The sequence below is a fragment of the Pelodiscus sinensis genome, chromosome 2 (assembly GCF_049634645.1).
Source record: "Pelodiscus sinensis isolate JC-2024 chromosome 2, ASM4963464v1, whole genome shotgun sequence".
Classification (NCBI taxonomy): Eukaryota; Metazoa; Chordata; order Testudines; family Trionychidae; genus Pelodiscus; species Pelodiscus sinensis.
In genome coordinates, this window is record NC_134712.1 from 168,507,622 (window position 1) to 168,579,543 (window position 71,922).

Sequence of the window (71,922 nt, forward strand, 5' to 3'; positions counted from 1 at the left end):
ATTCACTAGATTAGCCACAGAACGTGCCCACAGGAAAAGCATAAACACAGTCAAGTTTGTCCTGTTCTTATGGTCAGCACATGTCAATTTAACAGCCTTTTTGTGTAGTTTAAGGTTCGATATTGTAATCTTGCAAGAAATATTGAAATATTACTCCCCTTGCTGGTTTAAAATATATTGCTGTGCTGCACATGGTAACATTGAAATACATAATGTTATGTTATGGCTCCCATTATTTCACTTGTGCTAACTGCCCCATAGGTAGTTTCACCAGATGGAAGCAAGTGATTATTCTGAAATGTTTTAACCCTTGGGACTCTATTATCCATATTATATTCTGTAGTAGAGGGTTGAATTTAATCTATAGACAAACATGTTCTTATCACAGCTTATTGTCTAGTTACAAAACAGAGGAACACTTGAATTTATCCCTGTGTCTTTGGTATCGTAGTGCAGTTTATTTTATAATATTAGACCATGTTGAAGAAGTTGAATTCTTCACATTTGCTTCAACCAGTTTACAAGAAAGAGTGAATGCCATAGAATGACTTATTCTGTTCCCTGTTATGCCACTAACAGAGACTGTATGACCATAGGACAAACATTTAACTTCTGACATAGTTTACGCACATGTAAAAGGGTAAAATACCCATCTGTTGCAAAGTACTTTTAGATCTGGAGCTAAGTACTATCTGTACACAAGAGTAGCAGTGATATTTTTCCGAGGTATATTCAAAACAAGAATATTCTTTTTCCACAAAACTCCGATATACTTTTTAAAACTAGAGGAACCAGGAAGGCCATTTAATTTTCTGTTCTAGTCTAGTGTAAAGATCATACAATATAAAGGGAAATAATGAAAAGAACAATGAGTGCTCATCATGATGGCTAGACACGTTTTTTTAATTTAATAAGAAACATAGTCTTCCAGTTACTGGCAGGTTTTGGTTATGAAACCTTTTCTATAAATTTTTAATTATCCTGGTTTTAAAGCTTAAAATCACTTTAATCCTCAAATGGCATAATTATACTTTTCAAATTATAACGATAATACTTTATTATTTTGCATTCATCCCCTGACATCCATCTGGGGAGCTAAAGTGCTTTGAAAGCACAGATGAATTCATCTTAAGGATGCTGATGTACTGTTATCCCCATTGTACAGGTAGGGAAACTGAGGATTCATTCGATATTACATAGCAAAGGTGCAGAAAAGCCAGGATTAGAACTCTGGTCATCCGATTCCCATTCTTGTGCTATAACCAGTCGCAAATATTACATTTCTCATCTGAACATGATAATTATCTCACTAAACATTTACTTTAAACTGAAAATACATAAACTGTCTCTGAATGTATATTGAATATTGAACACTTTGGCTATGTCTACACTTGCAGCTTCTTGCGTGAGAAATATGCAAATGAGGCTAAGTGTGGAATATTGCCGAGCCTCATTTGCATACCTAATGAGCCGCCATTCTTGCAGAAGAGGCTCTTGTGCCAGAAGGAGCTGTCTACACTGCCCCTTCTTGCACAAGAAAAACCCTCCTGCACAATGCCGCTGCGTGGATTATTTTCAGGAATAATGGCATTACGCAAGAGGGTTTTCTTGCCCAAGAAAGGACAGTGTAGACACACTGCTGTGGTGTCCCTACCTCTAGGAGGTAGGTAAGCCAGTTGCAGCAGCAGAGGAACGGCTGTCCAGGGGAGTCCCTTTAAGCACGTATCTCTGCAAAGAGCATTCTGCAGGACCCAGAAGTAAAGGCTGCCCCATGTCTTGCCAGAAGTGGTTCTGGGTGCCCTTTTTTCGAAAAAGGGGATTGCTTTTTTGATCTGCTTAGTGCAATCTAGATGCTCTTTTTTGAAAAAAGCGTGTAGTCTAGACTTAGCCTTTGGCTGCTTGGAGGAGTAAAGGAAGGAGATCTGAAAAGTGCAGATCCTTGGAATCAGACTTTTTTACTTGGAATTGTTTGTGATATTCTTGACTGAGATGTCAGCAATGTTCTTCATTGCTTTTATGGCAAAATCTGAATGCTTATTCGCACTACAAGTACTGGTTCCAAAGGTCACTGTTCTAATTTTTGTAAAGAAATAAAAACACCAGCAAGCAGCTTATGTCCAGTTGTGGGTTGGGGTGGGGAGGGGAAACAGGGTAATGTATCTTTGGCTACTTCTAGACTGCAAGCCATTTTCGAAAGAGGCTTTTTCGAAAGATACTTTCGAAAAAGCCTCTTTCGAAAAATAGCATCTAGACTACAACCAGTACTTTCGAAAAAGCAAGCTGCTTTTTCAAAAGAGAGCACCCAGGCAGTCTGGATGCTCTCTTTCGAAAAAGCACAGTTTGCATTACATAGCGCCTTTTTTCGAAAGAGCACTTTTGAAAAAAGGTGTTCTTCCTCATGAAATGAGGTTTTCCGCAGTTGACGAAACTGCCGTGTTCTTTCAATTTACTTTCAAAAGAACGCGGCAGCAGTCTAGACACGGGAAGTTTTTTTTAAAAAAGGCCACTTTTTTCAAAAAAAACCCAAAACACGTGTAGTCTAGACACGCCCTTTATGGTGTGATGATCAACAAATGACATTTTCTTTTTGTTTCAATTTGTTGATCAGAAATCTGAAGGCCTGCAAACATTTGTTCAGGTTTTCAAATTTAATGATTGCATTCTGTGTCTCATCAGCTACAGTTAAAAGCCACAAAACTATTTGAGGAGCACAGAATCAACCACATTAGTATTTATAGCTGTCTTTAAAGCAAGAAGTGTTTACCAGTACACCATTTGGCTACTCTGTTCTTGTGGTGTATTTCCTGCCACCTTATCTATGTGCAACTGCAAGAGAGCAGGACAATGAAGATGAACTGGTAAATGTGTGTGTACTCAGGAGGGGGTGGAGGCACCAGGGGCGGACTGGCCCGGTGGAACACCGGGAATTTCCTGCTGGGCCATACTCTGAAGGGCTGGCCGAAGGGCCAAAGGGCTGGTTGGCAGCTGCTGGACGAGAAGGGGGATTATGATGGGGCGCTACAGTCCCGCACTTTAAATTCCCCGGCGGGGGGCACTGTGGGGCGGAAGGAGCGCATCCGCGGCGTGATGAAACACCACGCAACAGCTGAGAGGGGAGATGCCCGGACGTGGCGTAACATCACGGCCTGGGACTTTAAAACCACGTGGCCCAGCTGTAGGCCCGGCAAGTGGTTTGGAGCCCCAGAAGCAGCTGGGACCCGATCACAGACTCCAGCGCTGCAAACTGAAAGGAAGAAGGCGGGGTGTAGAGGGATGGGAATGGGGAAAAATAGAGGGAAGGGGTGGGAGAGGAAGGGGCTTGTGCTGAAGAGAGTTGGGCAGGTCAGGAGAAGAAAGGGAAAGGCACCAAGGGTATGTCTACACTACAAAGTTAATTCGAACTAACAGCCGTTAGTTCGAATTAACTTTAATAGGCGCTACACATAGAAACCGCTAGTTCGAACTTAATTCGAACTAGCGGAGCACTTAATTCGAACTAGGTAAACCTCATTCTATGAGGACTAACACCTACTTCGAATTAAGTAGTTTGAATTAAGGGCTGTGTGGCCACTTGATTCGAACTAGTTGGAGGCTAGCCTTCCCCAGCTTGCCCTGGTGGCCACTCTGGGCACCACCAGGGAAACTCTTCTGGCCCTGGAGCCCTTAAAGGGGCACGGTCTGGCTACGGTGTCCATGCCAGGTGCAAGCCTGCCAGCACCCAGCCAGCAGACCCTGCACCTGGCACGGCTCGAGCCAGCCACCTGCTGCCACCCAGCCCTCCGCCTCTTCCCAGGACCAGGCTGGCGGCTCCCAGGAGCCTGCCCAGGTCCACAAGAGGCGGGCGGCCGCCTGGTCTAGTGCGGAGATCGTGGACCTCATCCACGACGTCTGCACTAGGCACAGGAAAGTGGCCGCCTAGGGCAGGATAGCTGCCAGCCTGGCCATCCAGGAGCAGGTTGGCATGAAAATCAAGGTGGTCCAGCGAGACCCCCGACCCTGAGCTTAAAACATAAGAATGGCCGTACTGGGTCAGACCAAAGGTCCATTTAGCCCAGTAGCCTGTCTGCCGACCGCGGCCAACACTAGGTACTCTGGAGGGGATGGACCGAAGACAATGACCAAGTGATTTGTCTCGTGCCATCCATCTTCAGCCTTCCACAAACAGAGGCCAGGGACACCATTTCTACCCCCTGGCTAATACCACTCCATGGACCCAACCTCCATGAATTTATCTAACTTCTCTTTAAAGTCTGTTAGTGTATGTCTACACTACCACCCTAGTTCGAACTAGGGTGGTAATGTAGGCAACCGGAGTTGCAAATGAAGCCCGGGATTTGAATTTCCCGGGTTTCATTTGCATATTGCCGGGTGACGCCATTTTAAATGTCCACTAGTGCAGACTCCGTGCCCCGCGGCTACACGCGGCACGGACTAGGTAGTTCGGATTAGGCTTCCTATTCCGAACTACCGTTACTCCTTGTAGTTCCATGAGGAGTAACGGTAGTTCGGAATAGGAAGCCTAATCCGAACTACCTAGTCGGTGCTGTGTGTAGCCGCGGGGCACGGAGTCCGCACTAGCGGACATTTAAAAATGGCGGCGCCCGGCAATATGCAAATGAAGCCCGGGAAATTCAAATCCCGGGCTTCATTTGCAACTCTGGTTGCCTACATTACCACCCTAGTTCAAACTAGCGTGGTAGTGTAGACATTCCCTTACAGTACTAGCCTTCACAGCCTCCTGCAGCAAGGAGTTCCACAGGTTGACTATTTGCTTTGTGAAGAAGAACTTTCTGTTATTAGTTTGAAGCCTGCTACCCATTAATTTCATTTGGTGTCCTCTAGTCCTTTTATTATGGGAACTAATGAAGAACTTTTCTTTATGCACCCTCTCTACACCACTCATGCTTTTATAGACCTCTATCATATCCCCCCTCAGTCTCCTCTTTTCTAAGCTGAAAAGTCCCAGTGTCCTTAGCCTCTCTTCATATGGGACCTGTTCCAAACCCCTGATCATTTTAGTTGCCCTTTTCTGAGCCTTTTCCAAGGCCAAAATATCTTTTCTGGGGTGAGGAGATCACATCTGTACACAGTACTGAAGATATGGTGTAGCATAGTTTGATACTTCCCCTCCTCCTTCTTCCCCTGGCTTCCCCCTTCCAGCTCCCTCCTCCCAGGTTTCCTCCTCCCCTCTCCCACCCTCTCTCTTCCCCTCTCCTACCTCCTTTTCCCAGTCTCCTCGAGTTTTGTTCAATAAAGAGAGTTTCTATTTTTGAACACACGTGTCCTTTATTTTGTACATCAGGAAGGGGGGCTAGAGAGGGATAAGTGGAAGGAGGTGAGGGAGGAATGGGGTACGAGCCCCCGATGGGGAGGACTGGGGTGGCAGCTCTCCTGCAGCCCCCCAATTTACCCCCCCCCACCCACCGGATGGCACCCTGTGGCAAGTGCAGCCAGGCTGATGGCCGAGTGCTGTGATGTGCCGAGTGTGGGCATTCAGGGCACTCCAAGCCAGGACTGCTTTGCTGTCCCTCATCGAATTAGACAAGTGAGCGGGGAACCCCTGAGAACTGTCTGTCTGGGGTGGGGGTCGGGTCCCTTTAAGCACAGCCCTCGGCTAGCCTGAGACAGCAGCTCCACGCTCTAAGTCCTAATCTGATGCCCTGCCGGCACTGCTTCCGGCCAGCCTTAACCTTGGTTCAGGGTCCATTCAATGTGGACATGCTAGTTCGAATTAGCAAAATGCTAATTCAAACTAGTTTTTAGGTCTAGATGCACTAGTTTGAATTAGCTTAGTTCGAATTAACTAATTTGAATTAAGGTAGTTTGAATTAGTGCTGTAGTGTAGACATACCCGAAGGGACAGGGTGGAGGAGAGACAAATGCCAGGCGGCCACGTGGAGACTGAGGAAAAGGGCAGGAGGGGAGGTGTCAGTGGAAGGAGGGACAGGGTGATGCTGATAGAGGAGAGGGTAAGGGCATTGGAAGTTAAAGCGGGGAGGGGGAGGTGCTGGGAGAAGGCTTGACAGAAGGGGTGGGCATAAGGAAGTCGGGGATGGACCAAGTCAGTTGTGAGGGAACAGGGATATGATGGGAATGGGGGGCAGAGGGTGGTGAGGGGGTGGGCATCAGGGAAAAAGAGGATAAAGGGGGCAGGGGCAGTGAGGGAACGGGGGGCACCAGGAGGGTGCAGGGGTAAGGGAAGGTGCAGGTGCCAGGAGATTCTGGGGGTGAAGCAGAAGGGCAGACACCTGCAGGAGAGGGACCAGCACCAGAAGAGAGAGGCAGGGCAGGTGTGTGGAGGAAGGTTTTAGGAGAGGGGATGAGGAGGGGTAGCTCACATGATCAGAGTGGGGCTACTGGAGGAGTGGGCACAGGGCGGAGAGACGGGTGGAGGGGGACAGGTCTCAGGAGGGCTGAGGGCAGTGAGAAGGGCAGGAGTCCGATTCAGAACAGCAGAGGAGGGTGAGGGGTTTGGGGGAGTAGGCACCAGGGGAGCTGATGGAGCAATAAAGGGAAACTGTTAAACAGTTACGGTTTCCAGTCCATTTTTACATTATTTAATAATATATATATTGGCTTACAGGGCGGATGGGTGGGCAGGGGGTAGGGGAGGAGGGAGACTAGACCCATTCTGGGCACTACCAAAAATTGTACAAATCTGCCGCCCCTAGTGGAGTAACAAAATGTTGTTATTCGTATTATATGAGTAAAAGGTAACATCCCTCTAGTAAGAGGACAAAAAGGGGTTAGTAGATTATAACAATCTTTAACCCACTAATCCCCCCTTTTTGATTTATGATTACAGGGGTGTTAACAGGCCATACATGGGTCCCTTATAATTTTTTTTATAAAAAAAAAGGTTGAGAAATCCTGGTTTAGCCTAAGTAGTCAGCACATATTCTAAGTACCCCAAGTACCTATAGTTTTCAGACACACAACATTTTTTTCTACTATTGCAACACATTTGTTTAAACAACTTAATCGTAGCTGGGCGGGCAATAAAATTTCTTAGTGTAAAAAGTACAAAAAAAATAAAGCACTGTAAAACTTAAAACAAAAATTCAGTTTTCTCCAAATTTCAGTTGAGTTGACGTACCCCCCAGACTTCTCTCAAGTATTCCTGAGGGTACTCGTGCCACTGGTTGAAAAACACTGGCTAAACTGTTTCACCATGGATTTAGCTGTGACCCTTTGAGTATTTTTCCTAGGCCTGAGGAAAATCTCTGGATGGCTCGAAAGCTTGTGTCTCTCACTATGAGTTAGTCCAATAAAAGATATTACCTCATCCACGTTGTTTCTCTTACTTTGTTTTACACAAACTCAGTGCTCGGGAGAGGGGAAGTATTGCTTCTTAGAGGTGCTGTTTAGTTTTCTTAGATTAGTGGGTGGAGGCTTGAGATGGTTCTATTTTCAGCTGTTAAGAGGAATGCCTAGATACTGAACTTGACTCTTGTTGCTATTGACTCCACCTGGGGAAAAGGTTCCACTAATATTATTTTTAAATTAAAAATAGGATCTAATGCTTTTCTTTTTTTTTCTTCTCCAAACCCATGGCAATCTATGGAGGTCTAAAAACATACCATCACAGGAGGTTGCTTCTCTCTTGGATACCAACTGCTTAGGGAGGGGTTATTGTTCTTATGCTGCCTATAATTTTTTTTCCTTTACAGTGCACTATCCAGATTTTTACACATGGATGATCTCTCTGTATGGAATGCATGCTAGTCTCTTCAGTAAATATGGGTATGGGAGATCTTAACTCTCTCCTTTGAGATAAACTCTGTCCTATGTTTCCATCCTAAACACTATCCTGTGTCTCAGGTTTATACATTTTTAACTTGCGCCTGTCATTGCATAGGTATATTGATTCAGTTGTTAAAGATACTTCATAAAAATCAAATTCATCCACGTTTAACTGAAAACACTGTATCTCTTGTTCTTATGTGTTTCATATTGGTGTTTGCTAGCTGCTATATCCTGAGGAGCACAGCAGTCTTTGTGGATTATAGATGGAGATTCAGTTAGGTTCCTAAATCCTGAATTATTTGTAGCTTTGATGCTCACTATCAAGGCCTGGAACCAGTACTGGAACTAGAATAGGGAAAAAAGGGAGGAATCTGAGAACTGAGACCTAGCCTTCTGAATAGCCTGGCCTATTGAGGCTACACAAGTATGATCTGAGGAAGTGGGACTGGCCTACGAAAGCTCATAATCTAATAAACCATCTTGTTAGTCTTTAAAGTGCTACATAGTCCTGTATTTTGTTTTAGTCCATGAGATGAATGCATGAATTATGTTGTCTAGATTATCCAAGAGAAAAAAGAGTGATGTTTCCTATTTGGCTTGTGGTAGAAAATGGGGTGGGGTTTTGTTGTTGTTGTTGGTTGGTTGGTTGGCTGGTTGTTGTTGTTGTTTGCTATCCATACTACTTGATCACCTATGCTCAGTGCTAAGTTGAACAGGACCTAGAAGTTTCTCAACCCTTTGTTAAAATGGGACAGAGTTCTTCAATGGAAAGGGAGGTTAGTATCTAGCTAGTTTTTCAAAGCAACCATTCACTTTGGTCTTCCATGGTTTGCGTTTGAGCCACCTGGCCTTCCTCTAGGTGCTGCATTCCTGTAGGCATTATGACATCCTGATGGTGCCTATGGCTGCATCTATTGAAAATGATACACAAATAAAGGTCCTTGGCATGTTGTCAGAAGCAGAGCTCACACCATCTCCCTGCAACTCAAAATGGCTTGATGTGCACTGAAGAGAAAGGTGGAATTTCATAATTCTTTAAGAGACTCCACCATTGAGGGCTTCCTGAGGTGACCAGAAATTGTCCATTGTCTCTGTGTCCTATGGGAAAAGAAGATGGAGCCTCTGCAGTATTGTACCGTTCCGGATATGCTATGCAAGTAGGTCAACAGCACACTGTGGTGAAACTCCTCAAAGGCAACAGAGAGAGTTGAGCAGTGCACGCATTAAGCTATGGCCTCTCTTGCATTGAGGAGCCCATTTGTCAGTGCTAAGAGGGCTGTGTCTTTGTGCTGTGTCCTGGTCTGAAACATTCAATAGGATGTAAAATTTCGATTAATTGGCTAATCGAATAGTCGATGCAACTTGCATTGACTATTCGATTAGTCAATAAAGGCATCTCTGCCTTTGAAGTGTAACAACTGTTCAGGACTGTTGCTACACTTCAAAGGTGAAAGCACTGGGGGGAGCATGGGGCGTTTCAAAGTGGCAGTGCTGCAGAGAGTCCAGGGTCAGCGGGGGAGTCCCCAGCTGACCCTGAGCTCCACATGGCGCTGCCACTTTGAAATGCCACATGCAGTCCAGGGCTCCCAGCTGGCCCTGTGCTGCATGCAACATTTCAAAGTGGCAGTACCACATGGAGCCCAGGGTCTGGCCCCAACTCCATGAGGTGCTGCCACTTTGAGGAACCCCCTCCTCTCCCTCTCCTCCCTTGCTTGCTGCCTCTTTCTCTCAAATTTGCTCAAATCTTTCTTAAAATGCAGGGCTCAAGACTGGACACAGGACTCCAGCTGAGGCCTCACTAGTGCTGAGTGGAGCAGAACAACCACCTCCCGTGTCTTACTTGTGACTCTCCTTTCACTACATCAGAATGACATTTGCCTTTCCCCAGCAGTATGGCACTGTTGATTCATATTCAGTTTGTGATCTGTTATAACCCCAGATCCTGTTCTCCAATATTGCTGCCTAGCCAGTTATTTCCCACTGTGTATTTGTGTGATTTCTGTGATTTTTTTCCTTGAGACATGCAATATTTGCTGTTGCCTTTATTGAATTTCACTTTATTGATTTCAGACCACAGCTCCAGGAATTCTGCTAGGAATGGCAGATGGGACACAAGCTGACAATTTAGAACATGTTTCTGTATCTATTGTTGGCTTTTTGCAAGCTAACCAGATTACGGGGGGTGAAAAATAGCGTTGCTGGGTGGTTTTTGATTTGGGTTTTGTTTTTAATAGAAGGTTGCAGGTTTGCTTTTCTGAGGACTTTGCTGATCATTTCCATTAGAGTTTTTAGACGCAGTTGCTCTATGCTGGTCTACAGTAGGGATGTCAATGTATAGTCGACAATACAATTAACTGATAAGCCTAGGCTTATCGGTTAATCCTGTCGACTACATTCATCCTTCCCCCACAGTCTCTCTCTCAGAGGCAGCAAGGTGGAGATCAGGAGCCGGAACCTGTGAGCAGCTGGCTTAAAAGCTGGCTCCCCATGAGCACTGGATCCACCAGCCCCCCACAATTCCTGTGCTGCTGCCTCTGAGAGAGAGGCAGCAGCATGGATGATGTGGGGGTAGGCTGGAGATGATACATGCTGGGAGCCAGCTTTCTAGTCAGCTCCCTGCACCTGTTGACTCTGCGGACCCACCTATCCCCTTCTTGCTGCTCCTCGCTCCTTAAAAGCCGGTTCCCCCCACCACTGGCTCCGCAGTGCCATTTGCCCTTCCTCCCCAACCCCATGCTGCTGCCTCTATCAGAGGCAGAAGTGCAAGGGAGGTTGCTGTGAGGCAGCCTCTGGCCGCGGCGGTCCTCAGGTCCTCACAGACAGAGGCTGCTCCTCATTCCACAGAGTAGCCTCTGTCCATGGCGAGCCTGCCTCTGCCTCCACATCCATGGCACTCAGCACCCCCGGACAGAGGTTGTTGCCACCCCACATTGCTGTATCAGAGGCAGCAGTATAGGGGTGGCTGGCTTCTGGTCTGTACGGGGAGCTTGTTTTTAAACTGGTTCCCCTTGCAGACCAGCTCCGCCTGCCACCCTATGCTGCTGCCTCTGGTAGTGCAGTAGAGGGCTCCCTGGGAGTGGGGTCAGAGTGCGTTGGCTGCTGTCTTCGCCCCTGGGAACTATTGAATAGTTGTGTAACCGCTAAGATTTCCTGTGATTACACAACTGTTCAGTTACAAGATATCTAACTTCCCTAGTCTACACCAGCCAGAAGGAACATTGATCTGTTTCACAGGGAGTTGAGCAAATGTTTTGTTAGCCACCATCATAGAATCATAGAATCATAGAATAATAGGACTGGAAAGGACCTCAAGGGGTCATCAAGTCCAGCCCCCCGCCCTCAAGGCAGGACCAAGCTCCACCTACACCATCCCTGACAGATGTCTATCTAACCTGTTCTTAAATATCTCCAGAGAGGGAGATTCCACCACCTCCCTTGGCAATTTATTCCAATATTTGACCACCCTGACAGTTAGGAATTTTTTCCTAATGTCCAATCTAAACCTCCCCTGCTGCACTTTAAGCCCATTACTCCTTGTCCTGTCCTCAGAAACCAAGAGGAACAAATTTTCTCCTTCCTCCTTGTGACACCCTTTTAGATATTTGAAAACCGCTATCATGTCCCCCCTTAATCTTCTTTTTTCCAAACTAAACAAGCCAGTTCATGAAGCCTGGCTTCATAGGTCATGTTCTCTAGACCTTTAATCATTCTTGTTGCTCTTCTCTGTACCCTTTCCAATTTCTCCACATCTTTCTTGAAATGTGGCGCCCAGAACTGGACACAGTACTCCAGCGGAGGCCTAACTAGTGCAGAGTAGAGCGGCACTTCTCTGATGAGGTTATGCTTCATTGGGGCGGTGGAGCAGAGAGTAGTTCCTGATTCAGCCAGGTTCCGAGTGTTCTGCATCACTTAATTCCTCATACAGCTGTTTGATCTTTCCTCAGAGTAGGAAGAGAGTTTCTCACAGCAGTTGCTGCTTGGGTGTGTTGTTTTAATAATGCAGCTAGCTGACTATGCAGCGTGCTATTGTAGCAGTACTCATGAAGTCCCACAAGAAACCTTCCTGCTGGAGGCTAGGTGTGAATGTTATGCCACTTACATTCTATTTTCTGCTTCTGTGGTTCTGCTGACATAGTTCATTGGTGAACCATGCAGATAGGTGGGGCAACTTAGAGATAGCTGTGGGCATTAGGAGATTAGGCTGCTCTAGTAATTCTTTTTTGGCTTTAACATTGGGTGACTTGCTTTTGTAAGGCAAACTTGGAAGGTATCTTGATTCAAGTTTGCTTGGTTCAAAAGTTCTCCACAGTTGAACCAACTTTTTTAGTTCATTCCCCTGTGTGTTGCCCTGCTGTCAGTGGAAGTTGACCTCTCCCTCAGCACCCGTCAGCCCTAAGCAAACATTCAATATCCTCAGATGTTGGGGCTGAGACAGGAAGATTTATCCGAGGCAGACATAAAAATATCCTTATTCATGCTGCTCAGATTCAGCCAAGTGGTTGTCATGGTTGCAGAGTTTAGCTTCAAACAAGGAATAGTACACGAATTCAAATAATGAGCTGGACAAGAGAACAGAACAGAAGAAAATTTTTATAAACAAGACCTGGGCATTGGCTAGCAGTATAAGCAGGTAACAGAAATAAAAAAAAGAAGAAGAAATGTTATAGTGTAATAAACTATAAATCAGTCTGACAATCTAACTGCAAGTTAAAAATCTCCAAATTAATGAAGGACACAGAGCAGTTCTGAAGTCAATGAGCTGCTTCTCATATACAGCACAAACTCTTTGGTAACCTGAAGACACCATACATGTCACCTACTCTAATGCCATGGTCAGATCACAGGCATGCCATATACCACAAACATTGTTGTTTAGAAGACCCGCCTGGGGAATGGAGTATATCATCTCCACCACCTCCGCCAGCAGGGTGGAAGCAGCATGAGAAGGAATAACTGTTCTAGACCATACTGCCAGTGTGCCAAAAAAATATGTGCACTCGGTCCATTTTCTTTCACTGCAAGGAATTTAATACATTGTGGAGAGTGATAGACTATAGCTGACATCCCCCTCCCAGAGATGGTAGACACAGGTTTGTATGTGTGGCAAGGAGAAGGGGTACACTACACAAAAATTAGACAACTTGGCTGTGTCTAGACTGGCATGATTTTCCGGAAATGCTTTTAACGGAAAAGTTTTCCGTTAAAAGCATTTTCGGAACAGAGCGTCTAGATTGGCACGGACGCTTTTCCGCAAAAGCACTTTTTGCGGAAAAGCATCCCTGGCCAATCTAGACGCGCTTTTGCACAAAAAAGCCCCTATCGCCATTTTCGCAATTGGGTCTTTTTTGCGGAAAACAAATCTGAGCTGTCTACACTGGCCCTTTTGCGCAAAAGTTTTGCGCAAAAGGGACTTTTGCCCGAACGGGAGCAGCATAGTATTTCCGCAAAAAGCACTGATTTCTTAAAGTAGGAAGTCAGTGCTTTTGTGGAAATTCAAGCGGCCAGTGTAGACAGCTGGCAAGTTTTTCCAGAACTGGCCAGTCTAGACACAGCCCTTAAGTATAATGTAAATTAATAAAGTGCATGGCAGTGTCACGCTGAGGTAGTAGATTTAAGCCCTCAAAAATCAAGAAATGGGCAAGTTTAGGATCAATATATAACATTAATTCTTTCCCTTAGAAAGACAATGAGTGGTCCTGTGGCACCTATGGCCTGATCTATACTAGACCAGGCAGGCTGGCTTAACATACACCATCGAGCTATGCAAAAGGTGAAGCTGGAATCAACTTAACTTAAGCTGAGCCACTACAGCGTTTACACTTGCAGGAGGCCAATGGGAGCACATGCTCCCGTCGGCTTCCTTTACTCCCCACAGAATGAGGAGTACGGGCCGCCAGTGAGGGCTGCCCTCATTATGCAATTTGGGGGGTATATATGAGACCCGCTAAATCGAATGCTAGAAGATTGACCTCCGTAGTGTTGATCTTTTCCATAGTGTAGACATGACCTTAGAAACTAACTAAAATATACAGAATTGTGAGCTTTTGTGAACAAACCCACTTCATCAGATGAACTGAGCTTATTTCAGATCTAGACACCTGAATTCAGTTCTCTAACTTGGTAAGCAGTGCAAGGAGAGTGAAGAAAGGAAAAGGAAAGGCCTAAAAGCCTTTTCACAGAGTTGGAGTTCAATGCCATTTCCATCCGCCTGTGAGAAGGCAGTAAGAGTCTTGTGGCTTTTCTGTCTTATCTGTGCCAAACTCTGGTGGGGATTCTCCCAGCCATGAGAAAGGTAGAAAGTCTGTGGTAACACATATTTTTTAAGATCCAGATTTAGTTAAGGACCATATTTAACATTCAGTATCATTATATTTATTTAATAATAGCTATTGTTTTTCTCATTGTTAGTAACATTAGTATTACTGTGGTACCGAAAGGCTTGCTTCCAGGCTTTGAATCTCAAGGGACCAGGCACTGAACATACACCCAGGCTCACTGACTGGGGTGGGGGCAATGGATGCACCTGCCACAGGGCCTAGTGATTCAAAGGAGCCCAGCCCTTGGGCTGCCACTACTGCTACTGCATCCTGGAGCCCGAGCCCACATGGTGCCCTCTGGGAGTTCTCAGGGATGTCTGTGGAGGTGGAGGCACCGCATAGCACAATCCAGGCAGCACTGAGGGAGTGCCACTGAGGCCCAGCTGCTCTCGGCCCCGCCCCTTCCATCTGAGGTCCCGCCCTTTCTGGGAGCACAGAGCTACCTCCCCACACCTTGTCTACAGGCCTCGTGTAGCTGTCGGCTCCCCTGCATACAACTTGTCAGAGACAGTCGCTGTCCTGAACAGCTCACATTCTAAACAGGAAAGTCACACAGACACAGATCAAGAACACATCTCATCAGTGACATTGTGTTTTAAATTGTGCCAAACCAGTCCCTTCCCCACTGCTCTGTGTCTCCTTATGCTATCCTGCCTACCTTAAGAAGACAGTGATGAGAGGAAAAGTGGGTGGGTAAAGGGCTGAATCCAAAGGTAGCTGTGTAATGGAAATTATCTAAAATCATAGCTGTCACTGTTCAGAGCAACTGCCCCTATATTCCCCCTCTGATGTCTTGCAAGGGCACCCCTTTTGGGCAGAGACCCATATTTCTCTCCCTTCTCGGGGGTGGCTTTCCCTGGCTGCTCAGGTTTGCATCTGTGCTTTGTCTTCTCTCCAAAGACTTATGAGCAGTTTATTTGCCCACCGTTCTTTCTAAGCAAGTACGTTTATTCTTATCTTTCCTTTTTATAGATTTGGGCTTTATTATTAAGATGCCAGGAAGAGAATCACTGGGCAATGGGCCTTTCCTGAGGGAGTAGCTTCCCAGAGCTTGGGTTATGCATACAAGGGTTCCGGGTGAGGGAGGGTGAGATTCACATTCATTTTTCCTAGATATTTCCTGGGTAATCCACTTCACGCACATTGTCCCAAAAAAGTCTTATTTGGCACATTGTTTAATATAGTTCTTTGATCATCCAGACCTGCAATGATAACCTCTGGGTTATACACAGTGGGCTCCATAGATACTTAAATTTAATTCAGTAAGGATTGTAGGAAATTGTCATCTAAGTCATAGTAGTTTCTCTTGCTTCTTTGTAGTCCAAGCATGACTTCTACCTGGAAGAGTAGATGATAGGAGACTCCTATCTTTAATAACCTTTTCGTGTGGGATTGGGATTGTCATGGCCTTTCCTCTATTTCTGAAGCTCCCTGGATGTGGGTGCAGAGCCAGAAATGTTTAGTCTTGTATAGCTATTACTTTTTCCTCTCAGTATCAGATATATGTTTATACTCAGATATCTCTTTAAATGGGTCTTCATTTAGATTCTCCATTATTTTGGAGTGTCATGAAGGCCTAGATTTGATAAGAATAAAAACTTACTTTTAACACGTATAACAGCTGTGCTAATTATTCTAGACATCAGTTGGTTAGTTCTCTTGTGATCTTCTGGTTCTGAGTCTGTAAAAGAAAACTATGGCAGCTTACTGCCAGAGTTACCTGAGACTGCCAGGAAGCAGAACTCCTAAAAATCTAGAGGAAAGCAGTCACAAAAGTAGATTACGTGACAGGTCAAAAAAGTGCACATTCCTCCATTTAAAATAAAATTGAGGCATACATAAGTAAATTCACGAACCAGAGGAAATAATACCAGTTCTAGCCACTCAGTCTCAGACTCCAGCAACAGCTTGGCTCAGCAAACTTGCCTCATACCTCAGCATGCAACATCAAATTTAATGCTCTGTACTGCTGTTAGTATGGCAAAAATACACCACAATGGAGATGTTTGCCAAGAGAGGCATGTCACCCCTAGTCACATTTCACTATACAGGACTTTTATTTATTTACTGTAATGTATTCAACCATTTTTCAATCCCCAAGTCATTGTTCTCTCTTGCAGAATTGGGCTATTAGATCTTTGGGTCTATTAGTTTAGTTTCATAGAGGTGTAAAATTGCTGTAGTGTAAAATGCCTTCTGGTAAATAGTAAGCTTGATATATCTTTGGAAGTGAGAATACTCCCGAATGCATGTTCTATTTCCCTCCTTCCCACCCACCCCTTCTATCTGGGGGGTCTAGCGAAACTAGCTGATAGTATTAGGGTTCCCCGGCTGTCTCCACTCCTGCCATCCAGATAAAGCTGTGGTTGGTTCTATTTTGATGATTGTATTCATTTTAAGACTATTTTGGTGTACAAGTATCTATAATTTCCCCAACCACACATTTTTAACTGCCACTGGATCAGCGAGAGATTCTCTGCTTTTTTGAATTTTGGGTTTTGCTGATTGCTTTATTTATCCATTCAGTATTTGCTTACTTTAGTGCTAGTAAAAACGTAAACAACAAATTGTCTGGTAGCACTTTAAAGACTAACAAAACATGTAGATGGTATCATGAGCTTTGGTGGGCACAACCCACTTCTTCAGATGACCACTGGCTGTATACAATAGATTGAGAAATGTTTCTGGGATGGAAGCTGGATGCAGGAAGGTAGGTGTAGCAGTCGGTAGGTTTCCGATGTAGGGTGGTGGAAATTTGTCCCTCATATAATTGTACTGTGGTATCAAGAAAGTGGATTTCTCACATGGACTTATCAATGCTGAGGTTGATGGTGGGGTGGAAGTTGTTGAAATCCTTGTGAAATTCTTCAAGCATCTTTTTTTGTGTAGGTCCATATGATGAAGATGTCATCGATGTAGTGTAAGTAAAGTAAGGTTGTTAGGGAGCAAGAGCTGAGGAAACGTTGTTCAAGGTCAGCCATAAAGATGTTGGCATATTGTGGTGTCATGTAGATGCCCATGGCTGTGCTTCTGACTTGGAGATACAAATTGTCTCCGAATCGGAAGTAGTTGTGGGTGAGTACAAAGTCGCAGAGCTGTGTAATCAGGTGTGCAGTGCTGTCATTGGGGATGGTGTTCCTGATGTCCTGTAATCCGTCTTCATGTGGAATATTGGTGTAAAGGGCTCCTACATCCATAGTGGCCAGGATGGTATTTTCAGGTAGATTACTGATGTTTTGAAGTTTCCTCAAGAAGTAAGTGGTGTCACAGAGGGTATGTCTACACTACAAAGTTAATTCGAAAAAACGGACGTTAGTTCGAATTAACTTTGATAGGTGCTACACTAGCGCTCCGCTAGTTCGAACTTAATTCGAACTAGCGGAGCGCTTAGTTCAAACTAGGTAAACCTCATTGTACGAGGACTAAGCCTAGTTTGAACTTACTAGTTCGAATTAAGGGGTGTGTAGCCCCTTAATTCAAACTAGTGGGAGGCTAGCTCTCCCCAGCTTTCCCTGGTGGCCACTCTGGCCAACACCAGGGAAACTCTATTGCCCCCCTCCCGGCCCCGGACCCCTTAAAAGAGCATGGGCTGGCTACGGTGCCCGTGCCAGGTGCAAGCCTGCCAGCACCCAGCCAGCAGACCCTGCACCTGGCACGGCACAGAGCCACCCACCCGATGCCCCCCAGCCCTCCCCCTCTTCTCGGGACCAGGCTGGTGGCTCCCGGGAGCTTGCCCGGGACCACAAGAGGTGGGCACCCGCCTGGTTTAGTGCGGACATTGTGGACCTCGTCCACGACCTCTGCACTAGGCACAGGAAAGTGGCCGTTTAGGGCTGGAGAGCTGCCAGCCTGGCCACCCAGGAGCAGGTGTGCATGAAAATAAAGGTGGTCCACTGAGACCCCCGACCCTGAGCCCTGAGCTTACAATGGCCGTACTGGGTCAGACCAAAGGTCCATCTAGCCCAGTAGCCTGTCTGCTGCCAGCGGCCAACCCTAGAGACCCTGGAGGGGATGGACCGAAGACAGTGACCAAGCCATTTGTCTCGTGCCATTCCTCTCCAGCCTTCCACAAGCTTTGGGCAGGGACACCACTCCTACCCCCTGGCTAATACCACTCCATGGACCCAACCTCCATGACTTGATCTAACTTCTCTTTAAACTCTGTTCTAGTTCTAGCCTTCACAGCCTCCTACAGGAAGGAGTTCCACAGGTTGACTCTTTGCTTTGTGAAGAAGAACTTTCTGTTACTAGTTTGAAGCCTGCTACCCAGTCATTTCATTTGGTGTCCTCTAGTCCTTCTATTATGGGAACTAATGAAGAACTTTTCTTGATGCACCCTCTCCACCCCTCTAGACCTCTATCCTGTCCCCCCTCAGTCTCCTCTTTTCTAAACTGAAAAGTCCCAGTCTCTTTAGCTTCTCTTCATATGGAACCTGTATCAAACCCCTGATCATTTTAGTTGCCCTCCCCTCTCCCACCCTCTCTCTTACCCTCTCCCACCTCCTTTTCCCACTCTCCCCCAGTTTTGTTCAATAAAGAGAGATTCTATTTTTGACCACACGTTTTCTTTATTTTGTACATCAGGAAGGGGGGCTAGGGAAGGGTAAGAGGAAGGAGGTGAGGGAGGAATGGGGTACGAGCCCCCGATGGGGAGGACTGGGCTGGCTCTGCGGGCTTCTGGGGGTGGAAGCTCTCCTGCAGCCCCCCAATTGACCTCTCTCCCCAGATGGCAGCCTGTGGCAAGTGCAGCCGGTCTGATGGCCGAGTGCTGTGATGTGCCCAGTGTGGGCACTCAGGGCACTCCAAGACAGGACTGCTTTGCAAGCGGGGAACCCTGAGAACTGTCTGTCCGGGGTGGGGGTTGGGTCCCTTTAAGCACAGCCCTCTGCTAGCCTGAGACAGCAGCTCCATGCTCTAAGTCCTCATCTGATGCTCTGCCGGCACTGCTTCCGGCCATCCTTAACCCCGGTTCAGGGTCCACTTAATGTGGACATGCTAGTTGGAATTAGCAAAACGCTAATTCGAACTAGTTTTTTAGTCTGGATGTGTTAGTTCGAATTAACTAATTCGAACGAAGTTAATTCGAATTAGCGCTGTAGTGTAGACATACCCAGTGGTAGCTAGTAGTTTGGATAGTTTACTGTCCTTTTTCTTCTGAAGGGAGATTAAGTGGTCCTTGTAGGTAGTTTGTTGAATTGTAGTAAAGTCTGGAAAAGATGAAGGCTATGTCTACACTACAGGCTTCTTGCACAAAAGCGCATCCACACTGCCATGTGCTTTTGCACAAGAGCGTCCATGGCAGTGTGGACGCTCTCTTGCGCAAGAAAGCTCTAATGGCCATTTTAGCCATAGAAGTTTCTTCCACAAGAAACCCCTGTTTCCCATCCACACTGCCTTCTTGTGGAAGAGCTCTTGCGCAAGAGGGCTTATTCCTCATGTGGAGAGGAATACCTCTTGCACAAGAAGCCCTCTGTTCTGACACTTTACTGTAAATTTACTTGCGCAAGAACGTGCACGCAGTGTAAACATTCTGCAAGTTTTTGTGCAAGAAAGGCCGTTCTTGTGCAAGAAGCCTGCAGTATAGATGTAGCCGAAGTGTGTGTGTGGAGGATTGGTTTTTTATTATAGTTTCTAATAATGAAAAACTTCCCACGAACACTCATGAGACCATCTTCAGCGATCATCTAAAGAAGTAGGCTGTGCCCATGAAAGTTCATGATACCATCTTCATGTTTTATTCATCTTTCAAGTACTACCAGACTATTTGTTGTTTTTTAAGTTTTTCCTGTTAGGGTTTGTCTACACTACAGCACTAATTCGAACTAGCTTAATTCGAATTAGTGCATCTAGACCTAAAAACTAATTCGAATTAGCGTTCTGCTAATTCGAAATAGCATGTCCACATTGAGTGGACCCTGAACCGAAGTTAAGGGTGGCCAGAACCAGTGCTGGCAGGGCATCAGGATAGGACTTAGAGTGTAGAGCTGCTGCCTCAGGCTAGCCAAGGGCTGTGCTTAAAGGGACCCAACCCCCACCCCGGACAGACAGTTCTCAGGGTTCCCTGCTTGTTTGTCTAACTCGATGAGGGACAACAAAGCAGTCCTGTCTTGAAGTACCCTGAGAGCCCACACTCGGCACTTCACAGCACTTGGCCATCAGCCCGGCTGCACTAGCCACAGGCTGCAATCCGGTAGGTGGGGGGGGTCAATCGGGGGGCTGTCAGGATCCAGGAGGCCCTGCAAGAGAGCTTCCACCCCGAGGAGCCCGCAGAGCCACCCCAGTCCTCCCCATCGGGGGCTTGTACCCCATTCCTCCCTCACTTCCTTCCACTTACCCCTAGCCCCCCTTCATGATGTAAAAAATAAAGGACACATATGTTCAAAAATAGAAACTCTCTTTATTTAACAAAACTGGGGGGGGGGGGATTAACCTCTGGGGAGACTGGGAAAAGGAGGTGGGAGAGGGGAAGAAAGAGGGTGGGAGAGGAGAGGGAGAAACCTGGGAGGAGGGAGCTGGAAGGGGGGAAACCAGGGGAAGAAGGAGGAGGGGAAGTATAAAACTATGGTATGCCATAACTTCAGTACTGTGTACAGATGTGGTCTCCTCACCCCAAAAAAGATATTTTGGCTTTGGAAAGGGTTCAGAAAAGGGCAACTAAAATGATTAGGGGTTTGGAACAGGTCCCATATGAAGAGAGGCTAAAGAGACTGGGACTTTTCAGCTTAGAAAAGAAGAGACTGAGGGGGGATATGATAGAGGTCTATAAAATCATGAGTGGTGTGGAGAGGGTGAATAAAGTAAAGATCTTCATTAGTTCCCATAATAGAAGGACTAGAGGACACCAAATGAAATTAATGGGTAGCAGTCTTAAAACTAATAAAAGAAAGTTCTTCTTCACACAGCGCATAGTCAACCTGTAGAACTCCTTGCCACAGGAGGCTGTGAAGGCTACAACTGTAACAGAGTTTAAAGAGAAGTTAGATAAATTCATGGAGGTTGGGTCCATGGAGTGCTATTAGCACGGAATAGTGTCCCTGGCCTCTGTTTGTGGAAGGCTGGAGATGGATGGCACGAGACAAATCGCTTGGTCATTGTCTTCGGTCCATCCCCTCTGGGATACCTGGGGTTGGCTGCTGTCGGCAGACAGGCTACTGGGCTAGATGGACCTTTGGTCTGACCTAGTACGGCCATTCTTATGTTCTTATGTTCTAAGTTCAGGGTCGGGGGGTCTCACTGGACCAACTTGATTTTCATGGAAACCTGCTCCTGGGTTCGCATGTGGTCTTTGGTGGCCAGGCTGGCAGCTATCTTGCCCTAGATATCCACTTTCTCGTGCCTAGTGCGGATATTGTGGACATTGGAGGCCTCCCCCCAAACCTCGATGAGGTCCACGATCTCCGCACTAGACCAGGAGGGCGCCCACCTCTTGCGGTCCTGGGCAGGCTCCTGGGAGCCGCCAGCCTGGTCCTGGGAAGAGGTGGAGGGCTTGGGTGGCTGGCTCATGCCGTGCCAGGTGCAGGGTCTGCTGGCTGGGTACTGGCAGGCTTGCAACTGACCCAAGCACTGTAGCCAGACCATGCCCCTTTAAGGGCTCCGGGGCTGGGAGGGGGGCAGAAGAGTTTCCCTGGTTTTGCCCAGAGTGGCCACCAGGGCAACCTGGGAAGGGCTAGCTTCCAACTAGTTCGAATTAAGTGGCTACACAGCCCTTTATTTGAACTAGGCGTTACTCCTCGTAGAATGAGGTTTACCTAGTTTGAATTAAGCGCTCCACTAGTTCGATTTAAATTCGAACTAGTGGTTTGTATGTGTAGCCCCTATTAAAGTTAATTTGCCTGTTAGTTCGAATTAACTTTGTAGTGTAGACATACCCTTACAGACTAACTCAGCTACTCCCTGAAGTTTTAGTGCTCGTGTTTTCTATGTTATAGGAGATAGTCCTTAGTGAGCCAATACAACTTTGGCCTTTGCTGCACTAGCCTTCAAACTTTTATAGATTTTCCAGGACTCTAAACTTCATCTGTTAGAAAAGCATAAAATAAAATTGGAACATATATTTGTTATTTTACTGTGTAATTTTCTGATTTGCTTTCAAATAACTCCCCGGTCCAGGAAAGCAGTTAAGTTAAGCAAATATTTAACTGCAAGCTCAAATAGCCCTGGATAAATCAATGTGATGATTCATGTGCATAAGTGCTTTGCAAAACTGGGGCCTGGAAATGCAACTGCCCCTATTCATGTCATGAAATTAATTTCTTTAGTGCCTATCCACATTAGATGCTTTGCTTACAAAAAAAATTGAAACAGATACATTCCATACACCAGGGGTTCCCAAACTTTTTGACACCGGGACCAGTAAATCCATTCACAAGCTTTTAGACAACTGGTAACATTTATTTGCATATCTTCATATTCATTAAGCAAATGGTGAATATGCAAATAAGTTGTTTCAGGTCCTCCCAAAGACCCCAGTGCCAGCTTTAGCAAAGCTTTTGATACGGTCACCCACAATATTCTTGCCAGCAAGTTAAGGGAATATGGATTGGATAACAGGACTGTAAGATGGATAGAAAGCTGGCTAGACCAGGGTTTCCCAAACTTTTTACTTTAGTTGAAACCCGTGGTTTTTTTTCAGTACTGTTTTTTGCAGCCCAAAAATATAAACGCATATAAAAAAAGAATGAAAAACGAATAAATTTTCACTGTTTCACCCGGCTGCATCCACTGCCCAGCCTGGGCCAGGGCTTGGGGGACCCAGCACCGCATGGGCACTCCAGCAGGCAGGACCAGGAGCAGATTGGGGGTAGGGTATCTGGCTAGGAGGGAGGGTGTAAGGAGGGGACTTGGGTAGGAGTTGGACCTCCCTGGTCTGGCACCCTGACTGATTCCAGAAGAGGGATTTTTTAGACCAGGGGAGGTCATTTCAGGGCTCCTGGTCTCCCCTCCTTCCCTCCCTCCCCCGCCCTCCCGCCACTAGGCTTCTTTGCACCTCCCTCCCCTGCAACCCAACTGAGCTGCCCACCCCCGCTGGTTCCCTGCACCTTCCCCAAAACCATCCCCCACAATCCAAGGGAGTGCAGCACCAGTTCCCTGCAGCCCCTCACAGCCCCTGAGCTGCCCTTCTGTTCCCTATGCCTTCCCCCATCCACCTCAACCCAGTTGAGCCCGCACTGGTTTCCTGCATGCCTCCCCCACAGCACAGCTGAGCCCTGTTTCCCTTCACATCCCCTCAAGCCCCGCAGAACTGCTGAACCCAGTTTCCTGCCCTTCCTCCCTCCCTCCCCTTGAGTCTAGCTCCGGTTCCTGGTATCTCCCTCCTCCTGAAGCCAAACTGAGCTCTGCACCTCCCTGCCCCCACTCCCTCCGCAGCCTAGCCCAGCACCCTGCACCTCCCCACTCCCGCAGCCCAGCTCAGCCCAGCATCCCGCACCTCTTCACTCTTGCAGCCTAGCTGAGCTGTTTCCCTGCACCTCCTCCCAAACTGCGCAGACATTCTGAGCCCAGTGTTGATTCCCTGCATGTCCCTTCCTCCCTCCCCTTGAGTCCAGTGCCGTTTTCCTGGCATCCCCCTCCTCCTGCAGCCCAGGTGAGCCCAGTGCCCTGCACCTCCCCCCCCCCTCAGCCCAGCATGGCACCCTTGCCCTCCCCTCGATATGCCTCTGCCAGGAGCCCAGAACACCTAGCTGCATCCTCCGCCCAGCCCAGCCCAGCCCAGGGCTTGGGGGACCCAGCACCACACAGGCACTCCAAGAGCCCGGAACACCCCGGTAGCCATGCTGAGGCCTGGTACTTTTTTCCCACGGACTGGTACTGGGCACGGCCCATAGTTTGGGAAATGCTGCCATACACCATTCACAATGGCTACGTCTAGATTGCATCCCTTTTTCGTAAAAGGGATGCAAATTAGACGTATCGCAATTGCTAATGAAGCGGGGATTTAAATCTCCCCCGCTTCATTAGCATAAAAATGGCTGCCGCTTTTTTCGGAACGGAGCTTTGCCGGAAAAAAGCGCCAGTCTAGACGCGGATCTTTCGGAAAATAAAGCCTCTTAAAATAAGGGATCTTTCGGAAAAGGCTTTATTTTCCGAAAGATCCGCATCTAGACTGGCGCTTTTTTCCGGCAAAGCTCTGTGCCAAAAAAAGCAGCAGCCATTTTTATGCTAATGAAGTGGGGGAGATTTAAATCCCTGCTTCATTAGCAATTGCGATACGTCTAATTTGCATCCCTTTTACGGAAAAGGGATGCAATCTAGACGTAGCCAATGAGAAACAGAAACAGATTTAAAACTTCTGTAGCTGTGACTATTGCCTTCAAACATGTCTGTCAGATTCAAAATGAACCACAGAGAACCAAACAAAATGAATGAGCTTTACACCTTGCTGTGGAGTCTGATAGATTCACTTTGGGTACTACCAAAAGTAATGACTTGCAAAGGCAAAGTCCTGCCACTAAGGCTATGTCTGCATAATGGACTTTAGTATGGCACAGCCATACTGCTGCACCTGCACTGCTGTAAAGTCTCCCCTGTAGCTGCTTATGCCAGCAGGAGGGAGAAAAATCTTGCACAAGTATAATTAAACCATCCCCAATGAGCGGTGGTTGCTATGTGTCTCCTGTTCTCCACATCGGCACTTTTGTTGGTGAAATTTATGTTGGTCACACAGGGGTGTTTTTTCCACACTGTTCACTGAGAAAAGTTTCACCAACAAAAGTGCTAGTGTAGGCAAAGCCTGAGAGAACCAAATCTCATTCTGTGCGCTTACTTCAGCTGCTTCGTAAAAGGATAACATGAGGACTGGCCTCTCAGATAACTGGTTCCCAGACTATTCAGAAGTGTTAAAGATAGATAATCACGTCTGCATTTGAAACCAAAAGGAAACAGGAAATCAGTGCCTAATGTTGTGGGTTCGCTGTTAGCCTTCTCAAGAACCAGCTGTCTGCACTCTGCATTATTTTTAGTTTATGGCCGCGTTTCTCAAACTGTGGGTCCCGACTCCCCGGGGGGGTTGCGAGCAACTTAGAGTGAGGTCACTGTATCACAAAGTTTGAGAACCCTTGGTTTATGGGATTCTCAAGTGGAGGATGCCCTAAATATACAGGTAATCCAGCCTGCAGGCAACAAAGGTATGAATGACCAATGCAAGAGACAGAGTAGAGAAGTGGCCTCCTGGCCAGCCCAAGATAGGAAGGGTACGATGAGCCACCAGTGCTAGAAGACAGTCCATGTGCAGCACTGGAACCAAAAGAACCCCGAACCTCTGTAGTACTGAGAGGCAGGTGTACACCCTCACTAGAGAGGAGCAGAGTCCGATTATTGCTCTGTCTCTGTATATTGATTGTAGTGTGGGCCGCTGACTGCAGTGGGAGCGGGCCTGGCTGAGCATCTCCCACAAAAAGTTAAAGCTTGTCTTCCCACTGAAGTCAGCAGGGAAGTGTTGTCATCAGAGGGAGTAAGACTGAGCTTGAAAGAAGGATGATTAAGGCAAAATACGAGCTTTTCCCTGCTTACTGATCTTAGTTAAGAAATTGTGATCTCATGACACCTCACAAACAAGCTCAGTGCACCAGGAGCTGAGGGTGTGGCATCAATGTAACCTCATTACAGCCTTGCCTAGAAAGGATCTCATGACCTCTGAGTGGAGAAGTGCACTGCCATTGGTAACTTTCACTTCCTACAATGTTCCTGCACTTATTATCTTACTGGGTTCTGTTTTGCTTGGTGCATGGGTGGGGCTGGCTTTATTTTGGGACATGTTTGTGAGTGATCTTTCCAAGCGTGATGGTGTGAAGGGTGCACATAGTATTTAATGAATAGTCTATGGTCATCTGTTTGCTTATGTTTGTGTTAGATACTCTAAACTTACAAAGGGGTCAATACCAACAGGAGTGGACAGCACAAACAGGAACACACACACACGTGATAGCCTCCCACTCCAAGAGTAAGTCTAGACAGTGGGGCTATTTCAGGATACCAGAGGTATCCCAAAATAGCTACCCCACATCTTTTAAACACACCCGTTATTTTGAAATATTTTTTGAAATAACGGGCACGCTATTCCGGCATCCCTGGAACTCTCGTTCCATGAAGGTTAGGGGATGTCTTGAAATAGCACGTTATTTCAAAATTTGGCACTGTAGATGCACCAAATTTTGAAATAAGCTATTTCAAAATACAATCGAAATAAGATACTCAATTTGCATAGCGCAAACTGCATATCTTATTTTGAGTTTAGGGTGCTGTGTAGATGCACCCCAAGAGACCATTCTGAGAATAACTTTTGAAATCTTTCCCCAACTCCCCTTGGGAAGGTACCAAAACTGGTTTGGTTAGGTTCAAGAGTCACAAGGGCAAGCATAGAAACTTTGAAGAGGTTTAAAAGAGTAAGCCTTAAAGAAGCAGGAGTGACAAAGAGAAGAAGAGGCTGTAGTGGTACAAACTGTCTCTCTCAGACCCAGAGGTGGGGTGTCTAGGGAAGCGGGGCCCACCTAACCTTTGGTGAGGCACTTATGCATGTAATTATACTTATTGCACTAATACTGCTTTGCTCTTGTTATGCTGTGTTTCTTCTGTTGAGATTAAACAATGTATCCTTTGGAAAATACAGGACTATGTAGCACTTTAAAGACTAACAAGATGGTTTATTAGATGATGAGTTTTCGTGGGCCAGACCCACTTCCTCAGATCAAATAATGGAAGAAAATAGTCTGACCCACGAAAGCTCATCGTCTAATAAACCAGCTTGTTAGTCTTTAAAGTGCTACATCGTCCTGTATTTTGCTTCGGCTACACCAGACTAACACGGCTACATTCCTGTGGAAAAGGCTGGTCACTGCTCTGGAAGGGAAGACTTGCAGGGCAGTCGAATCTAGTTGGGGCTATTGAGCAGCCATGGTTGGTACTCAGGGGACGGTAGCCTAGTACCTCAGTCTGAGAGTGGGGGAATCATGACGTTGCAGCTAGCCTTATTTTCAATAGCTGTTTTTATCTCAGAGCTACAGATAACTGCAGAACGTAAGCAACTCAGTTACAGCCTTCTTTCACTTAATAGATACATCAAGCAATAACCATGGACTCTGATCAGCTTTACAATTCCCTTCTTTATATGATTTTCCCCTCGACCATTCTGTGTATTCTGAGTATATCACGAGTCCACATGCTTTTAGTTTTATAGCCCACTCCGGTGAGGTATGGTACAAAAAAGAGCTTAAGCTTTGGGTAACATTTAAAAATCTTGAGTGTGTAAGTTTAAATGTAAACCGCATAGTCTGTTTCAAATTTGTGTCACCAGCAGTGATCTCATTGTCTTTTTAATTAGTTTTCATACTTAGAAAAGCCTGATAATGAACTGTAAGTTTAATATTCATTCCGTGGAGAGAGGAGTGGGCATGTTTTCCCTTTGTTTATTTGGATAGTGTAACCAAATGTTCACCACCCGCAAGCCCAGCCTTGCTATCCACTCTTGTGTGTAGTTAGCTTGGTCAGGCAGAAGCAGAGTTCAGAACATCAATGGGCCAACTTTGTCATTTTACTCACCCTATTCAACAGTTCATATCTAACAATACCCGCTATGAATATTGGAGGCAGAGGCCACACATTTTGCAGCTCCTGTGGGGTTTTGAAAATGCTACTGGGAAACCCCTGCAAATTTTCCCTGAATACAGGTTCTATTGCACTTGAAATGTTGTCCGAGTTCAGAGCAGTAGGGAAGTATAAAGAGAACCCCCCCAAGAATTAGTAAAGAGCAAGGTCTTCTGAAATCCATAGTTGATAATGTTAGTACCACAGCTCCTTTTAGATAGCCATCAGCCACTTAAAAAGAGATAATCTTGGGTTATGGCAGAGGACTTGGACTCAGAATTTCTAGGTCCTGTTCCTGGCTTTACCATAGACTTTGTGTGTGACTGCATCAAATCACTTACACCTGCTTGTGCCTTAGTGCCCTGTCTGTAAAATGGGGACAATAATACTTCCTTAGGGAAGATGAAATCCATTAATTAATGTGTGAGACCTCTCTTAGGGTATGTCTACACTACCCCACTAGTTCGAACTAGCGGGGTAATGTAGGCATACCGCACTTGCAAATGGAGCCCGGGATTTGAATTTCCCAGGCTTCATTTGCATAAGCGGGGAGCCGCCATTTTTAAAACCCCGCTGGTTCGAACCCCATGCAGCGCGGCTACACGGGGCACGAACTAGGTAGTTCGAACTAGGCTTCCTAGTTTGAACTACCATTACTCCTCGTGGAATGAGGAGTAACGGTAGTTCGAACTAGGAAGCCTAGTTCGAACTATCTAGTTCGTGCCCCGTGTAGCCGCACTGCACGGGGTTCGAACGAGCGGGGTTTTAAAAATGGCGGCGCCCCGCTTATGCAAATGAAGCCCGGGAAATTCAAATCCCGGGCTTCATTTGCAAGTGCGGTTTGCCTACATTACCCTCCTAGTTCGAACTAGGAGGGTAGTGTAGACATACCCTTAGAGATTATGGTACTAAAGGTAAAAATAAATTATTTGTTGTCATTTAAAAGAAAATAATGAAAGGACTTTGTGCAAACACATTCCATGTGTTGCCATAACATTGAATGTGATACATCTTTGCTAGAACTTGGTATTTGCCACGTGGTCTTCCCAAGGTCCAGAAGGAGCTGCTCCTAAGCACAAAAGAAAGCGCTTTTGATGAGAACTGTCAGGCATGACGAATTTTCAAACTAATGTGGTTCACCTAAATGCCTCGTTCCAACTCTCTAGGAGACAGTTCATGATCTAGACTGTGATGCACAAATGTTTTTGTAGGAGCACAATGATTTCAGACCTGATACTAGCCACCGAGAGGCTAAAAACGGAGAAGAAGTACCTCACTAGAATGGTTACTAAACTTGTTGAAGAAAACCAGGAGCTCTTGGGTGAAAACAGGCATTTCAGAGAAAAGATCACAAGGTAAAAGCAGTGTAGATAGGTATTCTCATTGTTATGTCTATGTAGCTACCACTTGTGAGAACTGGCTTGGTGTAAGCACTCTCAAAGATATCATGTATAATAAGATTCTGGGGCAGGGGTTAAGTTTAGATACTTCTCAAACTACCCAAAACTCCTGAATTGAGAAATAATGCAACAGTTTCTTCCTTGAGATTACTTGTACTTCCTGGTTGTGGTTGCACTAGAAATAATGTGTGGAAAGGCTGTTTACATAATATCATGTGATGCCTGCTTCTTGACCCAAGTCAGAACATAGGAAAGTACAGAAATGGGCAACTATGAAAAAATATTTTCAAAAATTAACCACAGTTTCTCAAATTTTCTTTTTGGGGTTAAGTTCTTATTTTCATTTTTTTACTTATGTTAATTTTATATAACCAGCTTCATAAATGACATGTGGAAGTGAAAGAAGAAGCTGAAGTATGAAACGTGATCTTCCATAGTCTACATTTTTAAAAATCCTCTTACTTGTGCCCTATCAGTACACCAACCATACGGCCCTGATCTTCTGGGACTGTCCCGAATTTAAATACGGTGTCCCGGTGTCCCCATCAACTAGTACAATGTCCTGGAAAGCTCTGCTGGATGAAGTTTGTGGGGAAGAAGCGAGCCAGAAATGGCTTGGTGCTCCGCCATTTCCCTTCCTCCAGCTAGCAGAGCCTCGCAGAGACTCACCCACTATCGTAGCAGCAAGTCTTTCCCCTCCCCCATTCAGAGTACGTAGGCAGCTCTCTTGGTGCTTTGCTGGTGGGCAGCCGGGGCAGCTGGTGGCACGTGGTTTCCAGAGTCAAGAGCATTCTCCGAGTTCCAGCGTGCTGCCACCCACTGAGCCCTCGCCACCCGCACACCATGCAATATCCCACTTGTTCCTTGTTACAGTGGCTACCACTGCTGGAGGGTGCTGCCAGGCAGGTCCAAAGCAAAACTTGGGCAGAGCTGCTCCCAGACATTGGTATCTTGGAGCTGCCACTTCAGCCCTGGGAGGGGCCACGCAGAGCCTGGCTGGGGAGTTGTGGGGTGCATTCACTCGGGCTCGGCAGGTGCACTCTGTGCACTGCCACTCTCTCTCCCCTTGCCCCTCCCCACAGCGCTGGGGGTGCAGCAGTGCACGGAGCCACTTGCTCGGCCGTTCTCCGCAAGCCGGGTCTGATGGGCTCGGGGTTTTCTTCATCCCCACCCCCTTTGGGAAACGAGCTAGAGCTCCAGCTACACGGCTGTGTGGACAATACTCTGCTTGGGGTGGTGTGTGCGTGTGTGTGTGGGAGGGAGTGATTCCTGTCACTCTGCCTTACCATGCAGGGGGAGGGGATGGTCTGTCTATGCTAAGGGGATCCCTAATGGAGGTCCCGAATGCTGGACAGGGAGTGGCCTGGTCATGCTAAGGGGGTCCCCAATGAGTGGTTCCCAAAACTGCAGGGGGCAGTCTGGCTACGCTAAAGGGGACCCAGTGTGGGTTCCCATCACTGCGAGGGTGCTCTGGCCATGCTAAGTGGGTCCTCAGTAGAAGGTTTCAATCACTGTGGGGCCAGTTTGGCCATGCTAAGGGGGTCCCCAATGGCAGGGTCCCATCACTGCAGGGGGCAGTCTGGTCATGCTAAGGGAGTTCCTGGTGGGGGCTAAGCTCAATCCTCCTCCCTACACCCCTGGGGAATGGCAGTGCGCTGTATGGATGCTTTCCCCACTGCAAAGCCAGGTAAGGATCCCCCCTCATGCCCAAACCCCCACACCCAAATCTCCCTCACTCACTCCCCTCTCCCCACCAAGACCCCGCACCCGCAGCTTGCTCCGACACCCCCCTTGCTCCTACATACTCCCTCCTGGCCAGACACCCCTACCCCCAGCCTGCTCCTCCACCCTCTCCCCTGGCCAGACACCTACCCCCACCTTACGCCTGCATCCACCGTTGCTCTTGCCCCCTCCCTCCTGGCCACACAATGCACCCTCCCTTGCTCCTGATCCCTCCACCTGGCCAGACACCCTACTCCCAGTCTGCTTCTGCTCCCCACCTCCCTCCCAGATCCTGTACCCCATCCCTATCCCATTCACTGGCAGCCCTATCCTGCACATTGAACTCCTCCTTTTTGTCCCTACTCCAGAGCCTGAGAGGGTCCATAAAATCCACTAACTTCAGAACTTCAGAAAAGTCAATCTGGCCTATAGGAAGCCCTGAAACTCAGTACTCCCTGTCTCTTCCCCTTGCCCCGTGAGGTTGGAGCACCAGAGTAGTGAGGTATCTCAGTTGGAGGCCACATCAGTGAGGGTTGGGGATTTTTGTAGGAGTTTTTTGCATCTAACTTGTCTGGTTCCCAACTGAGTTTTCTGCGGCTTAGGGGCCCACAACATAGGAAAGATTCCCCATCCTGGCCATAAATAAAGAAAACATTGAAACCTTGTGTCTTGGACATGAATTAATATTTTACTTTATTTAAAATGAAGTTTGATAAACTAACATGAGAAAGTTAAAATACTTAATCTGTTTAATCATTTAAATTAAACCATTCTCTCTAGCCGCAGCACTAGCAAAATGGCTGAGTCATAATTATATAATTAATGGTGAGTTTCCATTAGCAACTTGTAGTCCGTGGAAAGGTTTACATTGAGCCAGGTGGTCCAAAGGCCAAAAAATGTGAGAACCACTAAAATAGAGGCACCCGCAATCTCTTCCCCCTGAAGAGACCTCCGCAGATTCCCTGCTGCTCCACAAGAGCCCACAGAGAGATTGGGTCTGTTACCACAGCGGTGAATCACCGTGTCACTCTGATGTGGATGGTGGACAGACTTTTTGTGAGTCTTCCCCATTCAAGCAGTTGATGATTTAAACAGGGTGTTAAGATGCCACATGAAAACACTTGGCACATCCACAGACAGGCAGGATGTATCATCTCTCTGCAGAGAGGGTTGTCATGACTTGTGTGAAAGGCCAGCTTTAGGAAGTGCGGGGGGCTCCAGGAATTTTTTTGATTGAGCAAGCAAAAAAAAACCAGCACAAAAAATCCCCCACCAACACACACACACACCCTCTCCCGCAGCACAGGAAAACCCTGCTCTAAACTCACACCTCCTGTGACGCAGGCAGCCAACGCACTCCTCCTCCAGGGCCGGCAGGGGTGGCAGATTTGTATAATTTTTGGTGGTGCCCCATTAGCCATGCCCCCTGGCCCCCTTTAACTACGCCCCAACCCCCATTAACCACTCTCCCTGACCCCCATTAGACAGGCCTCTGGAGGTAACACGCTCGGGGCAAGATGGACACGTGACCAGAAGTAAAAGGTGTCATGTCACCCTGTCAAAGGACTTTTCCCACCATCTTCCTACCAATAGGGATTAGTTTGGCCCCCACCAAGCCCCCCTCATGGCAACTATCCTGCAGTTGCATTAACCCAATGTGTGTGACATTAACTCGGGGGCAGAGAGGCTGGGGGAAGTGTTCCCTCTAAGGCTATGTCTACACTCCCGGCTTCTTGCGCAAGTACAGCTGTTCTTGTGCAAGAACCCACAGAGCAGCCACGCTGCCTGCCTGCTCTTGCGCAAGGAAATTTACAGTACGGCATGGTAAAAGAGGGCGTCTTACACAAGAGCTACACTCTTTTCTAACAGGTGTAAGCTCTCTTGAGCAAGAGGGCAGTGTGCATGCTCGGCAGGGATTTCTTGCGCAAGAAACCCCTATGGCTAAAATGGCCATTGGAGCTTTCTTGCTCAAGAGAGCATCCATACTGCCATGGATGCTCTTGCACAAAAGCACAGCTCGCACATGGCAGTGTGGACGTGTTCTTGTGCAAGACTTCTTGCACAAGAACCCTTGCACAAGATGTTCTTGCACAAGAAGCCACCAGTGTAGACATAGCCTAAGACCTTCCTCCCATGAGCAGAATGGATTTTGTGTTGTGCACCAGTACTGAATTCATGTGACTTGTTAGGATGTGCCACTGTGGAATCCAAGTTATTAATAAATATTTTATAAACCTTTACTTTTTCTCTCTGCTGCCATGTCTCCTTCCCTTGCTCCATCAGCTCCCCTGGTGACTGCTGCCCCACAACTCCTCACCCTCCTGTGCTGTCCTGACTCCTGCCCTTCTCACTGCCCTCAGCCCTCCTGTGACCTGCCCCCCTCCACCAGCCCTTCTCTCCCCCCATGCCCACTCCTCCAGTAGCCCCACTCTGATCATGTGAGCTACTCCTCTTCTAACACCTCCCTCTGCACACCTGCCCTGCCTCTCTCCTCTGGTGCTGGTCCCTCCCCTGCAGGTGTCTGCCCTTCTGCTTCACCCCAGAATCCCCTGGCACCTGCACCTTCCCTTAGCCCTGCACCCTCCTAGTGCCTCCCCCTTCCCTTACTGCCCCTGCCTCCTTTTTCCCTGATGCCCACCCTCTCACCACTCTCTGTCACCGTTCCCTCCTGCCCCTAAGTGTCCTCTCACATGACTTGCTCCATCCCCACCTTTCTCATGCTCACCCCTTCTTTCAAGCCTTCTCCCAGCACCTCCCCTTCCCCTCTAGCCCCCAATGCCCTTACCCTCTCCTCTCCTCTTCCAGCATCACCCTGTCCCCCCTTCTGCCCTTTTCCTCATTGTCTGCACTTGACCCCCTGGCATTTGTCTGTCCTCCCCCCGTCTCTTAACCCCTTCCTTTCCCTCCTCCCCCCTCCGCACAAGCCCCTTCCTCTCTCCCCTCCCCCCTCTGCACAAGCCCCTTCCTCTCCCCCGCACCTAGTTTTCCCCCTCCCCTACTTTCTGCCTTCCACTTTGCGGGGCTGGAGTCTGCGCTCGGGCCCCAGACTCTGAACCTGGCTCCAGGCCATGCAATGCAATGTGGTGCCAAAGAGTTTTAAAGTCCTGGGCCGTCGCGTCATGCCCGGGCGTCCTCCCTGCTCACCTGCAAACACCGCACATGGCAGCAGCAGCCAGCGAGGGGGAGCCGCACTGAGAGCCGTGCACGGCAGGGATGGGACAGGGCCGAGGGGGACGCTCTGGGGGCAGAGTGCGAGAACGTGGGGGGGGGGGCCAGGACCCGCTCCAGGCAGAGGCGGGGGAGAGACCCAGTTCCACATATGCTGTAGCAGGGCCCCCGGCTCTGAACAGCAACTCGCTGCCCATGGCACCCAGCACACTTCCGGGTGTGGGGACCCCTTAGGCTCTGGGCCCAATTCAGCTGAATCGGCCTAAGTCCGGCCCTGCTTGTGTGTCTGAGTAAACACGCCCTTTGTGAGGTAAGATGTTTTAACTTCCAGTTTCAAGGGATTTGTTCTTCTGTCTTTGGGCTGCACTTTGCCTAGTCCTGAATGGAATTAGCTGTGACAACTCATTTCTGAGTTGTTCTGACACACAAAATGAAACCCTACGTCCAGTGAGAGAAAGTGCTGCTGTCTGAAGAAGTCAATTCAAAGTTTTTCCAATTTTCTTCACAGATCCCCTCTACCAGGCAGTGGGGCTTTTACCGATTGATCCCTTATATTTTTGAAGGGTGACTAAATGTTAACTGGATCTTCTTGGGTAATGTCAACAGATTGCTTTGGGCCCAATCCTCGCTTAAAGTTTAAATTGGATCAGGCCCTTTGTAAGTAGGTTAATTTGGGAAGTAATTTGGCAATTTTTATTAGGTATTATTTACATAATATAGGCATTGATATATCCATTCCTCAGTAGTTTTACATATCAAATAGCCCACCCGCATTGACCTCCATGGGAAATGTACATTTCAAGCAGTGCTGGGGAGGGTTAGTGACATAGTCTTCTCCACCCTTTAATTGCCATGGTTAGTTCAGTACTGTCATTATGGCTTGTGGAAATGAAGAACACTTGATAGTTTTTCAGTAACTTCAAAAAATGCAGTTGCAAGACATCTCATTAGGGATCTAAATTCCCACTAATGAATTAACTGGTTAATGTTAGGATAGATGGGGGCTGCCACCAGCTCCCAGCCCCCTCTGGAGCAGCCCCTGTTCACAGCAGGCTGGACTCCAGACACTAGTGCAGTCCCTGCCTGCTGGACCCCCGGGTTTCAGATCCTGGATCTCATCTTGAATCAAGTTTGGACCTGTACTGCTGTAGTGTCATGGGAGCCTAGGTCTGGAGCCTGGGTTAATGTAATTGCAGTATAGTTTCATGGGGAGGAGTCTTATGGGGCCCAAATCCATCCCTATTGGTAGAGGATGATAGGAGTTCTAAGAGAGGTCACATGATACCCTTTACCTCTGGTCATGTATCCACCTTCACCCCAGAAGTACTGCCTCTAGGGGTGGGACTTCCTGTGGCAGGTGGACGGGGCCTAAAAATTCAGGGGGTGTGACTAATGGGGTCAGGGACGTGGCTAATATGTCCTCATATTTGGTGCAAAAAATATGGTCCACTGTACCTATCAGTTTTCCTGAAACAAGGACACAGTCTCCCAAATTGCAGTCGATCGCCTACTCTCTTAGCTGTGTCGTTGTGTGTTACAGTTTTCAGACCTCCACAGTGCCTAGCGTGGGGGGAGAGATTGATGAAGTGAAGTCAACCTTTACCAAGATCAAGAAGTTGCAAGATTTAGAGAAAGAAGAAGAGGTTGGTGAATTAAGTCTGTGGAGTTGCTCCTTCAATGCTATGCTGAGATGAGTTAGCATAAGGAAACGCAAAGTTATGTCTCAAGGGTGTAGGCTGAGTCTTCTCTCATGTACACTGTTTTAACGCTAGTGTAATTGCACTGATATTAATATCTAATATTCAGCTGATATCTGGGATCAAGGAACAAGGCCTGTTTTCCAGTCTATGCCACTGATTCATTGTCTGACTAGGCAGAAGTCATTTACGTAATCTCATTTAAATCCTTAAATCCAGTGGAGCCAGTGGGAGTTTTCCCATTAACAGGGACAGGATTTCACCCTCTAGGATTGTTTGTCCATGTGACAAAAGGTTATACTAATAGTTACCTACCATAATTCTCAAGGTATCAGACATCTTAATGAAAGGGAATTCCGATACAATCTAGAAGTTCTAATCACTGTGGCTAATTACAAAGCTTTTCCTATTAAGGGGGAGAGGATTTCACCCTCTGAGATTGTTTGTCCATGTGAAAAAAATGTTATACTAATATTTACCTGCAGTAATTCTCAAGGCGTTGGATAGCTTAATTAAAGAGCATTCCAATGTAATCTAGACATTCTGATCACTATGGCTAACTATCCTAAGGGCAGAGAAGGACCCCAGAGGTTATGAGGGCCTGGTGTGGGGAGACAGCAGGAGTCGACCCCTCTCCTCCTCCTGCACTCACCATGCAAGCAGCAGGAGCTGAAGTGGCCCAGCAGCCTACCCCACTGTGCTCGGCTACTTTGCAGTGACGGGAAACAGAGTACCCCAACCCAGAAGAAAGCAGGATCCAGCACATTGGGAGAGGGTGGTGCAGTGAGGTGTAGCTGGCTGCCAGGATGTTCTGGCTGCTGCCACCCGCATGCTGCGTGGGGGGAGCAACCCCTGCTGCTGCCGTGACAGGTCTCCCATAATCCCCCTGCCTGCATTGCTTGGGGGAAGGGGGCAAAGAGGAGGCGTGGGAGTGGAGCAGGGGTGGAGCTTGGAGAAGGGTTGGAGTGGGGCCAGGGCCTATGGCGGGGGAGGGTTGCCCTGGGGCGACATGCCTGGAGCACTGGGTGGAGAGGGTTGCCCAGGTCCCATGCCCTCTTCAGCCTCAGGAAGTTTCTGGTGGCCAAACAGGGGTTCTTATTTTAGGTACCGAATTAACCATTTTTGGTTTTAAATTGCAGATTTCTGAATTCCACGAACATAAAGTTCATAAGCACAGAGCATTTCTAACTAGAGAGAAGATAAATTACATAAAGGCAAGTGGGAAAATAATACGTGGTCCATTCTATGTTATGGTTAATATATCTGTGCTACCTGTGATACACAGGTTGGTCAGGAGCGATATCATTGTGGGATATGATCACATTGCATTTCACCTCTTAAGGTGAAATTAAAGCTGGTCAGTATTTGTATTGTGGACTTCCGGACCAACACCAAAGTACCATAAAAAGGAGTATTGGATTTTCACTAAGTGGCTTTTGAATCTGAGCTAAATAAGAACTGTACTTCTAGGAGTTTCACTTTTTGAGATGAAACATAAATCCAGGAGCCGGGCCACTTCAATGTATGTAAGAATAAAGTGTTAGTTTAGTCTGTGACCTGGCAGAATTCCAGATTTGGGCAAATATATGCTGCTTATTTAAATTCCCCTTAGAATTTTGATGGCATAACATGTCCTTCATTTCTTGCCCCAAATAGTCATATTGTATTAAACAGCTACCATGTTTCACACCAGATGAGACTATACCTCGTGGTGGGTGAACTGATTCTAGTATATGTAGTTTGTAAGTTTCTGGAATCATTTGGGAAGAAATTAGTTGCTGAACTATGTTGTTACCATGAAAACACCCTGCTGTCCGGTTATTCCAGCTGAATGTTGTAACACTTGGCTCAGCAAATTAAAACATAAAAAGAGGAAAGAATAACATTACTCAGATTGAAGGTTGTTTTTGGAAATGCATTGGGACATTCTAAAACTGTATCTTTCCCCAGTCTGGGAATGACTTGCTGCTTGGGGAACTGGTCAGAACTACCCTTTAAAACAAAAGTAGAGAGAAGAATATACTCCTAAATCTGGACAGGGACCAAAAGTAAATCACTCAGGTGAAGGAGAAATCAGACAGTTTTTATATGTATTAACAAGAGAAGAACCTCCAACAGGAAGAATAGTCTCATCCACTTATGAAGTAGATTATATCAGTTGATCAGAAAACGAGGCATCAGGCCCATGTCAGCTAAATACTTCCACAAAAAGAGAAGGAAAATGTGATGTGGGAAAGAAGTCTGGTCAGGATTGATGTGTGCAAGCCCATCCTTGAGAGAGAACTCTGAAAAAACAACATAGGGTTACAGGCGGCATGGAAAGTCCCACTTCAGGCACATAATAACATTCTGACTTGCTGCACAGACATTTCCAGACCACGTTTCAATAATATAAGGAATGGTCAGCCTTATAAAGAAGCACCGGTGAAAAGCTTTCATTGCAAAAAAGCACAAGTAAAGTTGAAAGGACCCATTTGCTATCGATAAAAGATTACAAATTAAGCATTCATTTCTATTTATTTGTATTACGGTAGCAGCTAGAAGCTCTAATCTGAATTGGGTTGAAAAGGTGGCTTCCTCCTCAAAGAGCTTGCAGTCTAAGCATAGAATCATAGAAGTGAGGGGTTGGAAGGGACCTTAAGAGGTCATCTAGTCCAGTGGTGCGCAACCTGTGGGTCGCAACCCCCAAGGGGGTCGTGGATGTTTTCCCAGGGGGTCATGGCACTTAGATCCGGCCGGTTGGGGGATGGGTGCAGCCGTGTGGCACGGCGCTTAGGTCCGGCCGGCTGGTGGCTGGGCCTGGCAGTTGGCAGCCCCCACAGCGCAGCACCTAGATCTGGCCGGCCGGGGCCTGGGCCAGGCAGTTGGCGGCCCCTGCAGCGTGGGGGTCACAGATCAAAAAAGGTTGCGCACCACTGATCTAGTCCAGTCCTGTGAGCAGAGGCATACCCAAAGAAACCAAGATCAACCCTGACAGGTGTTTGTTCAGCCTGTTCTTAAAATCCTCCAATGATGGGGAGTCTTCAGCTCCCCGAAGTAAACCAATTGCAGTACTTCACTACTTTTAGAGTTAACAAGGTTTTCCTAATATCCAGCCTAAACCTCCTTTTCTGTAAACTAAGATGATGACTTCTTGTGCTACCCTCAGTGGATGAGGAAGACAATTGATCACAGTCCACTTTAGAACAATCTTTTACAAATATGAAGACTCTTACTATATCTCCCCTCAATCTTCTTTCCTCAAGAGTAAAAATATCCAGTTTTTTAACCTTCCCTCATAGGCAGGCGTCTGACAGAACTGCTGGGCCTTTGGGCATGGTGACAGAAGTGGTTTCACGCTCTCAGAATGGGTGGCCACAGGCAGAAAGGGCAGAGCTAGGGGCAGTCAGCCCTTAGAGCTGCCCAGACTGCACTGCACCCCACCAGCCCATAGCACTGGAGCACACAGCCCGGTACTCTGATGGCAATTTAAAGGGCCTGGGATTCAGGCTGCCACCACAATAGCAACAGTGGCAGCTAGGAGCCCTGGGCCCTTTTGAATTGCCAGGCCCTAAGACAACTTCCCTCTCTTCCCCCACTGTTGGCACACCTGCTCAGAAGTCAAATTTTCAAAACTTGTTATCATTTTTGTATCGCTCTTCTGGGGATTCTTCCCAGTTTGTCCACATCTGTGTTTAAGTGTAGTGTCCAAGACTGGACACAGCACTTTAATTGAGGCCTTACCACGACTGAGGAGAACAGCACAATTACCTCCCAAGGTAGGTAGGGATGTGAACGACTAGTCGATTATCCGATAAGCAAATGCTTATCGGATAGTTGACAGGCAAGTCGACTAGTTGCTTCCCCCCCGCCCTTGCTGCCTCTATCAGAAAGAAGCATCAAGGGGGGAAGAAGTGGGGGTGCTTCAAAGCAGCAGTGCCACGTGAAGCCCGGGGTCAGCTGTGGACTTCCCTGCTGACCCCAGGCTCCATGCAGCACTGCCACTTTGAAACACTGCAGGGAGCATGCGGCCAGCAGGGGCCTGTTTGTGTTCCCCGCTGGCACCATGCTCCCCACAGCACTTTTGCCTTTGAAGTGTAGCAACCAAGATTATTGCAACATATTGAAAATAAGATTGTATTTTCACAACTGGACCATTATGATAAACCAGTGAATTCTCCCTGTGCATGACCCAGTTCAACTTCACATGTGCTCTCGCCCCAATCTTTTTTTTTTAAGGTGTACTTGCAGCAGTGTGCGAGGGAGATGGAAGAAAAGAAGGAAGACATTATAAAGGTAACAAGAAAATCCTTTATTTATGAAGGAGGAAATTAATTCCTGTGGCAGAAATTTGAGTGTGATAACTTAAGACTATTAAAATCACTTCATAATGAGAGATCAGTGATGATAAAAGTACTGGCCTCTCTTCTTTAGAGACTGAAGCCTCTAGCAGCACAGTAAATTTCCATGTTGCTCAACGAATGTACTTCACCCCTGAAGAAAGGGTAATCTCCAGCCAATCAGTGTTTTCAAACAAGCAGTTGATCTAGCACAGATAAGTTCCACCAATGGTAGCCATGGTGGGAGTACTAGTGTGCACTAGTCACCAGTTTTAATCAGGGAGGTTATTTAACTCTGCTTAAAGTAGGTCTGGACAACACAGAAGTCAAAGCACCAATGGCTATGACTGGCTAGTTTCCCCGAGGGGTGTAAAAGTTTAACTGGTAACCCAGTAAGCATTAGGCTTCTTGGAATGCTTAGTGAGTAACCGGTTAACTGGACTTTCCCCAAACCCTGGTGGACAGGCAGCCACACCAGGCCAGAGAAGCCCTGACTATGGCTTGCTGGCTGGCTGGATTTTTGCTGTGACAGGGCAGCAGGCAGGACCATGTGGTGGGCAGGTGGAACCTTGGCCACAGCTGTGCTGGAGTGGCTCCAGTGGGCAGGCAGGACACTGCGTGGTGGCCAGTGGTACTCCAGCCATGCTGCAGACAGGACAGACCCCGGCAGTGGCCATGTCGGGCCAGCAGATAGGGCCATGGCCACATGGCAGGTAGGCAAGACCTCATGGCCCATCTGCCAGAGCAGACCCAGCCCCATCTGAAGTGGGCAGGCTGCTATGCCTGCTCCACAGACCCAGTAGGACCAGAGCTCTGGTGGGACCTCACCCCTGGGTGTCCTGCACCAGTCTACCAACAGTTAACAGGTTAAATGATACAATTGTGATCATTTAACCGGTTAACTGTTTTGACCAATATTCACCTCCCAAGTTCCCCCACCAGACAGGGGGTTGAAATAATTTTTTAAATGTGGAAATCTCTGTATTCTATAACCCGCGTAAGTTACTTAGTGTAAGCACAATGTTAACATAAAGCATTTTGGTCTGATGGAAGTTTTTTCTTTGGCTATTTTGCAGGGATTTACGTTAGTTTTGGGTAAGGAAGATTGCTTTTTTAGGGTTTGATCAAAACAGTATTGCACATACTTGTCAAAGCAGGGTCTTTGTCAATGTTTGGAAGTTGCACATATGGCAAACTTCAGTTATTCCCATTAAGCAAAGGCGACACTGAATCAAGCTCACAAGTGTGCAGAATAGTACTGTAGGAAAGATTTAATGCTAATGGGGGCCTGGATCCATTTAAAACTTAGGTCAATCTAGCAACTTTAGACAGGCTCTGAAAATTTTCACTCCCTCTGCAACATGGCTAGGTCTGCCTAACCCTCATTGTAGAAACCACAAGGACAATGGAAGAATTCTTCCATTTACCTAACTATGCCTTCTCAAGGGGGTGGATTTACTACAGTGATAGAAAGACACCTTCCATCACTGTAGTAAATGTCTACACTTGCAGAGCTACACTGGCATCATTGCTGTAGCCGTACCTCTTCAAGGCATGTCATGTAGACATACCCTCAGAGTCCCAAACCTACCTGTGTGTTTGGAGAGAGTGAGGAGGAACTACATCCATGAATTTATTCAGTTTCTCCATAATCAGCCACTGAATGCATGTGTGTGTGAGTGTGTGGCCTAAGAACCAGGACCCAACATTCTACTGTCTGGTCAGCATTGGACCATTTTGTACAAGGGTGTTCATGGGAAACCTAGTGACCTTATTCCGTCTCCATTTACCCAAGAAATGGGCTTAGTAATACTTAGCCACCTCCCATGGGAGTATAAGGATGAATTCATATTTAAATACTTTGAGATCCCTGAGTGATAGTTACTATTTAAGTATAAATTGCAATTATTAAAGAACTACAGTAGGCAGAAACCTGCTACACATGAGCCATTCTTTTAAAGAAATGTATAATTAGGAATAATATTTTTTTTAAGATCAAACAAAGCATCTGATGTTTTTCCTCCAGCAACATGTATATGTTTTGTTTTGTTTTTCAGGAAAAGCATCAAATATCTGAAACAAGAGGAACAGTGGCAGAACAGGGCAAAATTATAGAGGTATAAAATCCTATTACCAGTCTAAATACAATCTCTCTCTCTGTCTTTCTTATCCCTATAACATCTCAGCCCTTCCCAAAATGAATAATAAGAATGACAAGCTATGAAGCAATGGGATAAAATTTAATACAGTTATTATTATAAGGGAATTTGCATCACAATAACTTCTGTAGATTATTGGCACACAAAAGGCATTCAATTGAGAGTGCTTTATCAATTATGAGCACCACCATGTAGAAAGCAGTGACTTTACTTTTAAAGTATGTGTCCCTAGAAATGCATGTAATGCAGTGATGACAGGGGATCAAGGATGGGCGTTCCTGTAAGTTTGTTTATCACAATATGTTTGAGAAATGAATATCTGAAAGAATCATAATGATGTAAATTTTTTGCTAATGAATGGAGACTTGACTTGTATTGAGCATTAGACTGGTGAATTTCCAAATGTGAAAAAGGCACAAATATCTGTGTTTGCTTTCTTTTTAACTTTTAAGGATCTTCAGATACAAATAAACCACCTGCAAGAGGAGCTCAAAAATTCTCAACTAAGTGTATTGTAAGTATTGGCAATCCAATATTAAGCAATCAACATGTAAGCACCTGCAGGACAGTAGAGTTATAAAGAATAGTCATCAATATGCATTTTTCAAGAACAAATCATTCCAAACCAACGTAATTTCCTTCTTTCTCAAGGTTACTGACTTAGTGGGTGGGAGGAAGCAGTAGACGTGAAATAGCAGTATTTTTGTAAGGCTTTTAACACAATTCCATATAATGGTCTCATAGCAAACGAGGGAAATAACTATAAGGTGAATATCTATAAGGTGTCTAGGTGAAATAACTATAAGGTTGGTGCACAACTGGTTAAAAGACCATATTCAAAGGGTAGAGATAAATAGTTTGCTGTTAAACTGGGAGGCTACGTCTAGACTGGCATAATTTTCCGCAAATGCTTTTAACAGAAAAGTTTTCCGTTAAAAGCATTTGCGGATAAAAGCGTCTAGATTGGCACAGATGCTTTTCCACAAAAGCACTTTTTGCGGAAAAGTGTCCATGCCAGTCTAGACGTGGTTTTGCGCAAAAAAGCCCCAATCGCCATTTTCGCAATCGGGGCTTTTTTGCACAAAACAAATCTGATCTGTCTACACTGGCCCTTTTGCGCAAAAGCTTTTGGGCAAAAAGACTTTTGCCCAAATGGGAGCAGCATAGCATTTCCGCAAGAAGCACTGATTTCTTACATGAGATCGTCAGCGTTCTTGCGGAAATTCAAGCGGCCATTGTAGACAGCTGGCAAATTTTTTCGCAAAAGCACTTGCTTTTGCGGAAAAACTTGCCAGTCTAGACACAGCTGGACAGTTTATCTGGCAGGGTTCTGCAGGGGTTAGTTCTGGGCTGGTACTATTCAATATTGTCTTAAGGCTTGGGATAACAGAGTAGAGAGTATGTTTATAAAATATGAAGATACCACAATTCTTGGAGAGGTTGCAAGACCTTTGGAAGTCAAGATTAGAATTCAAAACAACCTTTATAAATTGGAGAACTGGCCTGAATTCATGAAGGTGAAATTCAGTAGAGAAAAGTGCAAAGTACTTGATGTAGGAAGGGAAATCTAAGGCACAACTACAAAATGGGGACTAGCTGGTGAGGTAGTCATAATGCCAAACAAAATCTGGGGTTTACCGTGTCTCACAAACTGAGTATGAGTCACCAATGGGAGGGAGTTGCAAAAAAAGGTAAATATTTTGTGGTGTGTTATCAAGAGGGATGCACTCTCGAAAGGAAACTCCGATTGCTATTTACAGAATGGGCACCAGGGCACCTGAGCTTTTTTCAATGGCCTCTTTTTGCACAAAAAAAACCCTCTTGCCCATCCACGCTCATCTTTTTGCAGAAGAACTCTTGCGCAAAAAGGAGAAATTCCTTGTAGAAGGAGGAATACCTACCCTGCAAAAACTCCTCTGTTATTTCATTTTACTTGAGCAAAAACGCGCTCAAAGTGTGGACACTCCACGAGTTTTTTCACAAAAACTCTGTAGTATAGACCTAGCCTGAGTGTTGCTAGCACTCACTGGCTTATTTTTGTGCTCAAATACATTTACAGAGGAATTTACCAATGTGTGTATGTATCTGCAGTGAACATTAGTCCCTCCTGAGGAATCCCTTCTTAAGTATTTTTCCCCAATAATACTGTTTTCCTCATTCACTGTTGCACTGTAATGTTTTAGTGAGTGGAAGTTGAAGATAGGGGCAACGCTATTGGGTAGGCAGCACATGAAAGCCAACAATGTCCATCACCCAGGGACAATGTCACTTAGAGGGATGAACTTTGGGATGCTGGTGGAACCTTGTGTACATTACACAGCCAATCAGCAGATGGAAAAGAGCATCCAGAATTCCACTTGTAGTGTATGGTCTGCTGATATCACTGGTGGTCATGAAGGTGCAGTGTATGGGTCTCTCCCTGCCCCACTGCTGCTCCTGGAAGCTGGTTTCAACCTGGTTCAGCCTCTGTGACTGAGGGATGGGATAGCACTTGGGCCCTAGTGCCCTTAAAGAGATGGAGTATCTTCAATAAGGGCTTCCTGGCATATGGCAAGGCCTGTGAGTCAATGCTGATTCTCTCCCACCCTGCTGCTGAACCCAATGCTTGTAAATTTAAAAACAATACCTCGAGATTCAAATGGGAGAGAAATTGGGAGGGACGGAAACAGGGACATGCACAGGAGGACAAGCAGGGGCACACACCCATATTAATATATATAAATACTTATTTTTGCCCCAGACCCAGCCATTGCTCTAGCCACAGCAGCTACCCACTAGGGATGTAAAGGACTAGCAAATGCTTATTGGATAGTTGACAGGATAGTCGACTAGTCCCTCCACCCACTTGCTGCCTCTATCAGATAGAGGCAGCAAGGGGGGGGGGAAGAGGGAAGTACTTAAAAGTGGCAGCACTGCATGGAGCCCAGGGTCAGCTGCTCCGTGCAGCATTGCTGCTTTGAATGCTGCGGGGAGTCCGGCGTCCGGCTCCTCATGGCATTTCAAAGCGGCAGCACTGGGTGGAACCCGGGATTAGCTGGACACTGCCCAGCTGACCCCAGGCTCGGCACAGCATTTCAAAATGGCAGCACTGCTTGGAGCCCGGGATCAGCTAAAGACTCCCCAGCTGACCCTAGGTTCCACGCGGTGTGCCAGCTTTAAAATGTACCAGAGTCCCCAGTAGGGGCTCCTGGGCATTTCAAAGCAGAAGCCCCTACATGGAGCCCAGAGTCAAAGGGACTTCCTGCTGGCCCTGGGCTGCACGCGGCATTCTCTTGGGGCTCCTGTACATTTCAAAGGCGGAACACGGAAGTAGTTGACTAGTCTTCTAGACATTCCATTGACTACTCGATTAGCAAATTAATCTCTGCTTAATATCCATACTACTCCCCATTTTCTGCTCCAGCTCCCAGCTGCTGACCCCACTGCCAGCCATTGCTTTGAAATCAACTTTAAATTCTTGTGCACACCCTTGGAGCAAAATAAAATAAAATGACATGAAATCCTGCAGTAAGGAATTTTGTGATAGATTTAGCCACTCAGGCCCCCTCTCTGCTTTCTTATTTTGCCTTAAATGGCACCGATGTGTTCAAAAGTGCCACAACTCCCCCTTCACAATCCATATATCTGTGCCTATGCATCGTTGGGTCTCAGCTTCTTTCTTTGCTGAAGCACCATTTTTGTTTCCGTGAATGGTGCTGATCTGAACTGATGCAGAAATGTCAGCTGGCTTCTATTTTGGTGTCTGTGTTTTTCATAGTCAGCCGGTGGAGCAGAAAGAAGTCAACTTAGAATCACCGATGCCTGAGGTGGCCAAAGCAAACCTGGTAAGGCTGGACTATGCTCATGTCTCTCTTCCTGCTCCTGTACTCTTTGCCTGGAGAAAATGCAAACCCAGCTCTTTTCCCATATGTCAGTCTTTTTTAAAAAAACTCTTGTGATTTGCAACATCCCACCCCTTTAATGGAATTACTGGGTTTAAACGTACTAATCCCTATAGGGTGGCTGGGTTTTGTAACTCTGCAGTGTTTTGCTATTTATTTTTTCTCCTTGAAAGGGAGAAAACATGATTTCAAAGTACGTCCACTTTCCCACGTTCCGGTCTCTATGTCTGCAGCTTGAGACAGTGCATAGCTGCCTAAGCAAAAGGCTCTCTCTGCTCAGGTGGGTGAAATGTTTTGATTATAACCAGTTTGATTTAGCTTTTGTTTGAGAATCATGGGGTTAAGTCTATCCTGATTGGCACTGGAGCCAATGTGGGATAATAGCTCTCCAGGGAAAATAAAATTTTATCTAAAATTAGAGCAGCAAGGGTCAGAGACATTATGGGATTGGGACATAGGATGCTTGGGTTCTTGTCCCAGCTTTTTCACTGAGTTTACTATGTAACAACCATGCAGAAGTCACATAACAGTGCTATGCCTCAGTTTGCCCATTGATAAAGTGTTTACTGTACATGCTTTCCTTGCCAAGACTGGGTAGGTTCCATCAAGATTTTTCTCAGATGCTGCCACTGCCAAAGCAGTACTCCCCTTTGCAATCACCCTTGCACAATGGTGAGCATCTTCTTCTTCCCAGAAAGTTGCACGTGTCTCCTGACTTCCTGTGTGATGTTGGGCAAGTCACGTAATCTCCTGTCACTTAGTTCCCCATCTGTAAAATGTGGATACCTCTTACTTCCTCCTGCTCTAGGCCTTGCACAGATTGTGACTGTTTGAGGGCAAGACTGTCTCTAATGTGTGGGACAATACCCAACATAAAACAGCTCTCATCTCATCAAGAGGAGCTACTGCAATACAAATAATAATGGGAAGGCAGAAGCCATCATGAGACAGGTGGGGTAAGAGTGAAGGAAGAAACTAAATAATTTAGTGGAGCTAGGATTCTGTGTCGTCTTGCCCAAATGGTTTTATCAATGTGTGTGTGTGTCTCTCTCTCTCACCGCAGGAAACTTCCAGAGCTGGATTTCAAACTTTTACTGTGCTTGATCATCCTTCTAGGTCTGATGATATTATATATATATATCTTTCATACTACCTGGCTATGCCAGTTACTGCGGTGCACCTGCTACAAGCACTATGCCAGTTGCCTTCGACCGCACTGATCCGAGAATACTTGAATGGGGTGGGACTGGATTACTACAGCGCTGATTTCCTTTGCCTGATTCTGGAACAGACCAAAAGATGGTCTTTGCTTACAAAATAAACCTGTCACCAACCCCATAAATGTAGGTTAGCCTATGGGCTTTCCAATGAGATCTGCGTAAGTTACTCCCCCATCCTGTACTTTGTTCATTCTACACAAGAGCTTGTGTCCTTGAACTCATCCAGTTCCTTGTAAAATGACTCATGGACCTGAGCTGCAGAAATGAATTCCAGCTCCAGATTCTGAATGCCCAGAAAGCTCTAAGGCATCCATCGCTGCTGGTGTTTGATTTCAGGTCCTCCTCTAAAATGTGCATGAAATTAGGAATGAATGGGACAGATCTTTAGCTGAGGTCAATTTTCATAACACGAAATCAATGGACATGTGACTATTTATGCTAGCTGAGGATCTTCCCCAGCAAATACATTTTGTCAGATTTCAAACATGTGGTACATGTAGCTATGAATGCTGAGTAACAGTTACAATCTTATTAGCTGGGTACTGGTCCACACATAGACACAGGTGCTCCCTGGCCTCAGCCAGCACACAGACCTTGAGTTGCTGATCAAGACATTTGGCTTCAGTTACAAATTTAATAAAACAGAAACCTCAATACAACCTTCCTGTGTGACAGTTGGTGTTTCAAGGGCTTTCCTCCAGGATTTCCTGCATTTTTATTCTCTCTCCCTTAACAACCAACCTCACCGCCTATCTATCACATTTTGGAGTAATGAGTCACACCTGCTTTTCACACAAACCTCTCTGTGCCTCCTTCAATATCCACCCTTCTGTATGGAACAACCTTCCTGACTCTCTGTATCTTCAGGTCCCTCCTCTGCTGCAGTCTGTTTGGAAAACTTGCTACCTGCCAAAGTCATGCTGGAGTAGTACATTGGGTACAATTTACATTTCCTATTTACATATATTTGTTAATATTAATAACAGAGTTGTTGTTAAGCTTTTCATTATTGTTTTCTGATTATTTGACTGTTTGGCCTCAGATTGCGTGACCCTCAAGATAGTTGCCTGCTTGTTGCTTTGTTTGGAAGGGTATTAGCACACTGTAGGAGTCTCCAGAAATTAAAAATAATAATTGGATCTGCTTTAGTGAGTCAGGAGGAATCAATCAGCATCCTCCTGTAGGGTTCCTACCCCCCCCTGCTAGCTGGGTGAGTAAACTCTGCAGAGTCCCACACCACGCTACATGCATCCTTACATGTAAAATCTCATTTTTGCAGGTTGAGAGGAATAGAAACTGGGAAGCTCAAGAAGGCTGTTGTTACAGTGCAAGTCACGTGACACTGTTTTCTCTCTGACTCAGGCGCTCACACTTTTGCTTTATCTAATTTGAAGTAAAAGTCAGGTTAAAAATACACTCTCGGTGCTTTAGATATGAAAAACATAACCATTAATGAAGGCGAAGGAAACTCATAAGGTTGTGTCCAGCTTCTCTGGCCTCCTAAAATGAGTCTAATTTCCATTTTGTTATGGTATCTTTCCCAGCCCTCTTTCTCTTTCTCTTTCTTTCCAGATTGGAAATTCTGTGAAAACTGCTCTTTAATGAATTTTTTGTCCCACACAGTTGGTTTGTGCTATGCCCAAGAGTTATATTTGAAGGTACCAAGTATAAAAAGGGTGAAGAGAAGGAAAATGAGGCTGAACTCTCAGAAACATTAGATTTGGAAAGAAAATTCACAGGTCATGTATGATAGTTAGAAAGCATGCGCAAAGCAATTTCTGAAACCCTACAGCCTCTAATAGTATTATTCCTGTGCTTGGGGCAATTACCATAGAATCTTTTAACAGGAACACTAACATATAACAGTTATCACAGAGCCATACAAAAATGAAAATTAGGCACTATGTAGAAAATAAATTGCATACCCTAAGCCACAAGCTTAAATAACAGGCCACTAGATTGAAGAGTTTCCTACCATACATAAAATAGATGAAATTTAAATGCTGTAACTATAATTGTTGGTAGAGGATACTGGTGATGATGGGTGTAGTTGAAGGGTGTGTTGTTTTTATGTCAAGGCTTAAAAGTATGGGAAATCACACAGAAGTTCAGTTCTGCTAAAAACAGAAGTATATTTCCCCTCCTGATTAGCATGTATTGCTAAAAGTATTAGGAGGGTTTTTCTCTGGGTATCATGCTGAGAGTTCTTCTCTTGTTTCACCCTATTTTAACTACCATGCTAGAGGGAAATTGAGGGGTTGTTGTGCAAGATACTGATGGGGGTTGTAATGGATGCTGGGTTAGAATTTGCTAATTCTGCCAGTTGAGAGAGTCTATTAAACCAACTTACTTGCTCAAATACAGTGGGCAGGTAGACTTTTATAAACTTTCTGAGAAGGAAATGTAGCATTACTTTATTCTTCTCTCTTCTGAACCTACTGAATTTTGTTCTTCGGTATCTATGCCTGAAGTGCACACTTTGTTCTGTCTTTTAATGAGATACAAAGGAATTGTAACACTTTCCTTTCCTTCAGTTTCTTCTAGTGATATTGTGACATTGGCTTCCCCTATTAGTCCATCCCATTGCCCAACACACCTCAACTGGTTATATCAAGTTCTTTCCTCCACTATCAGAATTCAAATGTTCATTAACTATTTTTTTTCTTTAAAAAAAAAATCAGCTTTGACTCTTCTATAATTAATTTTTCCGTGTCTTTGTCACCTTTCATCTGCAAACTGTTGGAATGCATTGTGCTGGAATGAATCTCCCCCATTTTACTGATTGTCAGTTAAGGGTCAGAACAGATGACTTGATAGAAAGCACTCTACAGAAGGCCTACAATGAACTTGCTGTGGCTATTGCCTAGTTACCTATCATCTGTCTTACTGGATCTGTCATCAGCATTCAATAGACTGGAACAAAAAGTATAGTCATCTCATCTATTGTCTCAGCTACACTTGAGGTGGGGTTTTCAACAGCGGTTGGCATTCACCTAAATTTGCGTCAACTGAAGTCAAGGGGAGTTTTCCTGTGAATGCTTTTGAAAATCCTATTCTCTGTGCTCTCGTGTGAATCTTATCTCTCAAATAGACTATTCTGGGTGGCTTATGTCTCTAATCTATCTTTTCTTCATGATAATTTTTCCAGCATATATTCTCTAGAGCTCTGTACTTGGTCCATTTTTTGTCCTTCTATTGTCAGCCACTTGGTGCTTTAATTTAAAAAGATGAACTAAAGAAGTAAACAAACCAAAAATTGTGTGCCTGCCCTTTACTTCTTGTAACTTCTACAAAAGGCATCAATAGATTTTTGGCAAGCTTTTTATGCTTTTTTTACATTAGATATACCTAAACTACCTAGAAATACTACTACTGTCTAAAAGACCTCTCCCCTTTTCTTCTCGATTTGTATTGGGAGAGCTGCAGTTCTTGGTTTCAACCTGCTGTGATTGTCCTCTGAAGACTGCTAAAGTTCTCCAAAGAAGTCAGAACTAGAGATACTTCAATAATTTTGACATATTTGGTTTGGGGAGAGAGACTTTTTTTCAAAAATTTAAAATGATTCCCCTTTTAATCTTTTTGTTAAAATATTTCCCTTTTGTCTGAGCTAGAATTGTTTACATTTTTAATTTAAAAATGCTGCAGAAAAAAACTGAACTCAAAAAAGAAAACCACGTCTGTCATGAATGAGAAGTAAATGACTTTTCATTTTGCTATACTAATCCAACAAAAATCAGACTTGCCCTCTTTGTGTAAATGCAGTGCACTGGTCACACAGGAATATGCAATATTAGCTGTGTAGCTAGGGTAATAGCAATTGGTGCAATTTAAACATATAAATGGAGACCAAATCCTACCTTTCATCCCAAAGGTAGTATCTTGAAAAAAGGTCATCAGATATAAGGGTTTTATAATTAAAGTGCTATCTCATCCTTAAACTATTGTATTGCTAAAGCAGCTCTGTACTGCCTTAAAGCCACATCCTGCCTGAGTCACTTGCTGACATCCCAATCCATGCATACAACATTACTTTCCTTCTGTGTTTATTAATGTTACAAATGCTGATTGTGTTATCATTGCTGGACTGAAAGTTCCGCTAACACAGCTACATAGCTCGGGGTGTGAAAAATCCACACCACTGAGTGATCTGGTTAAACCAGTGTTTCTTAAACTTTTTAAGACCAAGGAACACCAAACAATTTTTTTTATGAGGAACACCAGGGATTTTTTTTGTTGAGCCAAAAAAAAAAAAAGGTTGGCGGGAAAGTTATTGAGCAAAAATAGAGGTTTCCGGCCACTTTAAGGGCAGCCATTTTCAACTCTGTTGTTCTCCGCGGCACACCTCCAAATGCCTCACGGCACACCGTTGTGCCCTGGAACACAGTTTAAGGAACACTGGGTTAAACCAGTCTAACTCCGGTAGACAACATCTACCTTGCCTCTCAAGGAGGATTGGCTTTGCTGATGGCAGAGGATGGCATAGTGTCAATATTGAATCACTACTGGGATGCTGCTACAGTGTTGTAGATATGCTACCATAATGTTTCAAGTGTAGACTAGCCTTAAGACTGGAGGGAGGAACAAGTTAATTGCTGTGCTAGGAAGTGTGGATGTTGCCAGTAGGCAAGTCTTTGATCTATAGACAATCATAGACTAGATTAAAACAAAAGGAAAAACTATGTAGCACTTTAAAGACTAACAAGATGGTTTAATAAATGATGAGCTTTCATGGGCCAGACCCACTTCCTCAGATCATATTCTGGAAGAGAATTGGCATGACCATATATACCAAAGGAATACAATGAAAAAGGTGAGCACATTATTAAACTGACAAATCAGATTTATTACAGAAGGTGGGGTGAGGGAGAGGGAGGAAGGGAATAGCTATTTGAGTCCATGAATGGCTAATCATGGGTGATAAGTGGCAAAGCTATCTTTGTATCTTTGTTAGTCTATAAAGTGCTACCAGACCATTTGTTGTTTTTATCTTTGTAATGGTTAAGGTAATTAGCATCTTTGTTAAGGCCCATTCATAAAGTGTCAAATTTAAGCATGAAAGAAAGTTCTGAAGTTTCCCTCTGTAATCTGGTGTTAGTCTCTTTGAAGTAAGATGCATGTAGTAAGGTCATTAAGACTATACCCAGGTAGGTTGAAATGAAAAGCAACCGGTTTTTCCTTGTGAAGATGTCTGTCTGATTTGTGGGCCTTTAATTCTTTGGCGAAGTGTCTGAGAAGTCTGTCCAATATACACAGCTGATGGATACTGTTGGCACATGATGGCATAAATTATATTTCTGGATGAACAGGAATATGTGTTCTTGATCATATAACTGACATGGTTAGGTCCAGTGATGGTGTCACCAGAGTAAATATGTGGACAAAATTGGCAATGGGGTTTGTTGCAAGGGAAAGTTCCAAGGTTGGTATTAGTGTGGTATGTCCTGTGGTTGTTGGTAAGAATCTTCCTGAGGTTAGGTGGTTGTCTATAGGAGACTATAGGTCTGTCCCCCCAGAGCCTCTCAGGCTATGTCTAGACTGCAAGCCTCTTTCGAAAGAGGCTTTTTCGAAAGTATCTTTCGAAAAAGCCTCTTTCGAAAAAGAGCGTCTAGACTGCAAGCAGTACTTTTGAAAAAGCAAGCCGCTTTTTTGAAAGAAAGCAGGGAGTGAGTCTGGATGCTCTCTTTCTAAAAAGCCTAGTTGGCATTCAAGAACGCCTTTTTTCAAAAGAGCACTTTCGAAAAAAGGCGTTCTTCCTCGTGCAATGAGGTTTACCGCCGTCGAAAGAAAAGCCACGTTCTTTCGATTTAATTTCGAAAGAACATGGCTGCAGTCTAGACGCAGGTGAAGTTTTTTCGAAAAAAGGCTACTTTTTTCGAAAAAAACTCTGAGTCGGGACACAGCCTCAGAGTGTAGTATCCTGTTCCAGTATAGGTTGTAGGTTATTGATAATGCATTGGAGGACTTTAAGTTGGGGACTATAGGTGAGGACAAGTGGTGTTCTATTGTTGGTTCTCTTGGGCCTATCTTGAAGTAGATGGTTTCTGGGTATTCATCTGGCTCTTTCAATTTGTTTTTGCAAGATCAGACTAACATGACTACTTCTCTATTACTGTAGACAGGATTGAAACTGGTGAGCCTGTTAAGTGACAGACACTTCTAATTCAGGCTAAATGGAAGAAGCAATTGAGTTAGTTTGTGGTGTTTCATAGCTGAAATTATAAGTGCCACTGCACAAGGCACTAGGCTGCATGGGAAGGCCTGCATACGTACTAACTTAGCAAGAATAAAAACTCACCGAAAATACAGGCGCTCAAGTGGCAGACATGTTGAGTGGATCTAAAGGTTTCAGCTCTACTGTCGAACCATATGACTGTTGATATGCCATTTGATGTTATGGCATTTCTGTTTCATCAGTTTCCTTTTTTTAAAACATCAGAAATCGAACATGCACACCAAGCACATTTATGCTAACAGAACAGTACAAGTACAGAAGTCAAGCCCTCAAAATCAGGGAATACCAGAGTTAAGGCTGCCCGCTCGATCTTAACAATGTTCTTTGAAAACCGTTTTGTGGCCGTGACTATACACTGCACCCTATGAAATTTGCAACTTGCGATGAGTAAATGTTCACTCAGTGCTTGCCTGAGTAAGAACAGAGGGAAGCCTTTGCCCGTGGATCACACACTTGGCCACCTGGTGGGGGCACAGGCATTCCCATGGCAATAGTTTCCTCCCCTTCTCCTACGGCTATGGAGGTTGTCAGTGGGTTCAGTGGTCTGCTGTGGAGATGAAGTAAGCAGAGGAGAAGGCCAATGGTCATTATTGCCCCCATATCATGAGGAGACCTGTTCTGAATGACAATAATCCCCTCAGAAGATTTGTAGATCTGTAGAAAATGTCTCCTTTTTAATAATGTTTTCCCTTGATCCAACTGCTTAATTGGGGCTATGGTGGGTTGTTTCTGGTGGGGGGGGGGGGGGGGGGAGAAATGTTATGATACAGGTCAACGCTCTTCACTTCAGCTTCATGGCAGACCTGTCCCTCTTACCCTCTTTTCTACTGCCCTTTCTCCACCCCCACATCCCTTTTCAGTCTGTTCAGCCAATACCCTTCCTAACTAACCTCCCCTGAAGACCAAAACAAAATCATGGAGCTAGCATGGTATTTTCTATCATTCCACTATTCACTCTGATTAGTGTTATCTCTCTCCCCCCAGCTTGTGTCTGCCTTGACAGTTTAGATGGTAAAATCTTCAAGGTGGGGACCATTGGTTGAACCTCCCTTAATGGAACTCTATGGTCTGGCAACATATGTGGTCCAGTAGGACCACGGATGTTCCTGGACCACAGAGGCCAGGTATAGGGAGGTTGGGCCATGGAGGAGGAGCAGTAGGGGTGGAGGGTAGGGGGATGATGACTCAGCCAGTGCCCAGTATTATGGGGGAGGGGCAGGTGGTGCAGCAGAGAATTGTGGCCTGGCAGTGGCATCCATGGAGCTCTAGCCCCAGTGGCAGCCACAGGGCACCAGCCTGGGGAGCCATGGCCAGGAGGGCAGCAATGGGGCCGGGTTGGAGCTCTAGCTGGGAGCAGCATGCTCCATAATGAGCAGGACTTCCCCGGTCCAACAAATCCCCTCATTTGGGAATGCGGGTCCAGGGGGTGCTGGATAAGGAAGGTTCAACCTGTAGTCTGTACGCAGTGCCACACACAACAGGGCCTCATTCTGAGCTACTACTGTAACAATAACTATTCTTATTTTGGGCAGAGCATTGGCTGGAAAGGCAGGTTTGGAAATGGTGAGCAAGGGAAATGCCTCATGTTTGTTTCTAGTGCCTTCAGGGAAACCGAACTTTGGGTACACTGCTTGTAAATACACAGGGTTGCACCAAAGAATTTACAGTTGAGTAGGATCTGGTAGTGCTTGGATTCAGGGTTTTGGTTGAGACCCATTTCTAATTGTTAATGTAAGTCCTAAGTATAGAGTGAATATTGATTCTTTAAGTCAGCCTTAACAGGGGGGAGAGTTGGAAGAGGAAGTCAGAGGGTGTATCTGTGTGGAAAAATCTTACCTTTTTTTCAGCACCGATGCAGTTGCACTTCCCAGAGATCTTAGATATCACACAATCAAATAATCATGTAACCGCATGAAATCTTAGCAGTTACATGACTATTCGATAGTCCCCAGGGGCCAGCTTCCAGTGCGCTCCTGGCCCCACTCCCAAGGAGCCTCCTGCCATACCTCTCTCTCTGTATCAGAAGCAGCAGTGTGGGGTGGCAGGTGGAGCCGGTTTCAAGGGTAGCCAGTTTGAAAACCAGCTCCCCTCATAGACTAGCTGCCTGATACAAAGACAGCAGCATGGGGTGGGACCAGCCCCTGTCCACGAGAGATCCATCTCCCCATGGATAGAGGCTGGTCCGCAGCAGCAGCCCCTGTGTGTTGGGGGTCAGAGGTAGCAGCACGGGTAGGGGAGTACGTGGATACAGTGCTTAAGGGGAGCCTGCTTAAAGCCAGCTGCTCTCGGGCACCAGCTCCTGCTCCTCCTGCCTTTGCTGCCTCTGCATCAGAGGCAGGAAAGGGGAGGAAGGCGTGGAGTCCTGGCTTATCGGTTAATCGTTTACTCAACTATACACTAACATCCCTACTTCCAATGGTGTGAGCTTGAGTGAGGTGGCACAGGTATTTTTACCAAAGTCAGGAGTGCACAGGAGTTTACATTGTGAGCAGTAGCGGTGCAACTGACCTTTGCTGAAGCATCGAAATGTCTTAATAGCCCCCAGGACTGCAGTGAGCACAGTTAGCATAGGGGGATACAGCATTTCAGATCATTCCTGCTATGGCGAGGCAGAGCCTTCTGCCTGGATATGAATATAGTTGTTTTTGTAAATGTCTGTGTGACTGTCTTTCTGGAACACGGTAAGATATTCATATATGGCCAAAGACATGCCTGAGTGGCAAGTCTCAAAGAGGGACAGTAAATCTGTTCTTCAACAAGTTAACTGATTAGAAAGGTACATTTATACTCCATGTCCAAGCATTTGCAGCTAATCCAAATGATCTGAGACTATAGGAGTTAAAACAAGTGATTTGCATTTCAAAGGGCTCCGAGAATAAGTAGCCCAGCACAGACATCTCTCTCTCTGGTGTTTTTTTTTCTTTTTCCCAGAGATCAGACAGAGCAACAACTTAATCTCTTTAAGCAAGCTTTGATAGTTGTTAAGCAAAAGGCTGGCTCCTGGATGAGGTCCATAATCTATTTTGAAACCCAGCCAATACTGAAACCACAATCAGGATGCAGAAAATGAGGATGAGGTTGCCATTCATTTTAATAAACATATTAGGAACTTTTCCTTTAACATATCTTATGCTCTTTCTTGTATTAGCATAAGCAGATAAATCCAAACAGCTGAACTTTAAATGTAAACCACACCAACTGATGCTTTCCCCCATTCAGTGTCTTTAAGCGTATGACTGCAGAGAGCATTTCTTTCTATTTTTTCCTAGCCTCATTACCTAATATTTCCTTACACTGAACTGGTGTTCATAAGCCACTTTTCTGCCCACACTCCTAATCTATCTGTATCATTCAGAATATCATTTGGGTGGACTGGCAGCTCTACTTTTCATTTTGTCAGGAAAAAAAATCCCCATCTTATATGCATTCCTCTAAATCTTAATACAGGGTGAATTAAATTGGTCCTAAGGATGATCTTTGTGGTACAACACTACTTGCTTTCCCTCATTCTGCCATTTCTACCTCCATAGCAACTCACTCTCCGCTTTCCAGACACAGAAACTGCTGTGATTCGTTACCGCAGTATAGCTGTATCATGCTACCAACCCAGCACTCATAAGAGTGATTTTCATCCAGAAATCTCAAAATGCTTTACAAGGAAGACCAATATCAATACATTCTTTTTATAGATGGAGATACTGAGGTACAGTGATGGAAATGGCTTGGCTGAGGGTAGCCAGCAGCATAGTATGTTAGGAGATATGAATACAAATGTTATTATTTATTAATGTGATTCTAAAACTTTGATTTGGAAAAATGCCTTGTTGTCACATGGTCCTTTCTTTGGGAAAAGCACAATCTAGATGACGCTGAATAACAGAGGTAATCCTCCTAAGGAGCCGGCTGTTTTTCTTTGGCTGGCCAAAAGGCTGTTCCCTTCCCCCTCTGAAGAAGACATGGCCCTTTCCATTCGGATGTTAACCGTAACCGTTTTTAGAAATTCTACTTCCTACTCTGGGAGTGAAAGCCTATCTTATCAGAGCCTCCCATTGCTTCTCTTCATGGTCAGTCTAGCTCCCTGATCTGCTCTGTAATCCCTTTCTCCGGGAGCTAACCAACGATTCTACAATCTCAACCCTTCTCCTCCCCCCCCCAGGAGGTTACAAACAAACAGCTTGGATGGAGTGTCCATCCAGGAATCTAAGGGTATGTCTAGACTACATGGCTCCATCGACGGACATAGCAAATGAAGCGCCAATTTAAATAATTGCTGCTTCATTTACATGAAAATGGCCACCGCGCTGTGCCAATCAGCTGATTGTCAGCACAGCGCAGTAGTCTAGTCGGGGATCAGCAGACCCCAGCACCCTTTGTCGTCGGATCCTGATTGGCACAGTGCGGCAGCCATTTTGATGTAAATGAGGCAGCGATTATTTAAATAGTCGACGGAGCCATGTAATCTAGACACACCCTAAGACTCTGTTCATGAATCATCCTAAATTCTTTCTAGCTCTCCCCCATAACCCAAACCATCATTCTCATTTGCTTATCACTTATCCCAGTGTTTCTCAAAGCGGTTCGCAGACCAAGTCTGAGAGAGCTGCTACCAGGCTGATCCAGTTTGTTTACTTACCAGCTCCATAGCTACGGAGCCTCACGGCTCCCATTGGCTCCCGTTTGCAGCAAAGGGCAACCATGAGAAGCAGTGGCCCAGTCACACTGTTTCTCGCAGCTCCCCTTGGCTGCAAATGGTGAACTGCAAGCAATGGGAGCCGTGAGGTTCTGTGGCTGCGGAGCCGGTAAGTAAACAAACCAGAGTGGCCCAGTAGCAGCTTTCTCGGAGTGGGTCTGCAGACCACTTGGAGAAACACTGACTTATCCTATAATAATATCTCATACCAAAGAGTTTCTAATTAATATATCTCCACAACTGCAAAAAACATGGAGAAGTCACCTCTCCCTCCCCCCCCCCCCACCCCCCGCAAATCCAAGTAAGGCAGGCTGCTGAGCCCATTCCAGCTATGCTGTGCAATCCATGTAAAATTCATTGTACTCATTATTTTGAAGAAAGCCCTTGGTGGCAGAGAAGCCAGCTGCCTCCTCTCCTCTTATCAACTGCACAGCTTCCACGACTAGAACAATTTTTGCAAAAAATTAATATAAACAGATAACAGGAGTATGTAGGAACAAAATTAGAAAGGCCAGGGCACAAAATGAGATTAAACTAGCTAGAGACATAAAGGGTAACTGTGATGGGGAATCTGTCTCACACTGCCATGCAAGGGGATAATAGGGCTCTAAAGAGGCTGTGCAGGAAGAAGCCAATAGGAGAGTGACTATGAGGAGCAGCCAATTAGAGCCCAAATGGGGGGGGGGGGGGAGAGAGAGAGAGACACACACACACACACACACACACACACACACAGAGAGAGAACAGGACTAGAATCAGTTATTCCCTTGAGCTAATAGAAGGTCCACAGAAGAACAACAAAAATGATCGAAGGTCTAGAAAATATGACGTAGGAGGAAAGATTGAAAATAATTGTTTTGTTTTTTGGAGAAGACTGAGAAATAACATAAGTTTTCAAGTACATAAAAGATTGTTCAAAGGAGGTAAATTGTTCTTTTTAACCTCTGACAATAGGACAAGAAGCACTGGGCTTAAGTTGCAGCAAGTGTTGTTTAGGTCAGACATTGGGAAAAACTTTCTGTCAGGGTCTATACATAATCTTGCCATGAGTGCAGGGGCTTGGACCAGATCATTTCTTGAGGTCCCTTCTAATCCTATGATTTCAAGAATGAGTGTTACCTTTAAAAGTGGCCTGGTGGCCTAGGAGTAAAGCTTTTCGGTTTGAATCCCACCAGAAGTTTGAGTAGATGAGAAATAATTCTGGAAGATACGCCAGAGTTTAAAAAAAAAAAATCAGAAGGCTTTGGCCTGTGTTATGCACAAGGTCAGACTAATTTAGCAGAAAGTTTCCTCTTAATATGGGCAGTGGGTATCCAAGGTCACAGCAGATTAAGCCTCCCCTGACCCAAATTGTGACCCAGTGAAGTTCTACCTCAAGGCCCCACTCTTCCTCCGCCTCTACCCTTGGGGGGACTGGCACTGGCAGTGGGGTAGGTGGCTCAGGGCTCCTCTGGCCATGGGTGGTTGTTGCCTCAGGTGGAAGAGGCATGACTGGTGGACTTACTCACCACCCATTCCTTCTGACCTTATTTCAATTACAAGGTATTTATTATAGCATGGGCCTGCTGTGCACAGGATATTGGAAGCGAAAGCTTGAGGCCCACAATATACTGCAGGTACAGCACTTGCTGTGTATAGATGCAAGGTAGTCCTGCAACCAAAACAGAATGAGAAGGCACTGCATTGATTCAGTTACACACATGCAATCTCACCAGTTCCAGTTGCAGCACTTCACTTCTCTCGTTGAGTGTACCCATTAACTTTGTCTCTACATCTGTTTCCGCAAGCATCGACTATCTGTGGCAATAAGAGGTTAACTCAGCCTCAGGCAACATTTATTAATGATTTTTTTGTTTTATTAATAATCTATATTAGAAACTAAAACACTGTTTTTGCTTCAATGAGCCTACTATATTTTTCCTTATAAAGAAATCGACTAATGTGTAGGAAAGCAAATGTGATGTTTCTCTTAACAATTAGCTGGGACATTGTTAATAAAGGGATGTTTATTCTTAGATGACTTAGCCAGATGCAGCAAAGTTTAATAAAATAATAAACAGACCAACATATGGTCGCATTTTAATTGAACATATTCTTTGGTGCTATGGTACTAAGATAAAGGATTAGAAACAAATAACTACACAGATTTGGAGAGCGAAATATAGCCCCATGTTACAAGCAGTCTTTTCTATTTTGGGACATACATTTAAAAAGTTATCTATTAAAACTGACACTCTGAACTCAATCCAGATTTGTGGCCAGTGTTCCCTGTAAGCTGAGTGCTTGGGCAGCTGTCCAGGAAAGATTTAAATGCCACCCAGCTGATTGGCAGAATGCCCACAACCTCCCATAACCAGCTACATGTGTTTCTGTTGGTGGTGCATATCTCCACATGCCTTGGTGCACATAACAAAATGTATTCCACACATGGATGGAAAAATTAGAGCAGTGTTTCTTAAACTTTTTAAGACCTAAGAACACCAAACGGTAACTTTTTTTAATGTGGAACACCAAGGATTTTTTTTTTTGTTGAGCAAAACAAAGAAAAAGATTCACAGTTTAAGAAACACTGCTTTAGATCGTGTATGCAGTTAACCCTCTCCATGTAGTTGTGTGTGAATTCTGGCCCATCTCTTGATAGGTTTGTTTTGCTAACACTGTGCTTTCATGCAATCCGGTCACTGATGCAGCAGGCACAGCTAGCCAGCTCTAGAAGTGTCTTCAAGCGGAGAGAATAGTGATAGAAATGTAGCCGTATTAGTCTGGTGTAGCTGAAACAAAATACAGGACTATGTAGCACTTTAAAGACTAACGAGATGGTTTATTATTGTTAGTCTTTAAAGTGCTACATAGTCCTGTATTTTGTTTAAGTGGAGAAGCATCACATGTAATTTAACTGCTACCAGCAGCAACTTAGACGATGCTTTACATCAGGATAGGGAGCCTTTTCTTGGGTCAGTGGCGGTTAACCCACAGAGATATTAGTTGAGAGATATTTGTGGCTGTGTGAGAAAACACACACACGCACAAATTCCACAAAACACTTTGATGTGGTATGCTGTTCTTTTTTTATTTAGAATTTTAGTGTGATGGCAGAGTTTGCATTTTGCAGGGAAGGGACTGAGGGGGTGTATGATTCCTACCCACCCCCCTTCCCTCAGGTCCTGCATGCCTCCTTAACTGTTAAGGCATTGCTGGCACCGTGTGGCTGGGGCCAAACTATACAGGGAAGGAGTTCTGGGGCTTGCCTACCTGAGGGCCGCCCCTTTCTCCCTAAAGGCACCCCAAGCAGGGAAAGGTGTCTGGGGCTTACCTTCCCTCCCACTCTGGGAACAGATCCCTCCCCCCCCCTTCAGTTCCTCCTTCCCACTTCTCTGGTCCCGCACTTCTCCTTACCAGCAAAAGGAATTTTGCTGGCAGCTTCTGCAGCTGCTGGAGGCTGGGAAGCAGCTCCCGCCTCTTTCACTGCCACCTCAGGGAAACAACACAGCGTTCCAGCACATGGAGCTTCTCCCTCCCTGCAGATCTGCACAGGCCTCTCCCAGGTGCAGGAGAGGAACTGGGTGAAGTTTTTAAAGCAGCCCCTAAGGGCCAGATGAAATTGTTTGGTGGGCTGGATGCAGCCCACGGTCCGGAGGTTCCCCACCTTCACATGGTAGGCTCTCAGAGAATTTAGAAAAGACAAAAAAGCCTCCTGATCAACCGCAGCCTCGCACTGCTAGTCAGGAGCCCTTGCAAAGGGCCAGACAGTCTCTGTTCCCACTGCGGGCAGCTGCTCTCAGCTGGCTGCCACAGGGCTCTCTGCAAGCATCATCAGCGCCTGCAGCTGAGCACGTGCCTCGACGCATCAGCTCCCCCCGGACATGTCCCCCATCGTAGAAGCTTTGACGTGAGCCACAAGTTTTCCCGCCCTCTCCCCCAGCAGGGGCTGGGCTGGCATCACTCACAGCAGCCTGGGGCAGGGTTAATGACGTCACACCTCTCACTTTCCCAACCCTCCCCCAATCACAAACTTAGCCCCAGCTTTCATTTTTAAACCTGAGCGGTCCAGTGCCAAAGGACAGATCCTGCTTTTTTTTTTTTTCTCGGTCCTTTGGCCCCTCCCCTTGAACCTCTGGACTAATGCGGGCCACCTGATGCAGCAAAGTGCGTGTGCCCCGAATGACAGAAAGAGAGTCGCTGGGGGAGGGAGAGGGAGAAAGAAGGTGAGCGCACCCCCCGGGGGCAGGGCTGGGTGGATATAAGAGGAAGGGGTCTCGCATGGTTGCTGAGGGCTGCGCTGGGTGTCTCGTGCACAAATTCAGTGAGGCAGAAGAGAAGAGGAGGGATTGCCCTTTTAAGGCGGCCATTTAGAAGACTCGTCTCTGTGGTACACCTCAGACTGCCTTGTGGCACACCGGTGTGCTGCGGAATACAGTTTAAGAAACACTGAATTAGAGGGAGTAATGCTTGTGGCTTTTATAAAATGTCCTAATGTTACATGCTCTTTCCTTGGCTGTGTGTTTCACTAGCACAAGTATAAATACAATATCTCAAATTAAAAGTGCCCATGTGCAACAAAGGTTTTTTTTTTTTTTTTTTTTTTTTAAACCTGTTAAAACTGTTTCTCAACTGGATTTTTTTGTGATTTTTTTTTTTTTAACACAAAAATGTCTGAAAAGTTTGTTCATCAATTGAAGAAAAAAAAAGTGCCTGAAAACCAACATATTTTCAGGCTGAAAACCATATTTGAGTCTGAAAATGTTGCCATGGTGCTTCACTGGAGCTGATATTTGACTGCCTCATGTCCCCCTTTTCTAACAAAGGCCAAGTACCCTGCCTAGACTAAATCTCCCAGTGCATCATCCTCCTTCCCCAAGAGGAAGTGCATTACGGGAGATGTAGTCCAGTCAGGAAGCCCTGTCTCTAGAGAATGGGAGCATGAGGAACCTGAACTATGACTCCTATTAAGGCACCAGTGTGGCATGTTCAAGTCAAAATACAGTCAACTTCTGATAATCCGGCACCTTTAGGACCCGGGGGTACTGGATTATCAGATATGCCGGACTATTGGAAGGGGGAGCTGTGAGGGGTCTGGGGTGGAGTGGGGGGGATGTGCCCCTCGGTGCTGCGGGACCAACCCGGCAGCACCCCAGCTACTCTGCCCCACACTTCCCCAAGTCAGCCGCTGCTGAAACTTACCAGCGGCTGACTCGGGGAAGCCCGGGGCAGAGCTGCTCTGCCCTCGACTTCCCTGAGTCAGCCGCTGGTCAGTTTCAGCAGCAGTTGAATCGGGAAGGCCGGGGACAGAGCAGCTCCAATTGTCCAGCTGCCTGGAGCACTTCTGGGTTCCAGATGGTGCCGGACCATCAGGAGTGCCGGAGCATTGGATGTTAGACCACTGGAGTTTTACTGTATTTGGTTTTCTAATGACTGCCTAAGCATTTAAATATTTCTTACATGTTCGTCAAAAATGTCTTAATGTGTCAAAGCTTTCAATAGAACCTTCTCCCCAACTCCGTCCATTTTTTTTTTTTTTTAAAGAGCCCCTCGTGCATGCAGTTGAGTGCAGGCCTGTAGTCCAATCTTCAGGGGATAATGACTTGATCTATGCTTAAACGTTAGGTGTGCCAAGGGCCCATTTTTCACTGGCCAGCATTTGGGCTGGCAGCTTTCCCCATTTTGCCAAGGGTTGGGCTTGCATCTGGTTTCTGGGACTCCTCACCCCTGATGTGTCTAGCTCTAGAACAGCTGGTACTTAGCTCTCCTCTCTCTCCCCCACCTTCTAACTGCAGCAGAGCCAGCCCAAGGTACAGCTGACCAGGCTACTGCCTGAAGCGTCCAGACCGGGCAGGGCCACGCATGTGCCGGTGCCCCGGGGGGTGGGGGCTGTGCATGCGCCAGGCACCCGGGGGCGCTGTGCACCCAGGGCCGCACATACGCCACACTCCCGGGGGCGGCACTGTGCTCCCAGGGCCCGGGGGGCATGAATGGCTTGGGCCGGCCCTGAACTGGGGTGGCTTTTAATGACCTCCAGTAGGCCTGAAGTGGAGACAACTGGCTCCATTCTGCCTGGACCAGCTCTTGCCTGCTGTTCCTAATTTCCCTGCATCCCTTCACCCCCTAATGATCATGACTTTTAGCCTTTTGGGGCTGCCTTTTCCCCACTTTGTAGTAGCCCTGTGGCTTGACCTTGTCGCATCAGTTATATAGCTCTGCCAGTTAGGGGTCTGAAAAATCCAAATCTCTGACCAGTGTAGCTATGCCATCCTATCTCCAAATGCAGACAGAGCTAAACTGAGGAAAGAGTGCTTCTGTCAATGTAGTTACAGTTAGCTAGGGAGGAGGCATTCCTAGTCTCATGGAAATATTCCTTCTGTCAAAGTAAACTGCACTTGCAGTACAAGATTATGCCAGCAGAGCTGCGGCGATGTAGTTATGCCAGGATAGTCTCCAGTGTAGTCTATGTAAAGACCAGGGTGATAGAAAGTCTCATTCTTCTTGCCAGCTGGAAATGGGAAAATGCCTCATTGGTTAGCATTGCTGTGTAAGCCTCCAAGAGCAGTGCAGGTCTAACGAAAACCAGGGGTTATACAATGGGGTTACAAATGGTAGATGCTCCCTCATTAGTCCGCTTTTGTTGATATCACCCTCACTAGTTCATGTGTCATAAATTAAGAAAATATCTATTTTAAAGTTCACAAATTAGTTCCCTTCTTTTTTTATGTTGAAAAGCCAATATTTGAAGTGTGAGTTGCCATGGATACAATAATCTGTTTATTTAGGATGTGTCCTCATTCCCCTTGATAACAGGGTGAAATGGATAAGGTGAGACTAGGATTACATGTTCAACACTGGACTGGGTTTATAATTATTCAGTACATTGGACCACTTTGGCACTGAATGATGTCAAGAATTCTCATTGATTTAAATGGCTCGGCTCAGGCCCACTGTATTATGTTACATTATCTTTATAGCATCGATCAGCCAAATTACAGGAATCTCATTGATCGGCCTATAACCTGAGGAATAAAAATGGTGTTTGAGATTTAAACAAGACCGGAAAAAAATCTCCTTCCCTCCCTATAAACTAATGTGAGATTAGATATGGTTCTAATCTAGACACAACTACAATCTTTTTATGTCTACAACAAAGAATGCTGAAAATTTCTCTGCACTGCAGCAAGGTGTATAAGAAATCAGCTATATGAATAATGTACACTGTTTTGCTATGGTAGTTTTCCAGCAATTCACCAACAGAGACTAAATAAAATAAAGCTGACAGCAAAGCATTCAGAGTTTCTTAGATTGGTGATGGCAGCAATTACTGTGGTACAACAAAACTTGGCTGCTCTCCCTGGAGTTATCTGGAAATTAACATTTAGTACGAGGGCCTAAATTTTCAAAACCAGCCTCAGCCTCCAATAGTGTGGGTGTCATTTTTCACCACAATCACCCAAATGCATATTCAGATCATGAGTTGCAGAATACTTCCAATTGAATGTGCACACTAGCCAGTTTGAGGGCTGGCTAAAATTCAGAAGCTTTTGACACACACTGCTGTTACTAGAAAGAGGAGAGAAGGATGTAAATAAGCAGAGTACCCTCCCCTCTTCTGTCAACATTCAGCCAATGTTTGGAGTTTGCTGTTACTGTGAATTTAAATGACAAAATATAAAGCTTAGCTCAAGCGTTCTCCTGAGCTTTAAGATTTATCCATGCAAGACCTGCCCCCTCTCAGAAGTGATGGGTGGGGGCAGAGAGAAGGCATGCAGGGTCACACTTCCTCCCCCTCTCCCCATTTGCTGCTTGGCTTCTACTGAGCATGCTCAGTAATACTATTGAAGCTGACTGCCCTCACTCTCCCCCACCTCTTATCAGCAAACATGGGCCCTCTCTGATTCCCCTGCCTGCTGGGCTATCATTACCCCTCTGAACTTAATGCTAATCTCTTTCAAACCCTTGAATGGAGCTAATAGTGAGTCCTCTTCCCCTCCACTGGTCTGACTTACAGCATAAACCACCATGAATCAGCATTATATCCTAACCCCCACCCAGCCAGGTCCTGCAAGCTGACCTCTCTCAAAGGTACAGGTGGGGCATGTGCTTTCCCTTACAAGTGTGCACTACAACACTTAATTGCCTGTATTCTTCTAACCCTGCTCTCTAAGGGCCCAATCCTGAAAAGTACCGAATAACTTCTGATAACTGATTTGAAACACACTGGTCTGGGCCCTAACACATGAAAGATAAATTTGCGTAATATATAGGGAAGTCAGACTCTTGAATTTGCCAGCATTCACCTATACTTTGATACAAAGGAGATTCAAAAGTGGTATGGCCATGGTGCAGAATGCAGACCGGAACTGACAGCAGAAATAATTTCAGCAGAAGGCTTATGGAAAGTGCATTAGATTCACTCTTTTTTAGTCAGGAGCTCCAGGGGGTAGCCAAGTTAGTCTGTTACAGGAAAAAAACAACAAATGGTCTGGTAGCACCATCTACATGCTTTGTTAGTCTATAAAGTGCTACCAGACCATTTGTTGTCTTTTTAGTCAGTTGCTGAGAACAATTATTTTTGCCTTGGAAGGAAGGAGCTCTGTAAATGCCCTAACTTTCTGTGCAGCACTTTTACCCTATGGTTAAACGTTAAGCATTTCTTCAGCGATGTGACAAATAAGTCTTCTCTTATGAGGGCCACTCTTGTGCACTTGACATGGTTCAGATAAGATCAGAAATAACAATCTAACTTACCTCCCTGTGGTGAGATCGGGCAGGCAGAGAATATCATAGGTGCCAGAACAAAAAAGAAGCCTTAACCACTCTCCACAAATAAACAAAACACGCATTAGCAAGATGTTTGTGAGACCAGATCTCCTCAGATGAAAGCAGAGGACAGGTGCTCGCTGCTGAAGCAAGCAGAAAGAAAGCTTTCCAAACTGAAATTGACCATTTGCTATCAAAGTTGAATTTCATGGATTATAAAGTGAACAGGAGAACAAAATCCTCCACTTACGTCCTTATCCTTTGCAAAAGCAGCTAGGAACTGCTTTTTATTGCTTATATTGCAGTAAGATCTCAGGACTCATCGTGCGAGGCACTGTACACAAATAGAACTTGGGTCAATTTTGATGAGGCCTTATGTGTATTTAATTAATTCAACTTTGGAGTGGTATGATCCTTCCTTTAGTATCCTTTCTTGTCAGAAATAATTGCCTACAGCTTGAAAGCAAATCTGCAACACCACAAACCTCACCTAAGTGATTCTTGTTTGTCAGGCTATATCTACAATGGCACTTTTGTTGGTCAGGGGTGTGAAAAACACCCCGAATGACAAACATTCACAGGCAAAAGCACTGATGTGGACAGCACTATATCTGTGGGAGATGCTGTCCTGCCAGCATAGCTCCTGCCACTCATTGGGGCTGGTTTAATTATGCCAGGGAGAGCATGTTCTCCTACTGGCATAGAGGGCTGCAAAGAGACCTTACATGGCAGAGCTGCAGCAGTAAAGCTGTGTTGCTGTAAGGCCTGCAGTGTAGACATAGCCTAAGATAAGATGGATGATGACAAATATCAGTCATCACAATTTCTTATTTAGCCACGCTTCTTAAAAAGTGGCATCTCCATTATTATTTGAGTGCCGACGGTTTGCTTGAAACAAAAGACAGAACTATGTAGCACTCTAAAGACTAACAAGATGGTTTATTAGGTGATGAGCTTTCGTGGGCCAGACCCACTTCCTCAGATCAATATGTGGAAGAAAATTGGCACAACCGTATATACTGACGTGATACAATCAAAAAAAGTGAACACATATAAAAATGACGAATCAGGTTTAAGAACAGAGGAGGGGTTGTGCCAATTTTATATATGTATGGTTGTGCCAATTTTCTTCCACGTATTGATCTGAGGAAGTGGGTCTGGCCCATGAAAGCTCATCATCTAATAAACCATCTTGTTAGTCTTAGAGTGCTACATAGTTCTGTCTTTTGTTTCAGCTAGACCAGACTAACACAGCTGCATCTCTATGACGGTTTGCTTGTTACCCTTTGTTTGAAAAGGATACAAAGGAAGATATGGGCACTGATATGCTTCTCATTAGAGTTTTACAACATTGACCTCAATGCATTTACTCCTAGTTTATGCCAGTGTAAACAGAGGTGGAGAGTCAAGCCCACTGTTTTCCCTCTCAAGGCTAGCGGCAACATCCAGTTACGAACAGCCCTGGCTGATCAGAAGAATGGTATAGGAGCCCTGCTGGTGTCTGCTTGTTAGACAGACAGACAGACACACTCACCACAGACACTTAAAATGCAGCAGCTGTTGGAACGTGCCATAGCTCTATTGAATTCAATCTCCTTTGGATTCAGTGGAGCTCTGCAGGACCAGCTTTTAATCCCTCATCACAGGGACTTGATGAGAGCTCACAATTTATATATGATATTGAATACTAGTAAGAAATGAGGGAAATACATAAAGTGCAGGCAAAATGGTGCCACTGCCTGTCTTGGGTAATTGGGGGCAAGCTACCATAGGAATCCTAAATAAAGGGGAAATATGTACTGTATGAGAATAGCATTGATGCTGCATAGGGAAAAACATTTTATATTGGGGAAGCTACATCATTAAGCAGAGGCAAGCTGGATTCTAAAAATGATGGTAGCGTAGTCCTCTATCAAGGCATTTGGAAGGGAATTCTTCTGTCCTGGCATTCTACGAGGCCCCACAGGGCATATCACCGCAGGAGGAAGACCCTCCGCCCCCCCCCCCCCCCCACACACACAATGAGATCAGAGCACAGGGACAATCTAAAAAGAGCTGGGATTTGTATGCTGGAAATTGGAGTAGGAGAGGCTGAGAAGGTACCTGGGTGCCATTGCTGATACACGTGAGAGATACTGTAGCATGTACAGTATCGGGGGGGCATGACTAGAGGAGGCACAAGCTCTCTCTCCCTTTGCCAGCTCCTGCACCAGAGCAGGGAGGATGAGAGCGTTCTGACAAGTGAAAACTCCTCTGTTCTACTTCTGATCAGGCCCACCAATGGGAGGGTGGTGGAAAGGGGCAACTGCCCTACAGGCTAGAGATACATACTACCCTACAGTAGAAGCAATTGCTGGAGCCCCAGGCCCTTTGAATCACTCCTAAATCCTTGGGCATCACTCTTCAGGTGGCACTGAAGGGCTGGCAAGAGGAGGCTGACCCCTGCCCCAACCCTTCCACCCGAAACCCCACCCCCTCTGGGACCACAGAGCTACACTCCTCCCCTCCCTCTCCCTCCCTCCCCCTCACCTTGCCCCGGGGCCTGGCAATTCTGTCCCTTGCTTCAGATGACTGATTGTTCAATAAAATAATAATAAAAAGGACCACACTTAGAAAAGTGAAAGGGTAGCAAAACCTGTGCAGTCAAAATACAACCAACTGTTACAACAATAAAGAGGGAGCACTTCTCTGCCTCTGGTTCTTGGACTTTAAGAATACACGAGCAAAATTTTTTTTTCTACTTTCTTAAACCCAGAGCTTTTCATCATGATATGAAATCAACAGCATTTAATAGATCACAGGGAGGGAGGGAAAAATCCTGCAGCAGAAATTTCAGTCACTCGACACGCAAAATAGAATGAACTTTTCTAGACTTTGATGATCTGAAAGCAATTGAAAATATCATTAGTAATGGGCAAATATCATTCTGTGAAATCTTTTATGCAGTTTGCTTTTAATAAGGCTTCATAAACACTGGCTGACAAAGATGAGAGGATTACTCAAATGAATTATCATGAGTTATTTCAGGATCATTTACGCAGTCTAACAGTCTATATCCTGCTGTTCCACTCTTCTGTTTTATAACTAGAGACGGGTCTAGACGGTAAGGCTCACATCTGATATTTCTCAGAATTTGAAGTTTTCCTAGTAATTGAGATGAAGGCCAGCTGCAGTATTTGGATCTAGATACAAAACTGTTTTAAGCTGCAAGGGTGTTCAGCATTAGGATGTTGGGTAAGGCACATTTTTAAATGTCACAAACTGTAAACTGAAGTACGTATAGTACAACAATTATGAAGAAAAACAGGGAAATGTAGACAATTGCATCTTGATGTTAGTTTTTCTAATATTCAAGAAAAAAAATGGTGAAAGATTAAACATCAAGGCCATCTCTACTAATACGCAGTTAGCAGTGTTTTTCCAAATTAATGAGTCGCTTTCCTCCTTTTATTAAAAGTTTCTTTTCTACGCTCAGACTCTGTGCTTGTGTGTGGGAAGGAATGCCTCCCACAGGTGCCCAGGGACGGTGTATGAAAATCCCAGGTTAGAGGGTGGGGGCTCAGAGCTGTCTTACAGTATGAGGATCCAGAGCCTAGTTTCAACTCCCCCTTGAAAGATGAACAATTCTTCGTATCCAGCATCTTGGTTTGAGCCTGTGGCTTTTACAGATGAGTTTGTTTTCTAGGTAGGGCACTTTTAAATGTAAGAAATCAATCTGCCCACCAGAGAGCAGGGCTATGAAAAGAAATGAAATGGGGACATAATCCAGCGTGAGCCACACACGTTCGTTCCTTTCCCGTAACAATTTTATACTTTTTTTTTCTTTCTCTATGTATTATTGTACACATGGGTGGTGGGTGAACCTAGGGCTGGAGGAAGTGAGCCTCAGCCCCACCCCTTCTGTCTGAGGCCCTGTGGGAGCCAAGCACCCTGCACACTGTAGAGGCAGGCCACCTCTCCCCCAGCAGGTGGAGTGTGCTCCCAGCCTCCCACTTCCCCCCGCATCCTCCAGCCCGAGAGCACAGGAGAAGGGCAATGGGGGCATGACCCCAACCTTCTCTGGCCCCAGTGGGAGCATGAGAGAAAGGGAGGGCAGGCAGCCCTTGTCCCCAGCCTTCCCCGGGCTCAATGGTAGCACAAGAGGGGTGGGTGGGTGATATCCAGTTGCAGCCTTCCCCATACGATGGGGAGGGTGGGCCCCCAACCCCATGGGTGCGTGGCCTCTCCTGATTCTGTAGGGCAAGCGGCAGGCAGCCCCAGCCTCAGTGGGGCTGAAGCCCAGGCAACCCTGGGAGACTTGGGGAGGATGTGGGTGGGGCCAGTCTGTCAGTGTGGAAAGGCATTGCTTTCCCTGCCTCTTATACCTGCTGCCCATGATTATACGTGACAGAAAGAATCTAGAAGTCAGTGGGGCTATGACATTTATACCAGGTGATGAACTGGTCCCAAACCATTTTCTGTTCCGTTTACTCCATTCAAATGGCATATTACACTGGTTGTTTACAATCAGAAGCAGTTTTTGTATGGCACAGGAATTCTAATCAAGCTCATGGGTAATAGGAATTATAAAGGATGCCTGTTTTCCACAGGCTTGTCTGTCTGATTCTGATTTGGGAAAAATGAATCATGGGAGATAACCTATGAGTCAGCATATACAATCAATCAGCTGAAAGAGTCTGGAATATCTGAGAGGTTTCTATATGTAGAAACCTCGCTAAAGATGATGCTATTGAGTAGATTAACACACTATATCTATGGAAATCCTCCTCTTATAATCTTCCTCCTATTGGTTGCTGAAAAATACAATTATGTAATAGTTAATGTTAGGCTTTCATTCAAAAGATTTAAAAGCTATTCTAAGCAAAGACAAAAATGCTTTAACTGTGATTTTTATTAAATTATTTAATTTCAGTGAAGCTGTACTCTTAACAGATATGTGTCATGGTTTATTATTTTCATTTCTTCAAACCAAACCGGTCCAAATATATTGAATGATCACATTTCCAGTTAAAAAGAAAGAAAAATAAGCTAGCTTTAAAATTCTAGTT

The 71,922-nt window shown here is 45.6% G+C and overlaps 1 protein-coding gene across 1 annotated transcript; it reads left to right on the plus strand.

The window, feature by feature from the left end:
• Window positions 1–25,698: 25,698 nt before the first annotated feature.
• LOC112545962 (uncharacterized) lies at window positions 25,699–49,958 on the plus strand. Its single transcript, XM_025185105.2, has 11 exons — window positions 25,699–25,720; window positions 28,853–28,996; window positions 35,472–35,574; window positions 36,768–36,842; window positions 39,847–39,903; window positions 42,005–42,064; window positions 42,559–42,620; window positions 45,864–45,930; window positions 46,161–46,267; window positions 48,075–48,144; window positions 48,487–49,958. Exons 2-11 carry the CDS (start codon window positions 28,860–28,862, stop codon window positions 48,562–48,564), a joined length of 816 nt encoding a protein of 271 aa, XP_025040890.2. The 5' UTR covers window positions 25,699–25,720; window positions 28,853–28,859; the 3' UTR covers window positions 48,565–49,958.
• Window positions 49,959–71,922: the final 21,964 nt, after the last annotated feature.

Bases quoted from the DNA above. Each gene is read 5' to 3' on its own strand.
- LOC112545962 (XM_025185105.2), top strand. From the start codon at position 28,860: ATGATTTCAGACCTGATACTAGCCACCGAGAGGCTAAAAACGGAGAAG. The intron at 28,997-35,471 runs GTAAAAGCAGTG...TGTGTGTTACAG, and splicing joins TTCAGAGAAAAGATCACAAG to TTTTCAGACCTCCACAGTGC. The intron at 39,904-42,004 runs GTAACAAGAAAA...TTTGTTTTTCAG, and splicing joins AGAAGGAAGACATTATAAAG to GAAAAGCATCAAATATCTGA.